The following is a 72,089-nucleotide window of genomic DNA, read 5'->3' on the forward strand; positions in this document are numbered from 1 at the left end:
GTGAACCGGAGACTGTCCATTGGATGGAAATACCAAAGCCTAGAACAGGTTGCAGCCTGGGCGAGGCCACGCTGGTGGGATGAGTTTGTACTAGCCCTAAGGCCAACAGATGGATTGCATTTGGGCCACCGTGTATGAAACGTGAGTACAATAATGCACGGCATAAATCAGGTTTATTAGAAGGCGCTAGGAACAATCTACCAAAATTAAGGATGCAATAATAATTTGACTTTTGTGTGGAGCAAGCTGCTATAGTCCAGCTGCTTTGCATCCCAGCATGTAAGACAAGCCTGGTACCCACCCCTGCAGCACAAGTTCTAACAGGACCGGGATGCTGAGTCGAAAAATCCCCGAAGCCCCATGTTCCTCGAAGGCCTTCAAAGCAAAATGCAGCGCGTCTGCTGTCTGCCAAGATGCTGGGTCGTGGGCATTGTATCCAGCGAGCTTTACATTTCAATCCACAGGTCCCGCAATATAATGGAAAGATTCAATAAACGTTGCGCATTTATGAAATATGACTTCAAAGTAACTGACAGCTACATTAATGAACTATGCAGGCATCTGTGTATCTGCACGTACGTAAGTGCATATATGTATATTTAGACACATTACAATTCAATTCCATTCAATTAGACAAATTACAAGTTTAACGTTCGTGGCAAAGAGAGGGATATCGTATCGGGGCCTCTATCAATGTGATGTATTTCTGCATTGAACCAACCACACATCCACACATCACAATTTCAAAAAGAGGAGATAACATGAACACAGGGCCACTTTTACCCACAGACCTTGCAGTCAGACAGAAAATGCATGCCTCTATTACTCACCAGAAAGTTCTGTTGATTTACAAATGTGCCAGTCCCTCACTCAGCTTTTCACCATCGGCAGATGAAACAAAGGACAACTAATTTGGGTTCCAGGCATTTGAAATCAGTGACAAAAGTAAATTTACTGGCATATCAGCAAGCTGGCGATGAAAAATTATCGCCACTTTAGCGTCCGTTTTCGGACGAAAAGCAGCGATAATTTTATCGCTTAATCATCAAGATCACGCTAACGCGTGATTCCTTGCTTTAGCTCCCTTTCCCATAACGCCCATCTTTGCATCTCTAATGAGATGCAAAGTGGGCGTTCCGTCCCAAAATAACTGGAGAAATGTCGCTATGCGACATTTCTCCAATTATCAAGGGAATCACTAAGGGGCATATCAACAAGCAGGCGTTAAAAAATTATCGCCGCTTTTGCAGCCGTTTTCGGCCGAAAAGCGGCGATAATTTTATTGCCTAATCAGCAAGGTCACGCTAACGCGTGAAACCTTGCTTTAGCGTCAGGATTCCTAACGCCCAGCTTTGCATCTCTAATGAGATGCAAAGTGGGCGGTCCTGACCTGGCATGACAGGAGAAATGTCGCTAAGCGACATTTCTCCTATCAGCAAGCCTAACGCTATGAAGCATAGCGTCAGGAAAAGTAGCGATAACCCCTGTTATCGCTACTTTCCTTACGCCTGCTTCAGGACTGACTTAGCCATGATATCCTATGGAAGGTGGATATCATGGCTAAGTTTGTGAGTCCCTATCAACTAGCTAACGTGAGATTATCGCTGGGTTTCCAGCGATAATCTCACGTTAGCCAGTTAGCGCTAGGATTTTTATCGCTGATGAGATAAGCGTTGCTAATAGCACGCTATCTCAGCGATAAAAATCGCCGCTAGCCGGCGATAATTATCCGAGCGCTAAGTGCGCTCAGCGATAATTATCGCCGGTTGTTTTTGATATGCCCCTATCAGGCATAGCGATAAGAAAAGTAGCGTTAACCACAGTTAACACTACTTTCCTTACGACTGCTTTCACCCTGATTTAGCCATTATATCCAATGTAAGGTGGATATAATGGCTTAGTATGCGCTGCCTTATCAGCAAGCTAACGCTAAAATGTGTGAGATTATCGCTGGAAATCTCACTTTTGGCTGTTAGCGCGAGGAATTTGATCACTTTTGAGATAAGTGTTGCTGATAGCACGCTATCTCAGCGATAAAATTCCATGCTAGCCGATGATAATTATCCTAGCGCTAAGTGCGCTTAGCGATAATTATCGCCGGCCCTTGCTGATATGCCCCTTGGTCCCCCAGTATGTGCAATAAAATCTTTCACTTCAATAATGAATACTCCCTATGTAGGGCTTTAAGTGGGATGAAAAAGTGTGTGTTTGGGGGTTGTACTCCTAAAGGGACGTGACCGATGTAATTAAGGGTGTGGCTTAAAAACAGGTACGCTAAAAATCTGTGCTTAGCATAGCATGCCGCCAGAATGGCATTTTGTTCTTTCGGTCACTGCATCCAGATATATGATACAAAAGTAACATTATACCTACACCAAGCCAAGACTATTGGCTTTGTCAATGGCTGTTAGTTGCATAAAGTAATTAGGCAACCATTATGGATTTGTTGTACATAATATTGAAAATGCTTTAGTTCTGAAATGATGTGACAATGTGAGGGCAAAAATGGAGAGCCCGATAGCTTTTAAAAACTGCGCTTTCTTTCCACGAGTCAAAACTTCCCCTAGACAAAACACCATCTCTCTCTACTAAGAACACCGGAGTTGTCATGACATTTTCATTGTTGCCGAAAATGACTGGGGGCCAGGAAGAAGGCAGCAAGTGCTTTTAAAACCATATTATTCGTGCAAACACGCCCCCCACTCAAAGTCAGCGCCTGGTGCGGTCACATTGCCCTACAGCCACCCTGCTCAAGGGTCCTGTGACCTCAGTGACAGAGTCACTGTCGCTCTATGGTGTGCTGCTTCGTAGGCCTGCCTGCAAGACTGAAGTTGAACTTCAGTATGGATTGTGGTGGACAGGCCTTCAAGGTTAACCCACACTTGCCATTGCTTGGGTCTACCTGCTGGTGCTAAGACACAGGGGGGCAGATTTACAAGCCCCTTGCGCCACCTTTGCGTCACTTTTCCCATGTTAAATATGATGCAAAAGTGGCGCAAGGGCCTTGTAAATAGGCCCCAGGGCTTCTAAGGTCTTGAGGGGCCTTCTAAGGTCTAGCATGGGAATACACTCCCTCGGAACGTGGTCTGGGGGACTGGTAAAGAAGGCTGAACCTGGTTCCCCAGTTCCAAATTCGGCAGTTCTTACCATGGTGCCACATCCTCTTCCCCACTGAACACCATACTGCCCCACTGGGAGAAACTTGCACTGCCTTCAACTACAACCCAATTGTGCCCTGATATTAACACCTGGATACAACTAAATTCGAAATGCGCACTATACAAGACCAATATGCTGCTTAAAATAAAACAACATCCTGGAAAATGCAAACACTCATAGGGAGCTAGATAAAGAAAAGTAGGTGAAATGTAAGCAGGAACAACATGGTTACCTTAACGCTTTTACACTCATTATTCAGAAATCTGTGAGTGCTTTTGCCTGAAACATTAAGGTCATGACTGCAGGGCCCAGAACTAAGGGACCCGTTTCAATGGGGAAACAACCTTTACAACGCAGTCATTACATCGCAACATCCTTTACATTGCATGTCATTAAAATGCAGCCATTACATCGCATGTCACTACAATGCATGTCATTACAACGCATATCACTACAACGCGGGTATTACATCGCAAGTCATTACAATGCAATCCATTACAACGCATAGTACCCTTACACTACCCAACACTTACCCTACTGTTGCACTGACAGGAGTTAGAATAGTAATTTTTACCCCTACACTATCCAACACTTACCCTACTGTTGCACTCACTGGAGTTAGAATAGTAATTATTACCCCTATACTATCCAACACTTACCTTAAATGCAATATAATGGTATGCATTGTAATGGTATGCGTTGTAAAGGTATAATGCGATGTAATGGAATGCGTTGTAAAGGTAGTTTCTGAAAATGCGATGTAATAGCATGCATTGTAAAAGAATGCATTGTAAGGGATGTTAAGATGTAAAAACTGCGTTGTAAAGGCATGCATTGTAAATGTATGCGTTGTAACGTCATACATTTGCCCATTGCTTATATCCTTACAATAGTGTAAGCAGTATGGTAAAAAGACCACATTCGTGAACACACAGCCTCCATTTTGTTTTCCAATTCACCCATCAAGCAGGTATTTTCAGTACCTCCAGGAATGGTGCACTTTCCCACCCAGGGAAAACATTGTTGTTCAAAGAGAGATGAGAACATAAAAGTAGCGCTTCACTGGCAAACACTGTAAAGTGGTGCTAATGTGTTTGGGTGTTAATAAAACCAATCTGTCCACTTTGCGACCACTCTGTCTTGCTTTAATTATTTATTTGTTTTTCATATTTTGAATGTTTTATTTCTCTCCATCCCAGGCTGCTCTTTGAAATAGAAAAATATCAGAATAAGATGACGTTTCCAGCAACAACAAAAAAAATTCCGATCCATTTCACAGGGGAACAAATAAATGAAAGGAGGAAAGACAGGGTAATACCAGTTTCTTGAAGTCTCAGTTTTCAGTGAGTGAAAAGGAGCGAGACAGAAAGAGAGGGGAAAAGAGGAAGAAAGGGGGAGCGGTAGAGCAGAAGTGGACACTGACCTAGTCTTCTCTGGGCAAGAAGGAAAAGAAGGAGTCCTTTTCCTTCTCTGCACACCCCGCCCGTCCCCGAACGTCGAGCCTATCTGTAGGCTTTGACAATTTCTGGCATCATGTGACGCATTTTTAAAATAAAAAAGTTGGGGAAATCACTACAGTTTCAAAACATTACTAGACAATGCTGTATTTCCAAAGCAGATGTAACTACAAGGAGCACATTTTTAAAATAATTTTTTCATTATCAGACAATAGCAATCTTTAGTGGGATTGCACGGCAATTTGCAGTAACTGGATATTCAGCACATGCCCTTTGCAGCACAGGCTTCAGAGTCCAACAAATAGGTACGTTTAAGACAAACACTACAAACTTATTTTACATTTCATGTCACCAATTAATTTTCTGTAATCTGGTACCAAGTCTGAAATGGCAAGCCTTAAGAGCTGATACAGATGTATGTCTGTAAGCTTATTTCTGAGTTTGCTTTTCAACAGTCACATTATGGAAAATAAACATTGCAAGCATATTTTGACCCAAACATACAAATTACCTTCTGGGCCACTGTAAAAAGAAGAGGAAACTTGTCAGAAGGCACAATTTTCCAGAATTCTTCTGGTGCTTGCCCCAAAAAAGATGCTTCGAGGGCTGAATTGTGCTGCATGTCAATCAGCTCTATTTCTGCTTGTGCCTTTTCCATGCCAATAAGGGCAACAACGTCAAGATTTCGTGCACTCATCATCCACGGGTTTTCAACCAGCCTGAACAGAGGGGTGAGGGCTCTGAATTGAGAAAATCGGCGATTGATCTCCCCAGAAATGTCTTCAAGACATGCACCAAGGTTTAGCTGTGACAGAATTTCTTGTGCATCTGGAAACCTCTGCATCACAGCCAACAGTTTTGGGAAGTGGGTGAAGTAGTCACTATCATCCAGTTATTCTTTGAATAGCACAAGTTTACTTTCAAAAGAATAAATACCATTCATCAAGGAGCACACAAGCTATTGTTTACCTTGCAGGGTCAAATTGAGAGCATTAAAATACGTGAAAAGATCTGAAAGAAAATGGAGCATAATAAACCATTTCAGATCCGTTAGTTCTGGGAATGATTGACCTCTACTGTTCACAAAGAGTTCAATTTCAGGAAGCAATGCGATGAACCGCTCCAGAACCTTCCCTTTGCTGAGCCAACGCATGTCAGTGTGCATCAAGAGGTCTGTATATTCCACTTTAGATTCCTGCAGTATTGCTTCAAAAAATCTATGGTTCAGAGCTTTGGCACGGATAAAATTAACAATATTCACTGCAATCTTTAGGACATTATTCAGTTCTTCACTATTTAATTTTCCACACAATACTTCTTTGTGAATTATGCAGTGGAAGTCTATCACAGTTTATCCTATGAGCTTCTTTTTAAGCATAGATACGAAGCCTCTGTCATGGCGCCCAATCTGTTGTCATGCTGACAAGAGTGTTCAGTGGTATGTCATTTATTTTAAAGTAGTTGCACATGCTGTCCAGTATATCTTCTCCTCGTGTGTGCCCTTGCAGTGGTAGAAGGCACAGGAGCTCTTCTTTGGGATGAAGCGATTGGTCCAGATACCTCACCCAAACTAATAACTGGGCCACATCGCCTATGTCTGTGGACTCAACCATGGCAATCCTGAAGAACGGTGACTCTCTGACTGCTTTGATCACCTGCTCCTGGACGTTTTGTCCCATTGCCTCTATTCTGCGTGCACACGTGGAATCTGATAGCTGCAGTGCACCGGTTTCCATTAAAATGCTGGCTTTATTAGTGTAGTTGTCAAATCAAATTTTGGCTGCTGAAAGGAAACATTTCATCACCAGCTCTGCATCCATGAATGTATTTGTATGTTTGGTAAGCAAGCAGCATATTTTGAAAGACGCTTATATAACAGCCTGAGAGTCCTTCATTTAACAAAAGAAGAGCTTGCTTTAACGATGCCACTTTTGCAGAACGCAGTTTTGAGATTAGTGGGAAGTTTGCACTGTATCCAGAGTACCACATTTAGTAGTGCCGTTCCAGGTTATACCTCTTAAGAACATTTACTTTCTCTCTGCAAAGCAAACAGGTGGCTTTTTCTTTTGGGCATTCTATAAACAAGTACTCTTCTTCCAATGCTTCCTGAAAGGTCCTGTATTCGCTCTGTATCAATCTTGGTCATTTGCGAAGCCTTGGAAACTGGACTGTAGGCCATTGCGGAGCTCTCCAGCTAGTTTGTTACTATGCAATAAATAACAATCTGATTTTCCACCTGACGACCAATGGACCGACACCGCCCCATGACCGATGGACCGACACGCCCCACAACCGATGGACCGACACTGCGTCACGACCACTGGACCGACACCACGTCACGACCGATGGACCAACACCACTTCTCGCAACAGATCTGTGAGCAACACCAAAGTAATGTTTTGTTTAAACATATAAAATAATGGGTAATCCTGCAAATGAAAAACAGGAGGCTTTCCTAAAGCCAGTGGTTTATGCAGGACATGTGTCACTCAATAGGGATTTTAAATAAATGGAATGCACACACACACACATATATACAAGCGAACATTCACCCATAGGTATCTTGGCGCTGAATAACAGATGTTTATTGCTATCCAACTCATTTTATCAACTTCAGATGGACGAAAGGCAGGACCCGCAGGGATTTGAACCTGTGACCATGAGGTAGAACACAGGCCTCTGCAGAGGACGCATTAGTCCACTGAGCCACCAGACCCGGCGTGCACACAGTACAAGGGTACAGAGTAGAAAAACATATGGAAGGAGCTAATCAGGACGGCGCTATTTGGTGTGGAGCAGCTGTCAAATGAAAGGAATCCTAAAGGCTCAGATACAATGGTCAGGCTTGTAGAGAGGGGATGGGCGAGGAGAGTGGCCAGGTTTCAGGTGGGGGTTATTAGAGCGGGCGGAGAATCAGAGGGCGGCAATAACCTGAAGATTGGGCCAGTGTGCCCAGAAAGAGCAAAACATCCCAATTTTTAGTATTTGTTTGACATTTCATTGCCCAGTTCCAGCCTATTGCGTTATTTAATTCAACCAATGGATACACGTGTTTATTTAAGGTTTTATATGAGTTATTGACATTAAAATACATTCACAAAGTGGAATATGTTGCTAATCGCAGAAATGTTCCAAATACGCTTAAAAGTGAATTCACAAGCCATTTGCCTCCGTAGCATGCAGTTTCTGTCATCAGTACTTCTCATCCCTTTTTTCACAAGAGCAGTTAAAACATGAATGGGAAAATATCCTACTTTGCAAATGTTTTCCACATAATTATGGCCCTGCCATATTTGACACATAATACATTATCTGCTGATTAATCTGACAATTTTAACAAAACATTGTAGCCCAACTTTGCCCTCTATGCCAGCTGATATCTCTGCTAAAAGCAGGTGGAAATAATTTTGCCAAACTACTGCTTGCTCTGCTAAATTCCCTTTTAGAACAACTGGAGGCCAAGAAGCAGCATTGCTTCATATTAGGTCATAAGAACTGGGCACACCAATTTAGCATTGACACTACTTGTTACCGTGTATATAGTGAAGTTGTCACAGTAGGTCTCTCTCTTAGAGGCGGACACAAAAGCAGCCCTGGCAAATTCTTTCAGACCAGCACTCTACGGAAACCAATCAATCATCAACCATCAATCAATGCCCCTACATCGTGCAAATTTGCTGCATTCTTAAATATCTCCAGCTAGCTGAAAGTAAAAACAAGGATGCAAGGCAAAGCTGCCACGACTTTAATCCATAAAACATTCAAGGTCACGCACAAAGCGACTTTAGAACAGGATCAACCAATATACACCCATAAATCAAGGACAATTCACTTCACAAAGAAAAGTCCTATTTGTTAAAACAAGTGCTACTGGGAGAAGAAAAGCAGCAGCAAACAGGAGCAAAAGAATAACCCTGCCACTCTCCAGCTAAGCGGAATTCAATCTGTTTTGAAAAACTATCTGAGCATACACCTTTTCACAAACAACTAAAATGTGGCACAGTCCCTACCGGAAACAGGAGGAAAACAAAAACTTCAGAACTTTTGGTTAGAATCGCTAACCAGCCAGAGCAAGCATTGGCAAAAGCAAAGCACACCTGGCTTATAATATGGCAACACTTGCAGAGTCCCCCAACATAACTAATCAAATCAATTTTTATTACATGGTTAATAAAAGCTATTAGAACATTAGAATGTTGGGAGCTCCATTGAAAACAATGGAGTGCGCCGGGTTTATAAAGGCTGGTATAAGCCCGGAGCACCATCATTCCAATGTGTCTTTGTTCACAGCTCTGGCTGTGAACAAAGACTTCAGGGAGCCGGACGGGATTTCAATCCCCTCGCGCTCCCTAAAGGCTTTGTTTTGTTAGAACATTCTGCCCTCTAGTGGCAGAATGTTCTAATAGCATTATAGCCCTTCGTAGCAGGGCTATACCGGCTTTTAAAGTCCCTCTGCTTTGTTAAAGTCCCTCGCCTTCGGCTCGGGCCTTTAACGCTGCAGCGGGCCTTTAACAGCCGGTATAGCCCGCTACGGCAGGCTATAAGGCTATATTAACAGTTATATATCAAGGAATCTAAAACAATAAAAAATTAACAACCATTTTACAATCTTGTTAATTGGTTAAAAAATTGTGGTGAAATGCAATATCTGAAAGGTCAAATGTAACACTTGTTCGGGTTAAAACATATCTTTAGTGTGAGTGAGCATGACATAATAGTGAGATGCCTGTAGGATAGGAGTAGAAATGTGTATCTTTCTGTTACAAAAGCCATGACAGCAAAAAATAACGTGAGCCAATGATTCTTTCCAGTAGGGGCAAAGGCGGCAGTTGGTGGAGTTGCAGATGTACGTCCATCGTTGCTTGATCTCACCGACAAAAAAGACAGGCCAAATCTCCGGTTTTGTGAGTGCAAGCCTAGCTTATTTCATCGCAGCAATGGCCGAGTTGGATGCAATTAGGAGGGTTTCCTGACTGCAAGCCACAATCAGTGTGTACTGGCTTCCTGACTGGCTTATAAAATGGCAACACTGATAGTGCCTGATGATACATGAAGCATGTGTAACTACAAGACCGGCTTATAACATGGCAGCAAAAGCAGGGATTACTAAAAACCAGGCTGATAGCCAGTGGTCACAAGCCTAAGGGCTACCTGCTGACTGCAGTGTGTGAGAAGTTGGCCTGATATGTAGTGCTCACTATTATAGTGATCACTGTGTATCATTCCAAACAACCCTTATTGATGATTGGTTGTAAGTCAACCTTATAGACCAGCTATCCTAGTAGCGTGGATACGAGCAGTCTTAGGCTAAACTCTAGGGGGCGTGTTAAGCCAGCTGTTTACCATCACATATACCCCTTGAACACCAAGTGAAAGGACACCACACAAGTTGTTATGAAAATAAAGGATATTTATTTATAACAAGACTACCCTGGCTCTTTATGAGTCAGGGAGCTAAGCACAATACAAAACTCTTAGGAAAATACTTCTGGTTGCACAATTTACACAAATGCCCGAGGGCACGAAACCATTACACTGCAAGTGGAAGGGGAGAGGTTAGAAAGTCTAAAGTTACTGATTCCGGAGTGATCCGATCAGTGGGACTAAACGAAAAAGGAACTGGACACTTGTAAAGCGAACCTGCGATGGAGCACCGAAATGCTCGAGTTACCTAGCCCAGAGGCTGCGGCTGTGGAAGGTTCGGCAAGATGTCGGAAGTCCTCGTTGTAGTCTCAGGAGCCTGAAAGAAGAGTTGCTGGCAGGCGACCAGTGTCGATGTTCAGCGAGATCCAAGCCTGGATCGGTGATGAAGGAAACCTGAAAGCAGAGGGGACTCAGTTCTCAACCGCTAGCCAGCGATCGTGTGGGTACCAGGAGGGTACCGGCTGAAGTCACCTCGACCAGGTGAGTGGATGACGTCGGACTCGGCTGTTCCTCGGACCAGGAGGCGCGGCGGCGACCAGGATGGAGGGCGAGCTGTCCCACGAAGGTGTCTGCTGTCGATGATGCTGGGCCCAGGAATGGAGCAGCGGATCTTGGCAGTGGCAAGCCCACGCGGTGGAGTCAAGATGGCGTCTGGAGTGGACCAGGAGGGTCCGTGGTACTCCTCTGTTGAAGGGGAGCAAGAGCCAGTCTGGAGCGACCAGACTAGTGATGAAACAATCGTGGTGCGTCGTGAAGAGGGCCACAAGCCGGTCGGCAAGTGGTCGAACAACGCGGTGAACAGCAAGGAGCGGAAGGGCCCCCACGCAGATCTCGTGGATGCTGGGGAGGCAGACTTCGGTGCTGGAGCTGCTCAAGGTTAGGGCTTCTCAAACCCTAGGTGCACTCACTCGAGGGTCCCTCGGTGGGCGTGCTAGATAAGCGTCGTGCAGGTTCTGAAGATGGCCGGTCCCACAGGTCTCGTCACACCTACGACTCTCAGCTGGGCTGATGAGGTAGGTAAAAGGTCAGAGATGGCAGGGAACTCGGGTCTCGTCGAGCTGGGCAGTCTTGATCCGTAGGAGAGACTTACAGCAAACCGCAAGCGCTTAGGTGGTGCCTGCTGGTGCAGGGTGGCTACTCCTTAGCCACAAGGGAGAGTCTTCAGAAATAGTCAAGAGTTCCTTTTGTGGAAAGTAGTTCAAGATTCAGAATTATCCAATTTGGGAAGGGGACTCGCTCCTACCTTTATTCTAAGAAAAGGGGCTGGCCCGTGACTAGGTTCTACCTATGGGTGGAGCCAGGAGGGGGGTGGTTACACCCCTATCCTTTGTCCGGCTTCGCCCCAGCTCAGGGGCTGGTGTGCCCCCGAAACTGGTTTGAGCCGGGCTATGCACAGTGAGCACCGGGGTGCCACTTGCAATCGCCTTCCTTTCAGCCCTGCCTACCTGGGATACACAAACCCTGTCTGGGATGGTGCTAACACCGCCCTCGACAGGAAACCCTTTGTCCAAGCTCCCCTCGCTGGAAGGTCTCCCAGCAGCAGGAGGTCAGACTTGTGTCTGGTGGCAGCATCCGTTTTGTGATGCTGAGGCTTGAGTCAACTTTAACCGGGGTTCAAGGTTACTTCCACGTCGTGCCCCTCTAAAAGGGGGGAATGCTAGCCCCGTCGCCAGAACTGGCGAGGGGTTCGTATTCCAATTCGTATGACACCTTACTCGACATGTGTAGGTGATGCGATGCCAAAGTTAGCAAATAACCGCGAGGATTATAATGCATTTAAAAGTAGTTGGCCCGTGTCACCATGGAACGGCTATTAGGACTTGGTTCCGCAAGCCGTCGACGGGCTCAGCTCGCGCCAGAGCACCATCCCACATGATTCCCTGCACTCTGCCTTCAGGATTGATAAGGCCTGCCATAGGAGTGACTGATAGGAATCCATGTGTCCATTTTAGGGTTAGGTATAGGAATACTACACCTACAGCAACGGGTGATTACCCCACGTTGCCCCAGCTGTCGTGCAGCCAGTTGTGTCAGATTTGAGCGGCCATTCCAGGGGTGGCATAATACATGCTGCAGCCCCTGGTAGGCCCTGGGTACACCGATGCCCTGGATACCTGGGGTATGCTGAGACAGGGACTGACAAGGCGGCCCAGTTCCAATTGGTGGATGCACCTAATGTACATGTATGTTAATTTCGAGAGAGAACAGCTAGGCTGTGGGTCTGATTGGCAGGCCCACAGCCGGGGAAAGTCGTAAACCAATGAAGCAAAAAGCAAAAAATCTGGGTGATCATAGGATTGCAGACCCTACTCTCCTACACAGTGGCACTCATAGCATCGAGGTTGGTAGCTTTCACCAACATCTGAAACATGGGCTGAATTAAAGCATAGTTCTACTTTGGCCCTCAAAACTTGGCATTGTTAAACGTACCTGCAGGTAAAGTGACGCTGACGAGTCTCCGGATGATTACAGGCTGCAGTGAAGATTCTCTGGGTCTGCGGGCTGCGAGGACGTCGTCACCACGGACACAGGAAGCTTCCCAAAAGGTCCTTTAAAAGTCAGCTGTGGAGAGCACTAGGTGGCACCGGACCAGCATGGCCGCTTTGCGGTGAGACTCCAGGCGCCGGACCCCACGAATTCTTCCTGCTCCGCCCTGGGCTGCCCTGGCCTGCTCCCTCCGAGCGCATCGGAGTGCGGAGCTGTCTCGCTGTTCCGGGCCCAGGTTTGAGGTGCCTCTGTCCCCGCGGGGCTTGTCCCGGCGCTTCGGCAGCGGACCAGTGGGGGAAGGCAGCGGTCCTGGTACTGCAGCGCGGGCAGGCTACCAATCGAGCCCGCGGCGCCCACGAGGTGTGTAGGCCTGATTTTGCCGGCGGATGAGGAGGGGCGGCCCGCGGCCATTGTGGGCCCCACCGAGGGAAAGAGAACTGGGCTCCAGCCCGGTGTCCGCCTGTGGGGGCTCTGGAGGCATGGAGCTGGCCCTTAGGGGCAGAATTATGCAGTGGATCAGGCGGTGAGTGCGGCGGCGGGGGAGACATCGACTGAGCTGTCGGAGCCGCTGTGGGGACCGGGAGCAGTGGAGACAACCCCCCATCGGGCCGGCTGTCGGCGGCCGGGGGCCGGCTCCTCTCCCTTCCTCCTCCCGCCTGCAGCGCCGGCTCCGGCTCCAGTCTACTACGGCCAGCTGGGGTGATCCAGACGGTACGTGGTCACCTTCCGGGTTCAGGCCGCAGACCGGCGGTCAAGAGGTGTGTGGCTTCCCTCCCCCCCTCCCCCTCCCCTGTCGTTGCTCGGAGGTTGGCTATGTTGGGGCGAAGTGATCGGGACCCCCGGGGGGAGAGGTCCGAACTGTACTGGAACCCATTTAGAGCTGGACATAGACCGTGGTGGCGAGGGGCTCGCTGAGAGGGGTCACCAGCGTGAGAGAGCGCATTTGCCTGTGCCTTGGAGGCCTATCGCCTGTAGGAGAGTCGCTGGAGAGTGTTTGGGCCCGGGGCCTTGACTTGAGTTGCGAAGCCTCGCCTTGGCCATGGATAGTGGCGGGCGATAGTTTGGGGAAGGACTCCAGGAGATAACCGGCTGCCATATCGGGCGGCTCGCTGGGGACTGATCTGCGGCTCTTGTGGTGCCTGGCCTTCTAACTAAGCATGATGCCCTGACTGCGCCTCCTTCCTCCTGCCTTTCGCCTCCTCGATCCTCGTGGAAGCACTGGAGGTGCCTACATCGCCTGTCATCTGGCCTCGGCGGCCTCAGTGCCCGGGGTGCCACCACCATGGGTAAAGACAAGGCAGCCAAGCAGACGCCCACAACCACCCAAACCAGGATGGACCAATTTACAACCTCCGAGAAGGGGACGGGCCCCACCGGCGAGCCCGCTTCGGCCCCCGCCACGGACCTTGCTGCCATCCTGCAGGCCATAAATTCGTCCCGCGCCTCCCTGGAAGGTATGGTGGGAGAGGTTAAGGTGGATGTCGGCCTTCTCCGGCAAGATTTGCGTAACGCCACCACCCGCATCTCGGAAGCCGAATCGAAAATATCCACCGCTGAGGATGATATCCGCCAGCTGCAGGACCAAGTACGAGAACTGACCACCCACTCTAAGGAATTGCACTGCCGGGTCGAAGATGCAGAAAACCGCACCCGGCGCAGTAACCTCCGCCTGGTGGGATTCCCGGAGGGGGCCGAATCGGGCCGCGCAGATGACTTTATGGAGCGCTGGTTTAAATCCTGGATGCCGGCGGACAGCCTGTCTGCCTCATTCTTGGTGGAGAGCGCCCATCGCTCCTTGGCCTCTAGGCCTCCGGGAGCGCCCCCCCGGCCCTTCATCCTAAAGATCCTTAATTTCCGGGACAGGGATGCAATTCTATGTGAGGCCCGGCGCGCAGAAACCCTCAAGTATCAAAACCACAACATCATGATTTTTCCGGACTACACCCGAGAGGTCCAAGAACTGCGACGATCCTATACTGAGGTGAAACAGAAGATGCACTCCCTGGGCCTCCAATACCAGCTTCAGTTCCCGGCCCACCTTCGAGCCATCTTCCAACATAAGACAATATTTTTTGATACACCACGAGCGGCCTGGACCTGGTTAACGGAGGAACGTCCCCTGCACCGCTCTGGACAAGGATCACCTGTGGGTGGGCGGGGAGGTTGGGAGTTGCCCCGGCCGTCAAGGACCCGTCGACGGCGCCGCACGCTGCCCCGGGGTGCACAGAAGGAGAGGTAGTCATCACGCGCTCCATGGGGCGGCCACGCCGGGGATCTGGGGCCTCTTCTGCCTCCTCTGCTGCGCCCACCAGTCCCGCGGCTGCCGGGCGGCGGGCCGCATCGCCCCAGTGGGCGTTTTCCGCGGCCCGGCCTGCCCTGCAAATGGACACCTCAGACCTTTCCCGCAGCCCTACCATTTGACTTCCTTCTGCTGTCCGGGTTTTTGTCATGAGGGGGAATTGGGATCTGCTCTCCAAGCTGGAGGCGCTCAGAATTGGGCTGGGATGCTCCGTTGTGCTCATTGCTCTCGGCCAGGGCAGGTGAATCAGAATTGTTCTGCTATATTAAGGGGTCCACTGGTGCTCAAGCCCGAGCGTTTTAACTTGGTTGTTGTTCCATTTTGTTAGGGCGACAGATGCTTCTGTTTTCGAAGTATAGGGTGGGGGGTGGGGGGTTGGGGTTGGTTTGGGGTTGTTTCTTCCTCCTGGGGAGGGTTTTGTTGGTGGAGGGTAAATTCCTCTCTGTTGTTGTTCCACGGCATCATGTAACCTTTGATCTGCTCTCCTGTCCGATTTCCCGTTGTCCCTCCTATCTGGGAGCTCGTGCTGTGGCGCCTCCCTCGACCCCTTCTTATGTCTACAACCATGGCTGACACACCTGTTCCTAAGGCCGCCTTATTGTCCTGGAATGTAAATGGTCTTCTAGATCATTTTAAACGCATGGCAGTCCTTAAATATGCACAGCGTGCGGAGATCGATGTGCTCCTCCTTCAGGAGACCCATCTTCTTGGCAATAAGTGTCCCTTTCTCGCCCGTTACGGCTACGATAGGGTGTGGCACTCAGGCTTTGCGAGGGGATCCCGGGGGGTGGCTATCTTGCTTCGACGGTCCTTTCCCTTCGTATTGGCTCAGGTGCATCTAGATCCACAGGGAATGGCAGTTGCGGTTTGTGGTACTCTTGAGGGGCGACCCGTCACCTTGCTGTCCCTCTATGCGGCACCGTCCCTTCTGTCGGCTGCCCTTTCCTACACCGCAGGGCTCCTCCCGATGCTTTAATGCTGTCTACACGCCCCATCTGGACTCGACAGGTCCGATCGCCCTTGCCAGAGCCGCTCGCGCAAAGCAGCTGTCGAATTGGGCCGAGTCTCAGGGCCTGTGTGATGTCTGGAGGATTTGGCACCCACAGGCTTGCCAATACACCCACACTTCGGCGGCGCACCACTCTCACGCCCGGATCGATCTCATCTTCGTCCCATCTACCGAATGCGCTGGGGTACAGGATGCACGCATTCTTCCGAGGGGACTGTCGGACCACTCGCCAGTACTCCTTGCTCTTGGCCCGCCTCCGTTCTCTGCCCGCCCGATATGGCGTCTCAATGCTTGGTTCCTTCAAGACAAAGCTTTTCGAAACGTGGTGGGAGGTGAGATAGTTAATTATTACTTGCACAATGCGGGCTCCGTTTCCTCCTCAGCCATCCTTTGGGAGGCAGGCAAGGCGACTGTTAGGGGGGCTGCTAAAGGGCATGTGCAACAGCAGCGACGTAGACAAATCCAACAACTCGCGGCTTGCGAAGCACATGCCTTGGAGCTGGAGCGGAACCAGGGGGCGTTGGGAGATGCCGCGCGGGCACGCTGTTAGACCCGGCCCTCGTAACATAGCTAGACCTGACCCCTGCACCTCACACCAGCCCCCAAACCCACGGCCTAGCCGATCCTTCCCACCAGAACTCGCACGCACCCAACCCGGACTTCCCCGTCCGTGGCCTTCTGCCCTTCGGCCACACCGGGCCCGCGTGCCCACTTCATGCAACAAGATGGCCGCCCGGCCCCAGCGCGACCCTGGCCTAGAGGCGCCACTCCGGCTGGAGGACATCACGCTCCCCTTGGGATGAGAGAGGGAGGAGCAGTTTCTATCACACCTCTGCGCTTCCCTGGGACGGTGGGTTTCGATCGACCTGCCGGCCTCCCCGAGGGCTGGCTCCACGCCTGCTGGGTGTCTGGGACTCCTCCCGACCCGGCCATGAAAGGATCAAAAGACAATGGCAGGAAACCCCAACAAGCGACCCCCAGGTGACAAGACCCCTGCCTGCACAGACTCCGGACATCAAAGAGGAGTCGCCCTATAACAAGGGGTGCTCTGGGACTGTCCGGCAGATTCGCCTTGGAACACCTGAGCCCTGCTGAGTGACTCGCGGCTCCCTGAAGATCGTAAGACCTCCGAACTTGTGCTTGAGCCCTGCTGAGCGACTCGCGGCTCCCTGAAGATCGTAAGACCTCCGAACTTATGCTTGAGCCCTGCTGAGTGACTCGCGGCTCCCTGAAGATCGTAAGACCTCTGAACTTGTGCTTGAGCCTTGCTGAGTGACTCGCGGCTCCTCAAAGATCGTAAGACCACCAAACTTGTATCCGAGCCCTGCTGAGTGACTCGCGGCTCCCACAGACTCTCTTGGTCCCGCCGGACCCCACGACGACAAGCGTATCCCCCAGCTCGAGGATTGTGAGCTGTGCGACGGGTACGCTCCTGCATTTGATCCATATCCCCAAAGACTGTCCCGCTACCTCCTACTCCCCTCCAAGACTCTGAGAGCCCACACTCTGCGCGTATATATTTGCCGTGCTGATCATAAAGATCCTACCACTCCAATCTGATAAAGATTTGCTCATAAGAACTCCTCGTGTGGTGTCTCTCTGTCGTGTGGTGCCGAGTGTGCGATCCTAGATACGAGGTTCCTCCCCTGAGGAGTCTCCCGCCAGTGCCCGGCTACGATACCTCGAGGGTGGGTCTCAGGGCAGTCAGGGCCCCCTCCGGGCCCCTCTGAGGTCGCCTTCTAACATTGGTGGCAAGCGACGGGATTCGGGCCCATAATCTAGAGATCGTACCGTGAACGGCTGACGCACTACCGACAAAGATGGCAGAAGGAAACGCCGTGGTTCTCATAGAAGACGACGCCAGTACCGTGTTCCAGGTGGAACAGCTGGAAGAGTACACTCACAAAGAACTAAAACAATTCTGTAAGGAACTCAGAATCGCTACCACGGGTCTCAACACCAAAGAAGATATGCAAAAGGCACTGAAAGCTTGGGTGGATTCTGGAGCCTCCCGGCCAGAAGGAGCGGGGGAGCCCCACGACGAAGCTGGACCCTCCCAAGGAGAACGCAGCAGCAACCAGGTGCGAGGCTTCGTACCAGACGGGGGCCTATCCCCGGAGGAACTCGCAGACAGAGAAAAAAGTCGCCATCACGAGCTCGAATTAGCCAAACTCAAAATTGAGGGCGAGCTGAAATTAGCCGAGAAAAAGCTAGCTATAGAACAGTTGCGAGTACAAGGAGAACTAGAAGAGAAGAAACTCCAACGAGAATACGAGGGAAAGAGACTTCAACTGGAACATGAACGCAGCCTGAAGGAAATAGAACTGAAAGCAAGAAGCGAAGAAACGCGGCCCCCAGGGAACCGGGAGGCGGCCGCCCCGACGGAACAGAAGGTCCACATCCCCAAGGATGTGGTCAAAGAATATTACAAAAATGATGACATTCAGCAGTGGTTCCGGGCCTACGAGGTCGCCATGACCTCCCATCGGGTCCCACAGAAGGATTGGGGGGCTGGGTTATGGGGACGATTCCTGAGCGAAGGGAGAGACACCCTGCTCAACCTACCCACCTCCATGCAAACGTCCTATGAACACATGAAAGCGGCCCTCCTCACAAGGTACGGCCTCCCCCCGGAGATGTACCGCCAGCGGTTCCGGGACTGCAGGAAGATCCCGGGTACCACCTGGGTGGAATATGTGAATTTCTTCAGCCGCGCCTTCGATGGATGGATCAAGGGCAGCAAGGTAACCACCCTGGAAGAACTAACAGACCTTATGCTGTGGGAACACCTGGCGGCCAACTGCTTTGTGGAACTCCGCCAGCATCTGCTCGACAGCAAGCTCACGGACCCAAGAAAGCTGGCTGTCGAGGCGGATCGCTGGACCAACACCCGGGTCTCCCGGGGCCCTGTAGGAGAGTACCCCCGAGCCAGTCAGGGACCACCCCGCCAGAGAGGGGGGGGAAACCAGGGAGGGCAGAGAGAGTCCCAGACTAGTCCCCCAAAGTCCCAACCTCCACCTTTCCCGGCACCCCCACCAGCTGTATCCGGCCCCCCCCTTAGACGGGGGCACCGGGTAACCATCACTTGTTTCCGTTGCCAGATGCCCGGGCATTACGCCAACGACCCTGAATGCCCCATGGCCCCACGCACCACCCAGGCAGCACCCCCTGCTAGACAGATAGCCAATGTAGCCCTGGGGGAGGAGGTTGAGGAGGCCGAGGAGTGGGAACCCACCGCTATGGCCCTAGTATCCTTAGGAGATAGAGAGATGGTCCCTGGGAGCCTCCTAACACAAAGAAATATGGGCAGCTCGTAACGATCAATGGCCACCAAGTAGAAGCCCTCCGTGACACCGGGGCCAGCATCACCAGTGTCCTTAGCCATTTAGTACACGAAGACCAGGTCCTCCCCAACGTCTTTTGCCCTGTCATTTCAGCCGACAACACAGAAAGCCTATGTAAGGTAGCCCTGGTGCCCTTTGAGTGGGGAGGGGTGGTCGGTAAACTGAAGGTTGCAGTGAGAACCTCCCAGCCCGTCGACTGTCTCCTGGGAAACGACCTGGAAAGTTCCCCCTGGGGACAAGTTGAGCGCAAGACCCATCTAGGGATGATGGGCCTCCCTGAGTGGGTGTGCGCCACCACTCGATCCATGGCGGCTCGACTGACCCCCCCTGAGGGAAGTCGACGACGCCCCGACCCCTGAAGATAGGATGGTCCCAGCCGAGGGTCCCCCCATTACCCCACCAGAAGAGTCGATCGCCAGTGACGAACCCCCGCCTTCCGACTCCACCCCAGTCACCGAGTTCGGCGATCTGCCCGAATTAGCTCAGTGGCGCCACGAGGGGGGCCCCTCCCGAGAAGAGTTCTGCCAAGAGCAGGCTACCTGTCCCTCCCTGGACGGGCCCCGGCAACAGGCAGAGGCCCAGGCCGCAGGCGACCAGACGGGGACGCACCGGGTTTATTGGGAGAATGACCTCCTGTACAGCGAACAGAAGTCGGTGGAGCTAGGGTCCGGCCGGGTGCTGGTGGTACCCCTACGCTTCCGAAACCTCCTCCTGGGCTTGGCCCACGATGTCCCCCTCGCAGGCCACTTGGGCCAGGACAAAACGTACAGTTGCCTCGTGACCCACTTCTACTGGCCCAGAATGAAAGCAGATGTAGGAGCCCACGTGCCAGGCCAGTGGGAAGAGCGGAGGGAAGAGCAAGGCTCCCCTCCAACCCTTCCCTGTCGTCAGTACCCCTTTTGAGCGGGTCGGGATCGACATTGTAGGGCCCCTGGACCCCCCAACTTCCCAAGGGCACCGGTTCATCCTCGTCCTGGTGGACCATGCCACCCGTTACCCTGAGGGCATCCCCCTGCGCACCGTCACGGCCCCCGTGGTGGGCCGGGCGTTGATGGGAATCTTCTCCCGCATGGGTTTCCCCCGCGAGGTCGTGAGCGATCGCGGTACCAACTTTATTACCGATACATGAAGTCCTTATGGCAACAATGCGGGGTGTCCTATAAGTTCACCACCCCGTACCACCCCCAAGGAAACGGCCTGGTAGAGCGGTTTAACCGGAATCTGAAGGGGATGATCGCGGGCCTGGGAGAGCCCCTCCGGCGTAAGTGGGACATCCTACTCCCCTGCCTCCTATTCGCATACCGCGAAGTTCCCCAGAAATCCTTGGGGTTCAGCCCCTTTGAGTTACTCTATGGGCACCCCGTCAGGGGGCCCCTCAGCCTGGTCAAAGAAGGCTGGGAGGCGGCGCCTCGAGGCCCCCCCGAGATGTGTTCCGTTACGTCCCGACCCTCCGAAATCAGACTAGAAGGTTCCGAGAGATGGCCGAGGCCAATCTGGAGGCGAGTCAGGAGGAGATGAAGCGCTGGTACGACCAGAACGCCACTCTGGTCGAGTTTAAGCCGGGCCAGCAGGTATGGGTCATGGCCCCCATGAAACCCTGCGCCCTGCAGGATAAATGGACCGGGCCCTTCAAAGTGGTTGAGCGGAAGAGCCAGGTCACATACTTGGTGGACGTCCAGTCCCCCGGGACCCCCTCCGGGTCCTCCACGTGAACCGCCTCAAGCCCCACTTTGTGCGAACGGAGCCGAGCCTCCTACTGGCCACTGATGATGGGTCCGTGGAGGAGTCAGATCCTCTCCCCGATCTCCTGTGCACCAAATAGAAGGACGGCTCCGTAGAGGGAGTGAACCTCTCCCCGTCTCTCACTCCCCAGCAACATGAGGATTGCCGCCAGCTCCTAGGGCAGTTTCCGGACCTTTTCTCCCTGGTACCCAAGGTCACCGACTGGTGTGTCCATGATGTGGATACCGGGGACAGCCCACCAGTGAGACACCGAGCCTACCGAGTCCCTGATCGGGTCCGGTCCTGTATCCAAGCCGAAGTCTCGAAAATGTTGACCCTAGACGTGATCGCACCCTCAGACAGCCCCTGGGCCAGCCCCGTGGTCCGGGTCCCAAAAGCAGCTGCCCCCGGGGTTGCACCAGAACTCCGCTTCTGCGTGGACTACCGGGGACTTAATGAAGTCACCCGAGCCGATGCCCACCCCATTCCCCGAGCCGACGAGCTCATTGACCGGCTCGGGGCTGCTCGGTTCCTCAGCACCTTCGATCTCACCTGCGGCTACTGGTAAATTGCGCTCACAGAAGGAGCCAAGGAGCGGTCCGCCTTCTCCACCCCGGATGGGCACTATCGCTTTCGCGTGATGCCCTTCGGGATGAAAAATGCCCCGGCCACCTTCCAGCGACTGGTAAATAGAGTCCTGGCCGGGCTGGAAAAATTCAGTGCCGCATATCTCGACGATATCGCAGTTTTTAGCTCTGAGTGGAGTGAGCACCTCCAGCACCTTCGGAGGGTGCTGACCGCCCTGCGCCAGGCAGGCCTCACCGTGAAAGCCAGCAAGTGCCAGATTGGGCAAGGTTCGGTAACCTACCTGGGGCACCAGGTCGGAAGCGGGCAGGTCGCCCCTCTACAGCCCAAAATCGATGCCATGCTAGCCTGGGAACCCCCCACTACCCAAACGGAGGTCCGAGCCTTTCTGGGCCTCACGGGCTACTACCGGAGATTCATCCGGAATTACGGCAGCCTGGTCGGTCCCCTCACGGGACTCACGTCAAAAAAGCAGCCCAAGAAGGTGCAATGGTCCCCTGCCTGCCAAGAGGCGTTCGAGGCCCTGAAAGCGGCCATGTGTACTGCCCCCGTCCTCCAGGCCCCCGACTACTCCAAAGAGTTTGTGGTACAAACTGATGCCTCCGAGCATGGCATCGGGGCAGTCCTCTCCCAGGTGAATGACCAAGGCCTAGACCAGCCCGTAGCCTTCCTCAGCCGAAGGCTATTGCCCAGGGAACAGAGATGGAGCACCATCGAGCGAGAGGCATTTGCCGTAGTCTGGGCCCTCAAGAAACTACGCCCTTACCTGTTCGGCACCCATTTCAAGGTCCAAACCGACCATCGCCCCTTGCGATGGCTCATGCAGATGCGAGGAGAAAACCCCAAGCTACTGCGGTGGTCAATCTCCCTCCAGGGGATGGATTTCACCGTGGAACATCGCCCTGGGACTGACCACGCCAACGCCGATGGCCTCTCCCGGTTCTTCCGCCTCAGCGAAGAGAACCCCCAAGAAGATGGGTAGTTCTCTCCGGCTTTCAGCTGGGGGGGACGCATGTTAGACCCGGCCCTCGTAACATAGCTAGACCTGACCCCTGCACCTCACACCAGCCCCCAAACCCACGGCCTAGCCGATCCTTCCCACCAGAACTCGCACGCACCCAACCCGGACGTCCCCGTCCGTGGCCTTCTGCCCTTCGGCCACACCGGGCCCGCGTGCCCACTTCATGCAACAAGATGGCCGCCCGGCCCCAGCGCGACCCTGGCCTAGAGGCGCCACTCCGGCTGGAGGACATCACGCTCCCCTTGGGATGAGAGAGGGAGGAGCAGTTTCTATCACACCTCTGCGCTTCCCTGGGACGGTGGGTTTCGATCGACCTGCCGGCCTCCCCGAGGGCTGGCTCCACGCCTGCTGGGTGTCTGGGACTCCTCCCGACCCGGCCATGAAAGGATCAAAAGACAATGGCAGGAAACCCCAACAAGCGACTCCCAGGTTGTGGTAAATATTTAAATTACCTGTACTATTTTTTATGCGGTAAAGTTCAATAAGAATAACTCAGTAAAATAAGAGGCAGAATCCGTGGTATTTGAGGTTCTAAAAGGCTTTATTCCTTACAAAGGAATTATGGTTCGAACCAGGCAATCGTATTCCATCACCACGAAGGTTCAGGAAGGGATAGGCAATACATTATTGACAAGTTAACATATATATAGTAAATGCATTACAGTAAGACAGATGCAGGAGGCGTAACAGCTGATATGAAAGATAAGAATACACATACGTAATGAAAAAGGCGTTACAATAGGCGTGCATAAAGGCGTATACTAGAAACGTCATTTAAGATGATGTCACAGGTGGGTGGATTCATAGAGAATCCTGCAATGTCAGCAGAAATACTTGGCAGAGATGCGCGCGCAGCCGCATGACGTGTGATTGACGTGTAACTAGAGGGTGAAGGGGACTTGACATTTAGCTCTACATGTGGAGACAGAAGTCTGGGATGTCAGAACGACCTAATCCCAAATCGTATCTAATATCTTATGTTTAAGGAACTGTATTATCCAAAAGGAAAGGTCTCTCAGGCAGGGTCTATTCTATACTGACTGTTAGTGCGTGTACAAGCGTCTAAGTGTCTACATGAGATGCGAGGGGGCATGGGCCTTCCATGGTAACAGGGGCTATGAATTACTTGCATGAAGACAGTGAGGCCGGGCCCTTTGCTCGGTAGCTGGAAGGATGTTTACCTAAACTACTAGACAGGAATGCATTGGATGAGGAGCGGAGCAGATAACTTGAAGGCTGAATACAGTCTTTGGCAGGCAACAGGCCGCGTCGGGCACCGTTAGCCGCGCAGGGAGTAGGACAAAGTTCATGGATACAGATGCAAGCTCAGGTTGGAGCTTTCGGAAGCAGAAGGCAGGAAAAGACTTGATGACAGAATTCAGGGCCTACTCGCCTGAACTGTAAAACGTGAAAAGGTGTACCATATAAAGTCGGTGGCCAATCATATTTGGGAACAGAATATCCGACCCATTCATGGCGGATCTGAAAGAGGACATGTTGACGTTGGACGCACATGTATTTGCGTCTTCATAGCTGGAAGTGGAGGGAACATACACGTACTTGTAGCACGTACATGGAGCCGTTGGGGTCTAAGATAGGGGACATAATTGATCATAAAAATTCATATTTCCTCATTCCCTCCTTGTCCCCTACGGACCCTTCATGAAATATCGATCTTCATCAATCCATCAATCTGTTCGTATAACATCATCTGTTCTTCTTTCTTCTTACGAGGTCTTGAATAAAAACTTGAATGCGGAATACATGACGTGGCACACAGGCCGCAGATCGCTGGCCCACACTGTAGGCACAGGCAGCAACTGAATAGTATGAGAAGGCCAATACCTAGGAAGGATAGGATCCTCCATCCCCAGGCTGACAACACGCTCCAGAACCAACCGGACCAAGTCCAGGTGCCTGGATTCTGGTGTATCTGGCTTACAATCTTATGAAGGCGAGTTATGGCTTTATATACTGAAGGCGCGTTTTCTGGGATGAAAACACAGCAACTTGATCCGATGACCCTACAAGCTCCGCCCCTATCGGCCAGGATGACGTCAAGGACAAGACGATTTTGAAGAACAACAATCCGCATCGCAGACTGCTCCTCTGTTAAGTTGCCTAGGGCGGAAGTAGTTTCATTCACTACTGCTTCAAGTGTTCTAGTTAATCTACGTATCAGCTTACTATTAGTGACAGTACCTATGTAGGGAAAGAAACCTTTATTGAAATCTGTGTATTGCTCCCATGCCGTTTCAGTGTAGTCGACAATCGGGAGATCTCTCTGCTGTCTATTGTGTACTAAATGGGTATTCCTATGGTAATCAGGAGGGGCTAGGAAAACAGGTGGCAGAAGAAATGCAATGTAACAGGTACCATCCCAATCTAGAGGTAAACGTATATATGCGGTCTGACCACATATGAAGTAGGAATGACGAGAAGCTCTAAATGTAGACTTGCCTTGATCACTGAATTCGATTACAGTGGTACATTTACTATGGCCCATGTGTATTGAACCATTCTTTCTTACACATAATTCACCTTTAACTGGAAATACTGACATAGCGGGCAAGACTGGTACAGCTTCGGATTCAACATTCAGAATCATGAGGTTAAGTGTAAAGTTACCTAATCCATATACTTCATTTTCTAGATCAGTTCCTGTTCTTTTGGGAAGTCCCTCCTTGTTAGGGTAGCAGACTTTAAGTAAAACTAGGTTCAGGTTTCCCCATACCCAGTTGTCTTGGTAAACTACTGAATTTGAATCTAAGGAATTAATCAAACTAAACCATGCTCCACAGGAGCCATTGTGTGTGAATGGATACGGAAAGAGAGGCAGAACTCCCTTGTAATTCTGGTAGGGAGGGAGTCGGCCACATATCCAACAATTTGTAGCATTGCTAGTCTGATGGGAATGATGTAACATACTAATGAATGTGTTGTTGCGCAGCGCAAATCTATAGGACAACTCATGCAGAGGTAATTCGCTAAAAGAATGTTCGGCAGTAGCATTGAAAGCACGCTTGGAAATAGGGTAATACATGTGTAACAGTATACTTGCAACAATAATCAGAATGCTTAGAAAAAACATAATTAATAATGTCACTATGCAGTGACTACGAAGTGATTTACAGTACGCATGTTTCTTGAGCTGTTTCTGTCTATTTCTCTCTCTATTTCGGTCTAGAGGATACATGTCAGAGACTAATTCAACCGATTCACCTTGGAGAGGACTTAAACAATCAAATTGTCTGACTTGCTAGACCTTAGTTTCAGTTTATAATTTTCTTGTTCGGTTTTTTCAACCAGGGGGAGTTTTGAGTCAGTCTGTGAGGGAATGCAGGGCTGAGAATTCAATGTAGAAAGTGGTCCATGAAATTTCTTGATATGGCTCGAGTGTAGCCAACCCTTGCGACCCTCAATCTTCACTGCTGTCCTCGTCGTGAGAAGGACAAGTCTTGGTTGTTGCCAACGAGGCTCCAGCGGGCTCCTCCTGTCGAAGTTTCTTACAAACACTAGATCACCTGGAACCACTTCATGGGGCTTCACCTCAGTGTTATCGGGAAAAGCTGCAGCTACCTGTGAACGACAAGATTGTAGTGCAGACATCAAGGAAGCCAGGTAATCTGTCAGCATATTACAATCAACGTCAGTGATTTTACGAGGTATAGGCGTCCCCCACATATTTGGTGGCCTACCGAAGACCACCTCATACGGGGATAGCCCTGTTCGAGAGTGCGCTACCATTCTCATGTAAAAGAGCGCAACTGGTAAAGCTACTATCCAGTCGACACCTTTTTCTCTACATATTTTGGAGAGTCTTATTTTCAGAGTTTGATTATGACGCTCCACGAGACCTGCTGCCTCGGGATGCCGGACACAGTGGAATTTCCATTGATAGCCTAACAGAAGTGAAACGTGTTTCATTAGCTCGGATGAGAACGTTATCTGAGTACACGACACGGGGCAAACCGTACCGTGGGAAGAATTCTCGAACTAACTGTTTGGCAGTAGTCGGGGCAGTGTAATCTGAAACCGGGTAGGCTTCTGTCCAACGGGAAAGAGCACATACAACTACGAGAACATATTTGAATCCTCGACAACGTTCCATCTGGATATAATCCATCTGGAGGACTTCAAAAGGGTGATCGGGAGGTTGAAATCCACCTTGCTCTACAGGAATGCTTTTACCGGGATTGAACTGGCAACATATCATGCAGGTACGTACTTTCTGTTTGGCTGCTGCTCGTAAGTGTTTGTTGAACCAAATGTGTTGAATACTATCTAGCATAGCTTTTTCTCCTAGGTGTGCTGGACTATGTATTGTGTTAATGATGACTTGAACCATGGAGTCGGGGAGAAACCATATAGATTTTCCCTTCGTCATCCATCCTTGATCCGTTTGGATCCCTCCTAGTTCAGTCCATTTCTTTATTTCCTCTGGTGTAGCATGTGTCTGTATGTCAATTACATCGAGGGCGGGATCCTTAACTGTCATGCAGTGTGTCGGTGTCGGAACTATTGTCTTTGTCAAGTCAGTTGTATGAGTCTGATTCTGAGCAGTCTGTTTAGCTGTTCGGTCAGCTAGATCGTTACCTTGGGAAATGATATCGGTAACTTTTGTATGGGCTTTGCATTTCATAATAGATATTGCAGTAGGCAAATGTATTGCATCTAGTAGGGCTTGAATGAGGGGTCCGTGTTGAATGTTGGCACCATGAGAAGTTAAATAACCTCTCTCTCGCCAAAGAACGCCGAAGTCATGGACGACTCCGAATGCATAACGTGAATCTGTGTATATGTTAACTTTCTTATTTTTGGCTTGAATACAGGCTTGTGTCAGAGCGATGAGCTCTGCTGCTTGAGCTGACAGAGTATCAATACAATTTGTTTCAATAACTTCAGTGTCTGTTGTGACTGCATAAGCGGCCACTAACTCTCCTGTACTTGTTCTCATGCATGAACCATCTACATACAATGTCAGGTCTGGATCTGATAATGGGATATCTGTCAAGTCTTGTCTGGGTTTCGTCGTAATAGTAATGACTTCAATACAATCATGTGCTAATGGGTCTGTTCCACTTAATGGCAAAAGTGTGGCAGGATTTAATGCACTACAACGTCTTATTTCTATGTGTGGCTGGAACAATGTTAGCTCGTAACCCGTCAGTCTTGCTATAGTCAAGTGTTGTGTTTGTGTCCGGTTCAGGAGAACCTCTACTGCGTGTGGTACTTGTACTGTCAATTGATGTCCTAATACTATGGCATCGCTTTGTCTGATCGCTAAAGCTGTTGCTGCCACTGATTTCAGGCACGCAGGAAGAGCCTGGGCTACGGGATCTAACGTACTAGAAAAGTAAGCACATGGTTTGTGTGATTCTGCTTGTTCCTGAGTGAGTACTGACAAGGCAGTACCTTCGCGTTCTGTAACAAAAAGTGTAAAAGGCTTACTGTAACATGGTGTTGCTAAAACAGGTGCTTGGCATAAGGCTTTCTTTAAGCTTTCAAAAGCTTGTGTATGTTCTTGAGTCCAAGGGAGGACAGTCGATGTCGCTGCCTCCTGTGTTGTCAACTGAATGAGTGGTTTTGCTAGAAATGCATATTGAGGGATCCACTGCCTACAGTACGAAGTGAGGCCTATAAAGGCCCGCACCTCCTTTTGTGTCTTGGGTGGTGGCATGTTTATAATTAACTGGATGCGGTCAGGTGTAAGCTGTCTTCCCCCCTTGGACAGCAAGTGCCCAAGGTACACAACTTGCTGGACACAGAATTGTAGCTTCGAAGGGGACACCTTGTGTCCCTTGTCGGCTAGAAAATGTAAAACCGTCAGTGATGCTTTTTCACACTCGGGTTCGCTTCGGGCGGTGATCAACAGATCATCGACATATTGAAGCAGGGCAGTGTTAGCTGGCATGTGGATACTGTCAAGTTGTCTTTTCAGTGCTTGGCTATAGATGCTGGGGCTTTCTGTGAATCCTTGAGGTGCGCGTGCGAATTTAAAACTTCGTCCATTTAAACTGAATCCGAACAAATATTGACTTTCCGGATCGATTGGGACGCTAAAGAAGGCATTCTTGAGGTCAATTACAGTAAAGAACGTTGCTTCTGAATCAATAGCGGTTAGTAATGAAGAGATATCTGGGACCACGGGGTATTGTGGGACAATGCATTTATTCAACTCGCGCAGATCAATAACTAATCGATATACTGGCGGTGCTTTTGGATCAGTTCGTTTAAGAATCGGAATGATCGGAGAATTACATACATTGGAGTCGGTCTCCACAACCACTCCTTGTGCAATGAGCTCGTCAATGATTTGCAGCAAAGCCACTACAGCATCTGGAGGTAACTTGTATTGTCGCATTCGTGGTAATACCACTCCTGCTTTGAGTGTGACTCGATATGGTGTAATGTGCATACAACCTACATCAGTGGGGCCTTGTGCGTGCCCATAAATGTGCAGGTAAATTCTGTAACCGGTGATCCATGTCTCTGGACACGTAGTGACCTTTAAAGTCACGCAAAAATAATCGTACTCCTTCCGGAGAACAACATATTATAGCTCCTAGAGCTTTCAATGTTTTTATACCTAACAAGTTTTCTGGACATGATTTAGTAAGTAATAAATCTGTAGTTCGTGTCAATGGACCAACCGTAAGTGGAAGAGGTTGCGATACTTCATTAATAATAGGCTTTCCTGAAAAACCAAGGGAAATATTCTGTGAGCCTGAGAGGGGTGCCCCTGGAACTTCGTTGTGACTTATAGTTGTTCTGCTTGCCCCTGTATCAACTAGAAATTTTCTGTCTTTCCCTAATACTTGACTATGTACATAAGGTCCCTCTTGGTCTACAGGAACCTCAATAAGGGGTAAGCCAACTTCCTTCTCTAGGCTATTTCATGTGTATCGCTGATAATCGGGATAGTCAGCTTGTGCATACTGGTACATCTGTTGTGTCGTGGTTTGTGTTGCAGCAATAGGCTGCGGCTGTGATACTGCTACGATCTGTTGTGGAGCTGGCATAGGTTGCACATGCTGAGGTACTGGTTGTTGGATCTGACCCTGTCTAGGTGGATGTGGTCTCTCCTTAGTTTTACCCGTAGAGATATTATGTTTCAGAACTGCGCAATCGTTTATATAATGACCTGGCTGTTTACAATAGTTGCATGTCCCTTTTACAGGAACCGCTGAATCACTGGACTGTGTCGTACCCTTTTTATGACCGTCAGTTGGAACTGACTGAGCAACAAGCATTTTCATTTTCGTGTCTTTCATACGTCTTTGTTCATGTTCTTGTTCTTCTCTAATTCTATTCTGGTGATACTGTAACATTTGTAACATTTGCGAAGGGGTGTTACCTTGCCAAGTGCTCTCGACTTTCAATACTCTATTCTTAACTTGGGGCAGGGAATTTTCGACTAGTTTTGTCACAAACAGATGTGGATACGACTCACTATTTGCTTTTAGGCCACTATTAATACCAAAACATTTTTCAAATCGGGAATAAAAATCACTAGTGTCTTCGTCTTGTTTTTGTTTACAGGCTGAAATTGCACCCCAGTCTTCGTTTTTCGTAGTTAATAAACGTGGCAGTACTTGCACTAATAATCCTGGTAATGCTGTAGTTTTTCCCCCAAGCCCTGAGCCTGCAGTTCGGGCCTTTTCTTCGTTTTCTAATGCTGTCCAATCAATCTTTTGGTCTCCCACCTCCCATTCCTTTTCTTTGAGTTTCTCGTAAATACCGGCAGGCAATAATACTTTTAATATTTTCATAATGTCAGGATAGGTATAATCACCCATGAGTAACATGTCTTTTATTTCACGGTGGAAACCTGCTGGATCTTTGTCATGGCTGGGTACTAATTTTTTCATTTCCAATAGTTCTATTTTAGTTATGGGCGTGTACACAAACACGCGTTTAAAAGTATTGTCTTCACCTTTGACTGGGTGCACTTCACGTAAGGGATTCTGTCTGTCTATGTAATACGTTTTTCTTTCCATGGTGGGAGCTGAAACATGTTCTGGGCATACGAAGACAATGTACTGGTGCCGATATTCTAGAATTTCTTTAATTAAATCAGTACCCGAACCTCTCCATTTATTCGTTAGTAATTCTATCAGGATATCAGGTAGGGGACCCGGATCGGAGTGTTGGCTTTTATACAATATAAGGAGGTGTTGTATCATGTATATACCAGCTAAACGCTGTTCGTCTGGGGTAAGATTCAGAAACGTGTGTGCTAGCGCATCATCACTGTATTTTTCAGAACTGTCAGCCCATTGTACTGCTGACCTGGCTAATTCTTGCTCATCCATAGAATCGAGCACATGGTACCCCCTTCGGTCTCGTAGTAATTTATCAGCAGCCTGGAATAAATGTTCAGGGGACCTCGTATTTAACATAGGGGCTTGAAAATTTCTGTTACATTCTGGACGTATCGGACGTATTGGATCATTAAAGTATCTGGTATTATTAAAAGATCTTCCCTTACCTACATAAGCTATCGTTTCTCTGTTTTGTAGTTCTAATTGACCTGTGGTCATTTCTGATTCTTCCTCCTCCTCTCCCTCTGATTCATTTTTGTCTGCCTCTAATCTGGTTTCATGTATTCGTTCTACTTCTTGTCGGATCTTTCGGCACATAACTGCTATACTCTTCTGTTTATCATGTTTATTGTCTGCTATATTCTGACCCCATTTGGTAAGTACTTGCATTTCATCCTGATCTACCTCAGGCCTATCTCTGTTTCTGATCAAGCAGTTTATGAAGAAGCGTAACAAGAATCTCTGTATATCCACTTTCTGGTATTCCATGGCCTCGTCAATACTTTCAGGGCCTTGCCCTGTTTGGACAAAGCGATATATATTGTCTAGATGAGCAACCATTCCTGGTAGCATCGTTAAATAGTTCGAAGCTCGTCGTATACGTAGTGATGATAGCAACATTCTGTCCTTTTTACCGGGCACTGGATCATATCTACAATCTGCAAGAGGTTCCTTAAATATATCGGAATTTGCTGTTTGGGGTGTACGTTGGTATGCTAAATCTCTAAAAGTCAATTTATTTCCTGGCGGTGGCGTGGAAAAAATTGCTGTCGCACCTCCTGTCGCACCTTCTGAGGTGCCAGGCGCGAAAGGATTTGTTGAATGTAAGGTAGAGACGGTAGATGCCGGAAGGACTGTAGAAACCGGCGGAACTATTGGAATGTGAGGAGGAGTTTGTTGTTGCGGAGGTGGGGGCGGATGATCTTGGGGTTGAGCACCATCGACAGGTGGTGTGTGTGGCGGAACATTAACATATTCGGGAGCTACATCGTCTAAATAGGAAGAAAGGAAAATGTCCTTCGCGGTCTTGGGGTGTACTTTAATCGGGAGTAAGGGAGGTGGGAGATCCTTTGGTATTTCCGGGGTGGCCTTAGGTAAACCCTCGGCCAGAAGAGGATACATACCATTCATAAGAGTGTTTTGTTGCCTGTCTACTTGTTCTGTTTTTACTCGGATACCTTCCTTAATTAATATGTTTTCTCGGGTTTTGTCTGAATTCTCCCTACTTTTCTCTTCCTTTCTGAACGCTTTCTCTGCGCGTCTATGCGATTCTTTACGCCATAATTCAATGGCATCTTTCTGTGACTGTCTGGCTTTCTTTTTCCATAATTCTTCTTCTACTCTCATGATGCAATCTGCATCCCATGTCCCAGCTGCGGGCCATCTCTGACTTTCTGCTAAATCCTTGGTGTAGTCCACCCATAAATCAAGATATAATACGGCATCTAGGCCATGTTTATGGTACATAAAGTACCCTGGAGTGTCCCTAGGTGGAATGGGAACAGCTTCTTCGAGTACCCCTTTTCTAGTTTTGATCTGTCTTAATTTTGAAAAGAACGGCATCTTTAAACCTTGCTACTTGATTCTTACTCAAACTCTTAATACTTGGACTTGAACACAATTAATACAATAAACACAATAATGAACAATCATGCATACTACAATTTTTAAAACATATTAAAACATTTAACATTTAAAACGAACAATGATAATTAGAAGAAAACTAGTTACTGACATAATACTAATACTAGATAATACTAGATTATACACTAGATATACTGGATGTACTGCTAAACAGTACAGATACACTGCTAAAACAGTGCAGACCGGATCTGTGTACCCAAACCCGTCTTGACCGGCACAAACTAATGTGCACGTCTAAATGCGTCCCCAGCAACGGTACTCACCGGGAAGCACGGAACGGAAGGCCTCGGAACTGAACTGGACTGGATCGGACTGGACTCGACTCGTGAACGGAACTTCGGAACCTGGTGGGCCTCTGTATACCTCGGATCTTGCTCTCTCAGCTAGGCTCTGGTCGGGATCCTTCGCACTTCTCACCGCCTCGTCTGGGTGTTGATCGCAGCCTCAGTCACCCCCGCTTGGCCGGAGGGAGATACAGGAAATCCTGCGGGTACGCGTAGTTGTCCGTCCAGCTGTGGCAGGAGACCGGGCCTGCAACGCACCTCCGGCGCGTGAGATGGGGAAAGTGTCCCTATTCGGGCGCCAATTTATGTGGTAAATATTTAAATTACCTGTACTATTTTTTATGCGGTAAAGTTCAATAAGAATAACTCAGTAAAATAAGAGGCAGAATCCGTGGTATTTGAGGTTCTAAAAGGCTTTATTCCTTACAAAGGAATTATGGTTCGAACCAGGCAATCGTATTCCATCACCACGAAGGTTCAGGAAGGGATAGGCAATACATTATTGACAAGTTAACATATATATAGTAAATGCATTACAGTAAGACAGATGCAGGAGGCGTAACAGCTGATATGAAAGATAAGAATACACATACGTAATGAAAAAGGCGTTACAATAGGCGTGCATAAAGGCGTATACTAGAAACGTCATTTAAGATGATGTCACAGGTGGGTGGATTCATAGAGAATCCTGCAATGTCAGCAGAAATACTTGGCAGAGATGCGCGCGCAGCCGCATGACGTGTGATTGACGTGTAACTAGAGGGTGAAGGGGACTTGACATTTAGCTCTACATGTGGAGACAGAAGTCTGGGATGTCAGAACGACCTAATCCCAAATCGTATCTAATATCTTATGTTTAAGGAACTGTATTATCCAAAAGGAAAGGTCTCTCAGGCAGGGTCTATTCTATACTGACTGTTAGTGCGTGTACAAGCGTCTAAGTGTCTACATGAGATGCGAGGGGGCATGGGCCTTCCATGGTAACAGGGGCTATGAATTACTTGCATGAAGACAGTGAGGCCGGGCCCTTTGCTCGGTAGCTGGAAGGATGTTTACCTAAACTACTAGACAGGAATGCATTGGATGAGGAGCGGAGCAGATAACTTGAAGGCTGAATACAGTCTTTGGCAGGCAACAGGCCGCGTCGGGCACCGTTAGCCGCGCAGGGAGTAGGACAAAGTTCATGGATACAGATGCAAGCTCAGGTTGGAGCTTTCGGAAGCAGAAGGCAGGAAAAGACTTGATGACAGAATTCAGGGCCTACTCGCCTGAACTGTAAAACGTGAAAAGGTGTACCATATAAAGTCGGTGGCCAATCATATTTGGGAACGGAATATCCGACCCATTTATGGCGGATCTGAAAGAGGACATGTTGACGTTGGACGCACATGTATTTGCGTCTTCATAGCTGGAAGTGGAGGGAACATACACGTACTTGTAGCACGTACATGGAGCCGTTGGGGTCTAAGATAGGGGACATAATTGATCATAAAAATTCATATTTCCTCAAGGTGACAAGACCCCTGCCTGCACAGACTCCGGACATCAAAGAGGAGTCGCCCTATAACAAGGGGTGCTCTGGGACTGTCCGGCAGATTCGCCTTGGAACACCTGAGCCCTGCTGAGTGACTCGCGGCTCCCTGAAGATCGTAAGACCTCCGAACTTGTGCTTGAGCCCTGCTGAGCGACTCGCGGCTCCCTGAAGATCGTAAGACCTCCGAACTTATGCTTGAGCCCTGCTGAGTGACTCTCGGCTCCCTGACGATCGTAAGACCTCCGAACTTGTGCTTGAGCCTTGCTGAGTGACTCGCGGCTTCTCGAAGATCGTAAGACCACCGAACTTGTATCCGAGCCCTGCTGAGTGACTCGCGGCTCCCACAGACTCTCTTGGTCCCGCCGGACCCCACGACGACAAGCGTATCCCCCAGCTCTAGGATTGTGAGCTGTGCGACGGGTACGCTCCTGCATTTGATCCATATCCCCAAAGACTGTCCCGCTACCTCCTACTCCCCTCCAAGACTCTGAGAGCCCACGCTCTGCTTGTATATATTTGCCGTGCTGATCATAAAGATCCTACCACTCCAATCTGATAAAGATTTGCTCATAAGAACTCCTCGTGTGGTGTCTCTCTGTTGTGTGGTGCCGAGTGTGCGATCCTAGATACGAGGTTCCTCCCCTGAGGAGTCTCCCGCCAGTGCCCGGCTACGATACCTCGAGGGTGGGTCTCAGGGCAGTCAGGGCCCCCTCCGGGCCCCTCTGAGGTCGCCTTCTAACACACGCCGACTGGCCTTTCTGCGGGAGGAGATACGCCTCCACTCTCTGGAGGCGGCGAAGACTCTTTGGTGCTCCTCGGTGGCCCGGGTTTACGGATGGGGGGACAAAAATGGTACACTCCTCCACCGGCTGGCTACTTACCCCCGGGTAGGCAGGATCATTCCTGCCATCAAAGACGAGACCCACACGGTCTTGGTGGCAATGGCCCAGACCTTTGCAGACTACTACTCCCAACTATACCGGGCTCGGGCGTCGGGGATCTCCCTTGCGGACCTGCTGGGGACGAGCGGGGCGGTTCTCGGGCGGTTGGGACAGGAGGCGTGTAAGGCCCTCGACTTGCCCATTACTCTGCAAGAAATTGAGGAGGCGATTAGCCGCCTGGCGTCCGGGAAGACCCCGGGACCAGATGGTTTCCCACAGGAATACTATGCTCATTACCACGAGACCCTGGCCCGAGGCTTCGGGACCTATTTGCAGAAGTAGTGGAGAGGGGCTCGTTCCCGCAGGAAACAGACACAGCCATTTAAGTTGTCATTCCCAAGACACAACCCCCATCACAGTCCTGCTTGGCTTACCGGCCAATATCTCTCATTAATACCGAGCTTAAGATATATGACACTGTCCTTGCGCAGCGGTTGCGCCCGCTCCTTGCCTCTTTGGTCCACCCGGACCAATGTGGATTTATGCCAAACCGGGGGACCAGACACTGCCTGCGGCGCTTGCATCTCGCCCTGGCACACCGGGAGTGCCTTTCTCCTTATCTGGCCCTTCTGCTGGTTGACTTCGAGAAGGCCTTTGACTCGGTGGGGTGGGACTACCTGGGTGATAACTTGGAACGAATGGGCTTTGGCCCCCGGTTTCGCGTCTGTGTCCTGTACTCGAGCCCGCGAGCCCGTGTGTTGGTCAATGGGGCTCTATCCCGCCCGTTTCCCATAGGACGGGGGACACGACAGGGCTGCCCGCTCTCGCCCGTCCTTTTCACCCTGGCAATGGAGCCCCTGGCCGTACTGATCCGGTCGGACCCCATTCTCCGTGGGTGGGACTGGCCGGGTATGGCCCCTGACAAAATTGCTTTATACGTGGACGACGTCCTTCTCTACCTCTCTGATCAGGCGGTCTCGGGGCCCCGGGTCCGCCGGATTCTTTGCCGGTTTGGTCAAGTGTCGGGTCTTCATCTGAACCCTAAGAAATCCGTACTGGTCCCGCTGCACCCGTCGAGGGAGTGCTTCGACTGGCAGTCTGATATTCCCCTCCGGAGGCTCTCCTTTAAATATCTGGGGATCTGGGTCACCCTTCTCCCGGAGCTCTGCTGGGCCCTCAATGTGGCCCCTGTGGTCAATAAGACCAGATCAGATATGGTTAGGTGGCAGTCGCTCCCGTTGAACCCATTGGGGAGGATCGCTCTTTATAAGATGATGATCCTTCCCAAGTTCCTATACATACTACAAAACACCCCGTGCTCCTCCCCCGCCCGTGGTTCCGGGACCTGGATAAGATGGCGACTAAATTTCTTTGGGGTGGCAGCAGACCCCGTCTGGCCTTGGACCGCTGCCGGGTCCCTTCATATGACGGAGGCCTGAGTATGACTAATCTTTACTTGTACTATTTGGCTACTCAGCTGCTGGTGGTTCATGACTGGTTCTCGGGTGGGTGGGATGACCCGGCCTATAGACTCGATGTGCAACTCACCGGGTTCTCATCTATTCAGAATATGCTCCATGGGGCGACGGTCTCCCGGTCGCTTCCGGATGTTGTGCGGGCCCCTTTTCTGGCGTGGAGCACCGCCTTGCGGCATACCCGTTGGTCGGGAACAGTGACCTTAGTCACACCACTGTGGCACGGGACTTGGCTGCGGGAGGTGGCGGGGCTTGACGGATTTCGAGCGTGGGATCTTCTGGGCCATGCGGTCCAGTCCCATGTCCCTCTAGATTCCAGACCACCCGACCATAGTCCGCCCGAGGCTCAGGTGATGCTGGGATGTCTTGGAAGGGGAGGAATATCCCGTATTTACAAGTCCCTGATCAACAATACCCCAGTGGATAGGAGCGGATTGAGGCAGCGGCGGGAGACCTGGGTGGGTCCTCTGGATGAAGCTGACTAGAGGGACGCCCTTATGGCACCCATAAGGTTTACCACATCGGCTAGACTGCGGCTCATCCAGCTTTACTACCTCCACGCTGCATATCTGACCCCGGACCGCCTATATCGTGCGGGCCTCCGTCATGATGCTTCATGCGCTCGATGTGGGGTAGGTCCGGCGGACTTCTTCCACATGGTATGGTCTTGTTCACGCCTGGGGAGCTATTGGGCCGAGATTGAAACTGAATTAACTGAGGTCCTGGGATGGGAGGTTCCCCATGACCCTAGAATGGCTCTGCTGGGGATAACGGATGGACTAGACGGGTCCCGTAACGAAAAGTATTGTTTGACTACTGCTCTGGTGGTGGCTAAAAGAGATATCGCGGCCACATGGAAACAAATCGACCCACCCAGAGGTGGTACTTGGAGAAGAGGGGTGGACTGGTGTGCCGCTCAGGAGCGGACATTGTACGCTGCCCGGGGCTGCCCCAAAAAATTCCGCTGAGTCTGGGGGAAATGGCTTGGGGGCTTGTTTTAGGAGGGGGGGAGTACGGGGGACCGGGGCGGGGGGTCGGGGAGGAGGGGAGGGTCTTGCAATTGATTGTCAATGCTTCCATGATAGGTTTTATTGATGCCAAGTTAATCACACTGTTGTATGTCATCCTTAATTTTGCTTTCTATAAAGGAATAAAAATTTGCTTATCAAAAAAAAAAGTTAGCTGTAAAAGCGCTTGTTACAGCTGACTTTTAAAGGGCCTGTGCTTTCCGCCGGGTGCCGTGTGTGAAGTCACACCAGAACATGGGATTCTATAGGAATTCTCAAGGGCATATTATCAAGCCCATTATCGCCGCTTTAGCTGCAGTTTTTTGCCGCTAAAGCGGCGATAATTTTAACGCCGTTTCTTGATAATATGCCCCAGAGTGCTTTGCGCCTTCCTTGATACACATGAGCCATCTCCAATTTTAATCTTGACCCAGGTGTCTGAATATACCAGCCTAATTGCTTGTAGGATGTTCGATGGATACCCCATGGCTGTAGCTTGGTCCATAATTTGTCCCGGGGGACACCGTCAAAAGCTGCTTTGAAGTCTACAAAGCACAGAAAAAGGGGTGTCCTAGTTGCTTTTGTCTGTTCCTGATTAGGCTCATGGCTATATGATTGGTTAAAGTACATCGGCCCCTTTGGAAGCCAGTTTGATTTAGAGAGATTCTTCCACTTTCGTGCGACCAGGATTCCAGATCATGGAGTAGCAACGTTATAAAATATTTTAACTCAACATCCATCAATGCTTTTAACCTATAATTGATAGGTGAACATGCCAACCCTTTTTAGGTCTCGCCTAGGCAGAGTGCATGCGCTGTCTCTCCGAGACATTAAGTAAGCTGTATAAGGGGTGAAACTCCATCTTGTCCCGGTAATTTCTCCTGAAGCTTGCCATTAGTAAACTCTGGCATTGCTTTTGTTAGCGGGATTATTATTGGCTGTGGATCCGGTGCAACACTTCCGTTTATTCTGGAAGCAGCACTGCCTAACTACAGTTTCCCTACACTGCAGGTCTATATGTTTTTCTTTGGGCGGACTTATGTTTTTTTTATTTACTGTGGGTCCGCTTCACTTGAAGGCACGCACACATGTTTTATGTACAGGGGCGCCAAGCTTTCTTTCAGCATGGTGCCCGCTTCCATTTACACATGTAATGCTTGGCAGCAGGGGCTCTCCGAGGCGCAGGAGAGAGAGGGAGAATCCTTCAGCTGCATTTGCTTTGATTTTACATTGCAGGGCACGGCTTGCCCACCTCCATATTTTTTCAAATCATTTTAAAGTATCCAGCGTGGTGTTCATTTCACAAACGCAGTGCTTCCTTTAAAGCTCCATCTCCCCGGGTGCTCTCCCTCCCACCACCACAAACAGGCTGCCTGTTTAATTCTCCTCCCACCCCAGCTGCCGGTTAAGGAGTTCATCATTGGCGTCTGACGTCAAGTCTCCGTCTCCCCCCCCCCGCATGTCTCCCTATTTTGTTTTGCAGGGCGCGGCTCGCCCACCTCCATTTTAAAAAATAACTTTAAACTATTCAGTGTGGCGGCCGGGTCTGTCGTCATGTCTCGGTAAGTGTTGAATCTGTGAGTGTTATGATCGTGTAAGAATGTGTCAAATATCCCAAGTGATTCCGAATCTGGTTAAAAAATGCTAAAACAATGATAGACCGCGCCCTGTTAAAAGAATATGTTTGCGCATCCATGTAACTCCCGAACTGTGAAGTGCAACCAAGACAAATAACACCAGCGCGTGTAGCATGTTAAATCTAAACATATAATAAAGTAGACATGCTGATTTCAGTTAAAACGGCAGCCCAACTACCAATTACATATCCAAATACTTTCAAAACACTATATACAGTATGATATCATTAGTGAAGAGTGCATGCTTGCGGTTTCTGACATTCATGTGTGCCGTGTGGATCTAAACAAATATTATATCGTACTTGTTCCGCAGCGTGCTGGTTAGTCAAATTGCCATGCGGTTAAAAAATGGCCATGTTGCTTAAACGTGAGAAATGCATAGACATATCGTCATATTCGATTGCAAACAACTGTGGGGCATATTTACAAGGCCTTTATCTCCACTTAAAAGCCAAAAAAGCGGAGATAAAGATATCACCCTATTAACAAGAGGGTGCTAACATGCATTAGCGCATGTTAGCACCCTTTTATCCAACGCCTCCCTTTGCATCTCTAATGAGATGCAAAGTGGGCTTCACTGGGCAGGAAAACCTTGTAAACATCGCTGATGTTCACATCGCGATATTTACAAGGCTGCCAACGCATTTTAGCAGACGTAAATTTTGGGCGAAAACCGCTGTTTTCCCCAGAAACTAACATCTGCTAAAATGCAGACTTAGGCATACCTATTATGGGGGTAGATTGTGCTGATACAACCCACAGGGTCATATCAGCAAGGTTATCGCTGTTTTGCAGGGAACATCGCTGAAAAACCAGCGATGTTCCCTGCAAAACGGCGATCTACCCGCTATCGCTGGTAATTATATCGCCCTGGGAAAACACGTTGTAAATAGCGCGCTAACAGGGTGATATAATCAAGCGATAGATGACGATAAATAGAAAAGCGCTAAGCGCGTTTTGCGTCTATTTATCGCCATCCTTCTAGATATGCCCCCATGTGTACCCGGTGGCTTTATCGTCAGTTTCCTGCTGCTAAAGTGGCGATAATGTTATCGCTGTTCCTTGATAATATGTCCCCTGGTCTCTTGTCGGGTATAGCGCATGCTTTTCATCATGGTACGGTGGAAAACATCAAACTAGCTATGTGGAAATGAAGAAGTGCCTTACGGTGGTTGAAGGGTCCCCAGTGAATCTAAGTTGTCAAAAAGCGTACCTGGTGTGCAATGTGGGTGGCATGCTTTACTGTGCCATATTGGGTTCTGAACCATCTCAAGACTTTTGACAATGCTATAAGTCTCACAACTATTGACATTTTTCTCCTACAATTTTACCGTCAGAGATCCATAACAAGAGGAGCTCCCGAGGGAAAAGCAACAATGCCTTGCTGCAATTGATTTCCTGTGTTTTTTTCTCCCTAACTCATTCTTTCTATGGTGTTGTTTAGAGGTGCCGACTGCTTCCATTGCACACCGGGGCCATTACACAAATTAAAGCCCTACACCCAAGCGCCCACTACGAGGATCTGACCCCGCCCCTGATATGCACACAAAAGTCTGCTTGCACAATCGCGGTTAGCCTTGAACATTGGAGAACAATGAACTATTCTTATACGGCAACCATGTTTCTGCATTGCTAATACTGCTGATGGTGCGGGCGGACTTACATTACTGCCCCTTCTGGAAAATTCTGTGGCACCTACGGTTGAGCTCTGGGTTGACAGGTAAGCCCAATCTTTCAAAATCAGCTGCAGGCATGTGTAGCAGTCTGGTAGCCTGAACACTGATGAGTGATTTGCCCAGAATCACATGATAGTGAGCGCCTGTGCCGAAACTTGAACCTGGTTCCCCAGATTTGAAGTCGACCGCCCGAGCCGCTTTGCCACATCCTCTTCCCAACTTTTAATGTAAGCAATCTGTGTACTGCAATTGTCCTGTGTTCACAAACATGCTGGGTCATATTTGACTCCTGTGTTCTTTTTTGGGTTCATTGTGACTTAGAGTGATGCCTTCCTGCACCCATCTGGGTGTCTTTGTGTCCAGGTGGCTCCCTTTCCTGGTAAAAACAATGGTACCTCTTGGTTTCCTCCAGGACTCTTCTGTCAGTTCTCCTAGTTGCACGAGTTTGTGCGGCAGAAGTTATATACCTGCGTGTCATCCGCTGCCAGTTTACAGGCATGTACTTAACACTGCTCCAATGTTTCAGCAGTATGTGAGTGCTGCAGCTGTGTCTCCGTTCCCAGTGGTAATTCCCCATTCTTAGACCTCTAGGCAGTGCTGCACCTGCATCTATTTCCAGTGGTAATTCCTCATTCCTAGTCTTCTAGGCAGTGCTGCAGCTGTATCTCTAGTTCCAGTGGTAATTCCTCATTCTTAGGCCTCTAGGCAGTGCTGCACCTGCATCTCTGTTTCCAGGGGTAATTCCTCATTCTTAGTCTTCTAGGCAGTGCTGCACCTGCATCTCTAGTTTCAGTGGTAATTCCTCATTCTTAGTCTTCTAGGCAGTGCTGCACCTGCATCTCTAGTTTCAGTGGTAATTCCTCATTCTTAGGCCTCACACCAGAACATGGGCTTCTATTGGAATTCTCAAGGGCATATAATCAAGCTCATTATCGCCGCTTTAGCAGCAGTTTCCTGCCACTAAAGCGGCAATAATTTTAACGCCGTTCTTGATAATATGCCCCATTATCATTTACAACGCCAATAGCTCTAACTCTGAAAATGTGAGACCTATTGCATTGCAAATGCTTGTTTAAAAATAGGATGAAGTATAGAGCATCTCCAGCTGTCAAGAATAATGTTGTTTTCCAAAATGAAATTAAATAGTTATCCTAGAAAGACTGCCCATTATGAAGAAAGATGTTTAAATAATGCCTGTGGTAACCCATTTGGGCCGGGGGCAAAGTCGGTCCGGGACTTTTTAATGACCTGCTCTACTTTGGTTGCAGTAATTTTCCGCTGTGCCACAGAGATTTTATTAGGACAATACGTACAAACTGAGGGAGTCAAACCGCTTTTGAAGTGTGACTTTAGGCAATCTACGCATTCTGTCTCACTGATATTAGCATTGTTTGCTGCTGCAGGGCCTTTCTCGTTCCTATTAATTATCTGCCAGAATCTTTTCGAATCATGCGTTTTAGAGGCATATCGTAACTGAGCCCATAATTTTTCTTGTTTTGCAAGTTTATGCCTCCAGATCTCCTTTTTTAGCCGCCGTCTTTCATTACGGAGTTGTTGTAGAAGATCCAGGTCTACCTGTCACTGTGGATTTTGGTCATATTAGCAAGAGTCTCCCATAACAATATTGGGTTGAGATCTGATAGAGCTAAGTCCTGTAAACTAAATCCTCTGCTAATGAGTTTATGGAACCGGAGCTCCACTCCAGGCGTTTCTGAATGTGTTTCTCCCGACAGCGTACGAAATATCTCAAGTTGCCCATGGATGCATTTACCCTGATGACCTGAGGGTTGTGATCACTTTCCACACGATGGCATATACTATAGTCGTGAACCTGATGGTAAAGTGGGATTGAAACGAGGCTATAATCTATAATTGAAACCGTGTTACCACAGACCCTTGACCAGACGGGTGGAATGTCAGATGGTTTTCGGCCATTTAGAGCCAGCAGGCCCGGTTGAAAATTGTAAATAATAGCCACTGCAAAAATATAAAAAACCCAGGCATAGGGAAATTCACATTGAGCATACAGACTCACACATGAAACACTAAAAAAGTACTATATTACATAGTTCACAGGCTTTTATGAATTCTGCTCCTGAGTTGTCCTTCCGTAAGATTGATGATATTACTTGCTCTGGTAGGAGGCCCAATGCTTCCATATGTTCCTCTGTAGGGCGGCGAAAGAGGTTAAGATTAAAGTCACCGGAAACTAGCCAATGTGCCATGATATGGTCGTCTTTTAACTGGGATAAGTAAGCTGCTATTCTCCTGGAAGATGTCGCTTTTTGCTTCGGATTGATGTAGGGATGGGATCGTTACATGGGCAGAAAAGGTAGTTACCTGATGCCGCATTTACAAACTTTTAGTGTAGGGCAGCACCACAGGCCTTCCTACTGCGCTGCCCTACGTCAAAAGAAAAAGGCAGGAATGCGCCGTCACAATAAGATACGGCACATTCCTGTGCTCTGTTACTGCACTGGCGCTCCAATGGCTGCCATGCGCCAACGCAGACACCATTGCATTTTAGGGATGATTGTTTTTGTGCGAGAAGAGAAACCTTCCTGTACAAAAACAATCTATGGAGGTGATATCCTCTTTCTATGCGTGCTGCTGAATTCAGCTCACATAGAAAGAGGAAAACATTAATAGAAATAATGTTTTTTCACCTCACTGTGGCTCCCCTACGCCTTCCCTGGGGATGCGTAGGCTTTTGATTCATTCACAGATTTACAGCTTGTTGTAAATCAGGGAATGTGGTTCATGGGCACACCCACTGTAACGCCCATGGCACATCTCCCCATTATAGTGTGAGGCTCATTCTGCCAAAACTTATGCACCGGCCACCAAATCGGGCTCTCTCCTGGCATGGCTGATCTGATAGGAGCAGCCAAACCTCCCAATTGTCACCCAATTAGCTATTGCATTCTCTACACACAACGGAAGATCCATGATGAGCTCACTGAGCACTACAGCAAGCTATGCCAATCAGCACTTACTGCTGACGGTGCCGAAGTAGACGCATTCTGTTCCACTTTCCCCTTCTTAAGTACAGGCCCTGACCAGTGCTTGGAGCTCGATGCCCCATCACTCCATTTGAAGTAAAGGAAGCCATCCGCGCACTGGCCACAGGCAAGTCACCGGGTCCTGATGGACTGCTGGCTGAAATACAAAGCATGTGCCGACCAGTTGGCTCCCCACTTGCTGACCATGTTCAAAGAGGCCCTTTTGCCTTCTCGCCTTCCGATGTAGTTTTTTGAGGCCCTGCTGGTGTCCCGTCCCAAACTAGACAGGGACCCTGCTCTACTTGGCACCTACAGGCCGCTAGAGTTGCTCAACACAGAGTATAAAATATTGGCCAAACTTTTGGAAGATCATCTGGTGCCCCTGGTCCCTGTGCTAATACACCCGGATCAAAACTAGTTTGAGCTAGCCTGCAAAATATCATTAAATCGGAGGCGTCTTTTCCAGGTCCTTGCTTACGCTCCGGGTGCCTACCCTTGATCTGGGTGCTTGGTTCTAGACCTTCAGAAGGCCTTTAATTCTCTGGAGTGGCCCTTTCTCTTTGCAATACTGCCACAATATGGCATAGGGACCCACTTCCTTGGTACGGTGCACCTGCTTCACACATCGCTACTGATGAGGGTTGGCACAGGAACCCTGATCTCCCCACCAGGTACATATACGCAGATGCACTAGGCAGGGTTGTCCACTTTCCCCTCTCTTCTTTTCCTTGGCTATTGAGCTGTTGGCACCGGCCATACAGGTCAAGCCTGAGACTGGGGTACACCACTAGGTGAAGGTCTTCATGCAATCTCTTATATGCAGATGATTTGCTTCTCTATATCAGAGATGTTCACTCTGTCCCACAATCAATAGCGCTCACGCTTAACAACTTTGCTCACTTATCTGGCCTCCTGGTTAATTGGCCAAAATCCTACGTGTTTCCTTTTGTGCCCACAATCTTAGACCCTACATTAACTATCAATGAGTTGTGATTTCCTGGTAACCAGTGGTATTCAGATACCTAAGTATTAGGATCTACCATTCTGAATCGAACCTGCTTAACGGGAGCCTCAGCTAGGTGTCCACTTCCCTGAGGTCACAGATGGCCTCCTGGGCCAAGCCGCCACTGTTGGTAGCTGGCCGCATAGCGCTCTTGAAGATGGTGGCGCTTCCTCGTCTCCTTTATTACTTTTGGAATCTGACATTATATATTGCCCCCCCTTGTTCAGGGCTCTGGAGAGGGTGCTCCAAGAATTCATCTTGAGAAAATCGTGCTGCAGAGTGGCATTGACAAAATTACATTTACCTGTAGACCAAGGTGGGCTAGCAACACCGAATTATGAACATTGGGGCATATTATCAAGTCAGGCGATAAAATTATCGCTGCTCTAGCGGCAGAAAACTGCCGCTAAAACGGCGATAATGGGCTTGATAATATGCTCTAAGGAATTCCAATTGAAGCCCATGTTAGACGTCCTTCACATCTACCATGGGCTTCAATTGGAATTCCATAGAGCATAAGCCCATAAGCCCATTATCGCCGTTTTAGCGGCAGTTTTCTGCCGCTAAAACGGCGATAATTTTATCGCCTGGCTTGATAATATGCCCCAAAGCTACCGACCTTTTTCTGGCTCTGGGGTTATTGATGGCTAAGCGCCTCATTACCCATCGGTGGAAATCACCTGAGCCTCCGACGTGGCAGGCCTGGTCACATTCTATTATCAGTTGCGCCAAATCGGAGAGCGTTGCGCTTCATAGAGAAGACAATCTGGGCCTCCGGAAATACCCACTCTCAGCTAACTGGGATACTATTTAGCTTGGCCTTCAGACCTCCTTGCTTGATGGTTTTCCGCTTACGAGCGATGCCAATGATTGAGCTGCGGAGGGGAGGGGGGCCCCCTGCACCACCTCTGAGTCTATAGGCTTTTCTATGTGCACTGTTGTGCTTTGAGATGTAAAACTGTACCGTGCTGGAGCCAGAGGGTTAGCCTATAGAGAATTTGGATTACTTTGCTATTCATGGCTGTTACAGTTGTTCTTTTTCTATAATATGGCTGTTTGATGGATATTGAATATACTTCTTTACTTCGTGATTTGATATCCCAATTATGTTGGCTGATTTTGGTGGTGTGTATAGGCACCATGTGTACTATGCATGATTACACAACTTTACATATGTTGACTCATATCATTTCACATGTCACTATCTCTATATTGCAAAAAGACAATGTATAAAGTAGAATCTGCTTTCATGGTCACCCCCACTTTGTGCCTGGTATCAGTGTGTTTTTTTACTTAGCCTGCTGGGTCCCTGCTAATCAGGACCCCAGCATGTGTGTTCTCCACTTCTCTCCCCTAAATTGGCTCTGGCAAGTACTTTGGTACCTCCACTATTGGCTACTGGTGTACCCTTATAAGTTCCTAGTATAAGACTGCTTTGAAGGACACATTAGGTGCCATCTTTGCATACCCCGGTTTGAGCCAGTTCAGGAACCCTAAGTTGCAGTTCTGGTGTGAAACTGGACAAAGGATAGGGGAGTATCCTCCTCTCTGTCCAGCCCTTCCTCTAAGAGGCACCCACAAGTCATCCAACCCTTTCCCTAGGGTACTTAAGGGCACCCCTCTGAGTGGGTCATTAGATGTGCCGCGGAACAAGACTCACATCTGAAGCCAAGACAATCTTTGACCGTCTGGGCACTGGGACTTGGTTGGACTTTGCCTGGTACCGAGACTGAATCAAGTAAGACTCCTGCTGCTTCTTGTCTCGCTGTCCCTCAAGTTGTCTTTTTCTGTGCTTCATCCAGGGTCTCCAGAAGGACTTTGGGCATTAAGGACATCCAAAGTAATCTCCCTTGGAGTGAAGGAGTCACTCGCCTGCATCTGCAGTCACCACAACAATGCTGACCGGTCTGCGGCTCCTTATGTCCCATTGACTTCCAGAAGCCCAGGTGTGCTGGTTCTGTAGCTCCTTAGATCCTGACCTGTTTTATCAACCATTTTGAGGACAGTATCCCTTGTCGGAGCCACTGAGACTTAACCCCTGTGCACTGCGTTGGCTTGCTGTTGCCAAGGCCTGTTGGCTCTGCACTCCAAAGATCTTCAGGCTAAAAGAAGCTCCATTCTCCAGCACCTAATCTTCAGAACATCAGCATCCTCGCTGCATCCTCTGCACAGTGGGCCTCCATCTTTGGTAAGCTGCCTGAGGTCCTCTTGCGACTCCTGTGCCTTTAGCCTGTGGGTCCTCCTGAGGGCCTTCTTGTGCTTCAGTGGGCTCCCCTGACTCGGGGCCCGCTCTGACTCTCCTGCACTTGGTGACTACCTTGAACCTTGCTGGTCCCAACGTCAACATCTTTTCGCTCTCCATGCCAGTTACGGATAAGAAAGGTTTTTTTGTGCTCCCCCCGGACACCAACCACCTGGACACCGACCACCTAGACACTGCCACCTGACATGGGACAGCTCGTGCATGGCATCTGGTCTTCCTAAGCATCATCTGGTCCTCACATGCAGCAACAAGGTCACCGTGATCTCTTCTGAACCTCCCGACATCAGTGGGTATTGCGGTACCGTGTCTCCTGATCATCTGCAGGTGGCATACAGGGCCAGACTGGCCATAGCCACCAGAGTGGGGGCCGGTTTTTGGCCCCTGTGGGCTGTTTTAGTTACTGGGGGCCTGCAATATCGGCCCTTACAAACAGCTCGGCAGCACCCCCTCAGCCCTCCAGGGGGGGTCGGCCGAGCAGTTTGCCAGGGCTGGTTTTAGTTCCCAGTCCGGCCCTGGGGGCATAGACTCAGTGCCCTCTGCTTGTATGTTCTTCACTTCACGAATCACCCATATGCACCTGGCTTCCTTGGTGCAGGTAACCTGGTTCCTGTGGCATCCACGGTTGGGGTGGCTCTCCAACCTTCTGTCTTCCAAGGGTTTTTTCGGGGTCCTCTGGGAAGGGTCCTTATTCTTTAAAACTGCAACCGCAACTTGTCTTTGACTTCCATTTGGCAAGCTGCTGTGTTTCCATCCTGCACACAGCCTCCGTGGAGTTCCTGGGTACTTACCGTGGGTGGTTCCATGTTTCCCCAGCTCCTCCTATCCTGGTCCAAATCCCATTCTCCTTTACGGTTCGCATTCCACTTTCTTAGTATATGGTTTGGGCTTTCCATGGAGAACAGTAAATATTTGTGCTACTTACCTGAATATTTTGAAGTATTCTTGTGTTTTGGGTTGGTATCTCCGAGTAGGAGATATACCAATGTGTTAGTGATTTTTCATCTAATCTACCCTGTTGATTAAATGTAGTAAAACAAGCTGTTTTACATTCCTTCAAGATAAGACTGAAGGTTATCAAAGACCACTAAAATTACCATAAGTGTTGCCTGGATTAGTTCCGGGTGCATCACTTGACTTAGTGTGCACCATCTACTTAACCAGCCTCCTACAGACAACTATTCTGTTTTTGCATCACGTGCCCTGTGCGGATATTGTGTGTATAGGACAGTCTAACATGCATAATGTATTAAATACAAAACTAATAAACAAATCAAATATGAGGCCACACAACGCCACTTTGCGTGGATTTGAATAACCTCAAAGATATGGAGTAAGGCAAGGCAGCACAAAACACTGCGTTGCCTGACTCTGCGCTAAGGAGTTATTCCATGGGCATTGCAGTGGGTGTTCCCACACAACACCCATTGATTTTGACGCATCCCCAGATTTGCAAGACTATTTATAACTGGGGATGTGCCAAATCATTACTCCTCCCCAGGCGAGGCGTAACAAGCAGAAATATCTTTATTTCTCCTAGTTTTTTATCTTTCTAACACTCTGCAGCATACATAGAAAGAGGAAAACACCTCTATGGATTGGTTTTATGCAGGAAGGTTCCCCTACCTGCACATACACAATCCTGCCTACAACACTGACACCCTTGCACCGTGGTGCAAGGGTGCCTGGGTTGGAGCCAGACTGAAGAAACTGTGCCAGAGCAGGGGGAAAGGACAGGAATGCACCGTATTGTATAAGTACGGTACATTCCTGCTCTTTCCCTGTGGTGCAGGGCAGCGCCCCTTGGTAACTTGTTGCCCTGCGCCTCCATTTCCGTAAATATGCCATACATTTCTTGTGAAGATACTTGCAAAGAGGCTGGTCACGGTCATCACATTGTATGTGCATCAAGACCAGAATCCTTTCATGCCCAGACGCAGCACATAACATTGTCCCTGGAGACTGCATCTAATCTTGGTGAGAAAAAACAAAGTGTGGGGCCACCACTCTTCTCTTACTCCTCTTTGAGAAGGCCTTTAATTCCACAGACTGTAGGTTCCTACTGCAAGTCCTTCCTAAGTTGAACTTTGGCCCTTGTTTCATGATTCGTATTAAAATCCCACACTTGTCACTCTGGGCACAACTCAGGGTCAATAGAGCTCCTTCGGACTACTTCCTGATGAAGCTGGTCACCAGACCGTGTTGCTCCCTGTCCCTCCTTTTGTTTGCACTAACGATCGAACCCTTGGCCGATTGGATCAAGATAGATGCTTTGATGGAGGGCTTCAGATGGGCGGACCAGCTGGAGGATGGCATCTTCCTGCATGCAGAAGACACTGTGCTTCTCTTCTTGCAATTTCCCAAAAATAACTGGATTCCACATGATGCAAATACTGTGCCTCTCCTGTGACGTGGCAGGCCTGACTGTAAACTCAAACAATTTGCTCCTGGCACAACTTGACCAGTTGGAAGATGAAATGTCATAGCCTCCCCAACTCCAGGTACAAACTGGCAGCTTTAAGTACTTAGGAATTCACATAGCATTGCACCATCAACAAGTATGGAACCTCAACATTATACCCTTAATGACTCAACTCGACCAATACCACTCTTCCCCTATCTATAATCAGGGCCGGATTGGGATCACAATTAGGCCTGGGCACCCCTAAAAAAAAGTAGCTCACATTTTCAAAACATTACTTTTTGAAGTTTTTTTATATCTTATAAACTTGGCACAAAGGCAGTGTAGAATTTACCATGAGCACCAGCTGCATTGCACAAAATTAAATTCATTGTTAGGTCTCGCCTGACCCAGCGCATGCTCTGGTCTAGGAAGACTTTTAGTGAGGGCTTCAAAAAACGCTACCATGGCCGGCATACAGCTTGCGTGCATGTGCGCGGAAGCGCGCTTATGAGCAGAGGCTCATTAAGTGCATCACTCACCGCGCTTGATCGCGATCACTTTCTCTTTCGCGCCTGCTTCTCACACCAGTATCTCTGCCACTGCTCACCTCCACCTGCTGCCGACTGTTCCCGCTGTGTGTGTACCCCTTGAAAAAGAGACTGCTCTGGAAATCCACTTTCACGTTCATGTTTAATATGGAGCTTTCTGACTGTATTCTCCCCATCACACACCTTCGCTCATTTTAGCCCATGCATTGAATGAAAGCTACGGTATTTTTAATTGAATGTTCATTTTTGTTATTTAAGTTAAACAAAGATGTGCCTAAAAGTCTGTTCAGCCCATTGCAATACTATTTACAGTTCCGTTTTTCATGGATTCATCCTGGTTAAGATGGCTTCCAAGCATGGTATTGCTTGGTGTTTTGTGGCTAACAGTTGTTATAATGAGCTAAATACCGCCATTCAGCGCACGAATGTCAACGTGTAACTTTTTAAGGGCCGGAATATTTAAATAGCTGTGCGGCGCAGGGGGAGGCAGAGGGGCCCAGATTGTGCTGAACCGGTGATCCAGACATTGTCCTTCAGTGGAGCAGCTGCAGATTAAACCGGGCCTAGGGAAAGTGTGGGAAGCAGTGACCGGTGTGAGTACATGCAGTGAGCTCCCCCTGACACCCTATCTCCCATCACTTTCTCTTCTAAGTCGCTATCACATTGTCACAATCTGTCCTTATTCTCCGTTCAGTTATTCATTCTGTCACTGTATTCTTTTCCGTCTACATTTCCCACTCTCCCGTGACCTCTTTCTCACCCTACTTATCTTACCGCTCTCCCACTATCTCCCCTTCCTTGTCCTCCTCTCTACTTAAATGTGTCACTTTATTTTGTTCAGTCACTCCATTTTCTGTCCCTCTTTCTTACTGTGTATGCATTTATTCCTGTAATTTTTTCTCGTGTCATCGTATACTCTCCCCATCACTGCGTCTTCCTCTCCGCCACTAAATCCAGCTGCCACTACTGTTTATCGCTCTATCTATGGCCACACTTCTCACCATTTTCACTCTTTCCCCGGTACTGTCTCTTCGTCTTCACCAGGATCCCGCTGTCCTTTTAGCGTGACCCCAGATGAATAGCAGTAGTGTAGGTCAGTAGGAGCAGAAATGGTGATCGTGGGGGGTTTGTCCTACTCCCAATGGCAGTGCCTAATTTGAGGCCATTTACGCTATCTGGTAAGGCCCCTGCTGCCCTCCAGTAAACTGGAAATCTTTAACAGTCCAGTTACAAATGATCCCGCTGAGCTGCTGGTGTGGGAGATCAGCGTTCAAGGGCATCTAGTACAGTCTCTGATCAGACAGCATCGCCCCATGTGTTAACAGAGTTATCTCTTAAGAAGTCTGCATTACATATGGAATGTAAGGGAACGGTTTGGCCCTGTCGCAGCACCTTCTAAGAAACAAGCATTGGCATAGCCAATAGGTCTCGCCTTAGGGACCTTATAAGTGTTTAGCCGTGCAACAGTTAGTGTTGTTGCAACAAGTAAATTATGCTGCATAACTAAATACTTATAAGGTCCCAAAAGAGAGACCTTTTGGCTATGCCAATGCTTGTTACTTTAGGTAGGGAGATTAAGTTATTTGCCCAGCATCAATGAATCTTGAGCTGTTGCTAGAACTCAAATATACATACCCGGTTTCATCATCAGCAGCTTTGCGACCATAACGCTACAGTCTATGGGGCAGATTTATGTTCCCTGGCGCATCTCTGCCAATCAGCAGGGATGCGCCAGGGAAGATGCGTCACGCAAGTTTGCCCTTGCGCCACCACAGATGCGCCGCATTTACAATGCGGTGTATCGTGGTGCAAGGACAAGCAGATGCGTGACGCATCTGCCGGCGTATGGTTGGCGCAGTGCTGAAGTTGTGTCGCAAGCGCGACGCAGCTGCAGCACTGTTCCAACCTGCCCTATCCCTAACATGGTGCGTCACGCCTTATGCCTGCTTGAAGCAGGCGTAAAGATTTGACGCACCAACGTCGGAAAAGTGACTGCGTGAAATCTTGTAGATTTCACTGCGTCACTTTTCCGACGCTTTTCCCGAGGGAACACACACCCTGCATACATTAAACCTAACGCGGGTTTAATGTGGCGCAGGGCTTTACAACGTGACTCATCTCCCTAGGCGCTAGCTTCGCGCTGCCACCGCGTCACAAAAGTGACGCTACGGCGGCGCAAAAGTGGCCCACGGGGCTTGTAAATCTGCCCCTATGTTTTTTTCTCTGGGAAAGGTGACCTCACAGAGAGGCCTTTTCTCTTACTCAGGATATGACCTGGTCATGAAAAGAACCCGGCTTCTGCTTCTCCTCCTCCAAGTGTGCTTAGGTAAGAGCCCCCCTTCGAGGACCCAGAATACTCCCACATTCCCGTCACCCACCATGGCCTTAAACTTAAAGTGATGGCCAGGCCGGCGAATGACACTGCTTCCGGGCCGGGCAGGTCACCCGAGGTAAGGCGCCGGAGTAAGAATGCCCTATGGCCCAGAACAACACCTGGCCCTCAGTCACTGTTTGACAGCAAGGCAGGGGAGTGCCCATGAGACTGGCGTCACATTACTGCATTCTGGCATGAATGGGAAAGACAGTAAGTGCCAAATTTAGGGGCATATCTGGGCCACATTTATGAAAGTGGTGCAGCACTTTTCTTAGCGCCATTCTTGCGCCATTCTTGCGACATAATGGCAGCCGATGCCTGGAACCGCGGACAGTGTGCGGGGACCGGAGGTCTCGCTGGGCTTGCATCTGAGACCCGGAGTGGGAGGCGGTGGTGCTGGGAGTCGCTGACGATGGAGACGGGCCGCTTCGGGCCCAAAGCTGTGGGCTGTGGGGCTACGCATTGAGGCGTTGGCGATCGTCCTTACCTGGTGATGAAGTCAGGCAGGTCGCATGGAGACACGTTGCTGACCTGTGTGAGAAGACCACCTGGTGCCCCTTGGAGCTGTGATCAATAAAGGCGCTCCTTCGCACCGAAGTAGGGAGGTCTGCATTGCATAACACGAGCCACCACTACACCGGGGTGCACAGAGGAGATTGCCAATGTTGGGCCAATGGTGGCGCACATCGTGCCCTGAGCAATCCCTGAACTGCGGCTGACCAACATTACCAAGGGCACTTCACAAGACTGGTGGGGAACTCCACTAACTGGCTCTAGTTGCTGATATCGGCCATTTCTTGCAGCAGGTGCCAGCATGGGGGTCGGTTCAGGACCTTGGGTGCGCCTCTTGATTGGCCATCACTCACTTAGGAACACAGAATCTAGTTACCACAGTTAGATCACAGTAGGTGGCCGGGTGGTGCTGCCTTTCGTCGCCCCCTGGTAGTGAGCTCTTGGGTGTACGGGGGATTTCCATCAGTGCCGCCTGAACGAAGATTCCTGGATAGAATACACCTGACTGGAGGAGAGGGCCCGGCTGGCCACACTGCACTGTACCGCATGTCATATATAGTGCCTGTGAGTCTGGCGAACGATGGCCCGTCTGCAGATGGGGGCCTCATTGACATTTTGCCGATCCTTTGTGTCGGTGAACTGAGCCGCTGGGGATCGTTGGCCACCAGGGCAGGTGACAATGGACAGCCTGGGCTGCAAACTAGACTCTGTACTCTAAGCGGGTACCTCCCTCGAACAAACGGGCACTTCCTTTGAGGGCCCCATAGACAAAATCACAGTCGACTTCACTCCTGACTGCACAGATCATCACAAGCTGACTTACAAGGTACATGACATTGAGCAAGAACTGGCCAAAGTCCCTCCAGTTACTCTGAGTGCAGCTTTGGATGTGTAGCAGCTAATGGCACATGTGAAGACACAGGACAGAACAGTGGAGAATGCGGATGGACGCTCCCAGCATAATGAAGTGAGGGTGCTTGGTCTGCCCGAGGGAGCAGAAGGGGCTCATTAAGTGGCATATACTGAGACAAGGTTGCGTGATCTACTGCCAGCAGGTGCACTCTCCCAATTCCTTGTTGTGGAGCAGGCCCATCGAGTGGTGGCGAGCTGCACGCTTTCGGGGACAGGTCCTAGACCCTTTCTCTTCCGCCTCCTACAGTGATCGTGATGCTGGCCTGAGGGAGGTACGCAAGCTGGGGGAGGTGAAAGGGGATAACGCCACAGTTATTTTCTTCTCTGACTATGCCACGGGGGTGCAGAGGCAGTGGGCTTGTCTCTAGTGGTTAAGCGATGCCTCAGAGAGTTGGGCATCAAATACTCCCTCCTCTACCCGTAAAGTCTGCGAGTGATCTCAGTTGTAATCATGCAAATAATTGACGCCGCTGAACAGTTCTGGACCTGGCTGCAATCTACTGGTCGCCAGGTGCTGCGGACTGGGAGTGAAGGGTCTGAGCAAACAAGCTGTCATTCATGGAGCCAGTTGTACTGGGATGCGTAGGAGGAGCAGGCATCCCCACCACAACTACAAGTCACCCCCAATCTGCAGCAGGTTGTACAAGAGAGGCAGAAGGAGCTGCATGGCAGATATCCTAATTAAATGTTTCCTGGTTGTGCGTCTCCCCTTCTTCCACACTTACAGACTGCTCTGGAGAGTCTTTTGCTTTCGGCTGTTCCTGGTTTCCAGCTTCCTGTTGCTGAAGTTCTGGTCTACCTAGGTCAGCACTTAGAGGGGATCAGGTCCAGTCGCCACCCAAAGGGAACGGAGCAGTTGTCCAGGTGAGCGATGCATGTCAGGCGTAGTGGTGGTGGTCACCTAGGTGCTCCGAGCTGCAATGGCATGAAGTCCAAGGCATCGTTGACCTTGCCAAGGATGAATTGTGGGAGTTCCTCGATTATCCTCGAGGCACTCTTGCAATGCTGTGACGTCATGTGTTTTACGTTCTGACTGCGCAATGTGCCACAGCATCTTTACAAGGCCACGCAAAGTCACTTTACATGGCTTTTCATGGACTTAGAAATATGTGCCCTTTCATGCATTAAACAGTGTGAAAGGGGCGTTCTATGCAGTGGCGGCCAGCATGGCTCACGGGTGGCGAGGCGAGGGTGGGTGCATGGGGTTTTCAGGGAGTTGCAGGGGCGACTCGATTGTGGGAGGTTGTGCATTATAAATTAAAAAAAAATAATATATAATTTAGCTTGCCGCCAGGTCCTGCAATGCAGCGTTGTGATTGGATTTGAGCATCCTGGTTTGACGCTCAATCAGGGAATGGGGGCTAGAGCATGTTCTCCATGCAGACTGTAATGCAGCCGACATGGAGAACGGGTAAACATGATTGGTTTTGGCGGCCCAAGAGGGCTGATCAAACAGTCATTGTGTACTTAGGATTGGGCAAACCACTCCTGCCCTGTCCTGCTCTGAGAGCGGAGCAGCCCCGCCCGCCCGCAAAGCAGCACAAACATAAAATGTTATAACTGAAAGATATTATGCTTTTATGTCGCTTCTTCTCGCACTGCTTGAAAGCAGAGGGCGACGCTCCTCCGCTATACTGCCACTGATTCAATGGGTATTGCTGTGGGAGTTCCCATGCCAAATCATTGGAATCTGAAGCATTCGCAGTATTACGAAAAACTGTAAACCCTCAGAATGCCTCAGAATCTACTACCACCCCAAGGGTGACGATTGGGAGGCACTACAAGGATAAATGTTTTCATTTTGCTCTTTTTTAACTTTTTCTATGTGTGCATCATTCTGCAGCACACAGTGAAAGAGGAAATACCCTGGGATATATAAGTTTTGTGCAGGTAGGTGTTCCTTCTTGAACAACATCAACCAACTCCGCAACACAGTCACCCTTACACCATGGCGCAAGGGTGCCTGCGTTGGCGCAAGGGTGCCTGCGTTGGCGCATGGCAGTCACTGCGCGTCAACATAGGGGAAAAATACAGGGGGGCTTATTCATGAACCCCTTTCGATAGGTTAACACCGCCGGGACGTCATTTTCTTGACATACTTGCAGAGTGAATTTTGCACCACGTTGCGCCGTTTTGCGAAAGTGATGCATCTAGGTATATGCGTAACCTTGTAAAGCCTTGTGCAACATTATACGTGCGTCAGGTATGATGTATGCAGGGTGTTCATTCCCACAAAACAAAGCCTCGTAGGAGTGGCGCAGTGAAATCAATCAGATTTCACTGCGATAATTCTTGGATGCCACTGTGTCAAAAACCTACGCCTGGCTCATGGCAGACGAAAGGGTGACGTTGTGCCATAGGGATAGGCTTGCCCCATTTATTGGTGGTGTTGTGTCATGCTTCCGACACAACTGCAGCAATGCGTGACTTTAGCACTGACAGATGCGTCAGGATTCCAGACGTATGTCATTGATTGTGACATGGAGCCCTATACAGAAAATATGGTGCAGCCATGGTGTCGCAAGGAGGGCGCAATGAAAAGTGTCCAATAGCTGTTTATCGCAGTGATGCAACACTTTTCATGAATGGGGCCCAGAAATGAGTCCTATCTTATTGATAGGGCCCATTCCTGACCTTTCGTAGTGGCGCATGGCAGCGTCGCAATATTCCGTACAGCGCTGTCAAGCACCAAGTCATCTTATGTGCGGGCCCATGTGTTTGCACAAATTTTAAGACCAGCTATTTTCAGGTCTTAAAAAACTGCCTCTAATTTGAGTTAGCAGCAGTTTTGGGGGGTTATCGACGTACTGGAATTTCCTTGTAAATGTTGCGAAGTGTGCTTCGCAGCAGTTTTTTCACTGGAACACCTACCTTGCATCTCATTTTCGTAATGCCCCGCTAACAGAAGTGGCGATCTTGAAAATTCACGTTTAGGCTGGAAAAGTGCTGCTAACTGCAATTAGCGACAGCTTGTAAATAAGGCAATAAAAAAAGCTGCCATAATGTCTAAAAATTGACGCTACTGCGGCGTTAAGTTCTTGTAAATATGCCTCGTGGCTTAATGCTGCCTATAAATAATGCCAACTTTCATGGTAAACTTAGCGTGAAAGGGGCGGGCAATGGGTGCTGTGGTGGGCATTGCACCGCAACACCCATTGATTTTGACACTGCCCCCTATTTACAAGAGCAACTTAAATAGGAGGCAGCGGCAAAATTAAAATCAGGGAAAACATGGTCCTAAAAAAAGCGGACTGAGGAGAAATGCTTTAGTTCTCCTCGTTTTTCACATAGAAACAGCAAATTGCCTATGATTCTTTTCTGTGCAGGACCCTCCCCCTTCCTGCACATAAACAATTATTTTAAAAAATGACAACACGCTTCACCACTTTATTTGAATATGGGGTATATTTACAAGAGCTGTCACTAACTAGTGTTAGCGGCAATTTTCTTACTGCCGGGTATCACCGAAAACTATCGCCTTGGTACCAATGTATTTACAATACGTCACTACATGGCGATAGTATCCGCTAGCCGTGGTGAAAACTGCCGCTAACACTAGTGTCAAGGCATTTAAAATGTTGCAGCTAGCGAGAGAAAAGTGACAAAAGGCCAAATAGAGACAAAAAAAACTCACAGTAGTCAGCTCAACATCACTTTTCTGCCTCTAGAGTAAAAAATAGCCTATAAGTCCACCACCATTGACAAAAAAAAAAATATATTGGAATGCAGAATGGAGCAGCCAGGGCCAAGTTCAGTACAGGTAAGCAACCCCCCAAATCCCCCCCCCCAACAGCCAGGATGACCAGCCAGAGTCCCAGGGGAAGAGTAAATGCATAATCATGGACAATGCATCACTTTTCATTGCGCTTGGCTTGCAACTTCATGGCAGCCAAAGCCTTGAAGCGTGGACGGTCCCCAAGGCCTGTAGCCCTCGCTGGGCCTTTGTCTGAGACCCGGAGATAGAGGTGCTGTGAAGTTGCTGCGGCCTGATGGTGGAGGCGGGCTGCGTCGGGACCAAGCCTTTGGGTCGGTGTGGTAGAAATTGAGGCATTGGCGATCGCCCTTACCTAGTTGTGAAATCCTGCAGGTCGCATGGAGACACGTTGCTGACCTGTGTGAGAAGACCGCCTGGCACCCCTTGGAGCTGTGATCGGTAGTGGTGCTCCTGGGCACTGATGTAGGAAGGTCTGCTTTTCATAACACATTCCACCACTACACTGGGGTGCATGCAGGAGATTGCCAATGGTGGGCCGCACCTCTCTGCACCACAGGCAGGAGGATGTGTTGCTGGCCGGACGCTTTGGAGGGTGAGGTCTCTGAGCTGTGCCAGACTTTTGTGGGGGGAGCACTGCAACTTCATGCCCAAGGGTGCCCTGTTACAGCACCTGCATCTGGAGGTTCCCCAGCGGACCGGGCGGCGACTGCTGTACCCAGGCTTGTGAAATTTCACCCGGCTGAGGCTCCTGCTGGCTGAGTTACAGATTCAGAGAGAGCGCGATAGATTGAGCCCCGGTGTCGATGCCCAGGTGAAGAGAAGGTGGGACAGGGAGCAGGGGAAATCTGGGAGTCGTGTCAGGCCCAGGCCTAGCACTTGTGGGTGGTGCACATTGTGCCTTGAGCAATCTCTGCGCTGCGGAGGACGCGCATTGTCGAGGACACCACACAAGATTGGTGGGTGTTGGAAGGGCGTTCTCCGGGGGGCTTCGGAATACGTTCCTGACCACCCTTTGACCCACCTCTCCCAGAGTTAGGCCGAGCAAGGGCGGGGAAGCCCTTCCTGGAAGGGTCTCGTTCCTAGGATCGCACACGCTGAGCTTACACTATCTGACAGAGGGACACCACACAGTAGTTCTTCGTAAGACAGTATACTTTATCGATAGTTTCAGGGGATCTTTATGATCCGAGATGCAGTTGTTAAATCAATGCCACAAGCGGCGGCGGTTTAGTGATGGGGGTATTGGGGTAGCGGGACAGTCTTTGAATTCAGTGTCTCTGCGGAGTATCCTTCACACAGCTCCCAATCCTCGAGCTGGGGGATGTGGTTTCTCTCGGCAATCTCCGCCGATTCTCCTGGAGGGGAGCGCCGCGCAGCAGACACAGGTGGTTTCAGAGTCGGGGAGCCGCGACAGCGTCAGCAGGGCTCAGATGGTTCAGAGTTCGGGGAGCCGCGACAGCGTCAGCACGGCTCAGATGGTTCAGAGTTCGGGGAGCCGCGACAGCGTCAACAGGGCTCAGATGGTTCAGAGTTCGGGGAGCCGCGACGGCGTCAGCAGGGCTCAGATGGTTCCGTGGGTCAGGTAGCGTTCTTGGGTTCAGAGATCGATCGAGCCGCGACCAGGTCTGCAGGGCTCTCGTAGGTCCAGGTCTTCTCTGCCTCCTGTCCCCTCAGCACCCCTTTTTATACTCCCCCTCCTCTTTGAAGTCTGGAGTCCTCGCAGAGAGGAGTCTGGTGCCTGGGGGCAGTGTGTCGGGATTTCCTGTTGCTCGGCCCTTTGATCTGTTCAGGTGGGTCAAGGAGGGACTCCAGACGCCCAGCATGCAAAGCGCCCGCTCACCGGGGGCCTGGTGGCTGATCGAAACCCGTGTGACAGAGACGGCGTCCCCCGGTCTGGCTTGGGGGTTTCTCTGTCCTTCGGACGGGCATGCGTGGTAGTGTCTTGGGTTTGGCTGGGGCCCCGGCCGTCCATCGGGTTTGTTGGGCCATGGTAGCCGGAAGTCTGTGATACCGGGGATCAGGTGTGGTTGCAGGGTTGCTTACTGGTCGGGAGGGTCCACGCCACGTCACAGTGATTGTATGACATAATTTCGAAAGACAAAAATTCGACCTACAAAAATATCGCAACAAAAATATCGTGGTCAAGAATATCGACATCCTATCTACAACATGGTAAGTACAAAAATATCGATAATTTAATATCGATGTCAAAAATATCGTAATTCAAAAATATCGTTTTTTTTTTAGTTTAAAAATATATGTAAAATAAACCAAATAATACTTATAAATCAAAGAAACATAATTAAATATATTGTATAATATGTAAAATTTATAATAAATATATATAATTAAATGAAACTTTAATTAAACATATATATCATATATAATATATACACTTACTTAATAATTACTTTTAATAATAATTTCTGTAACATATAAATTATTAAATATTTATTTAAATTACCAATACATCTATACACATAAAACAATAACATTAATAAATATTAAATAATTACATATAGCAAATAATAATCAATAATTTTAATTTGAATAATTTTTATTATTAATTATATATTACAATAGCTAAAATATTACAAAACATATTTAATATCAGACACAATAAAACTACTAGTCCAACTTCAACAAAAACAACAGTAAGGAAAATGTTGGATAGCGTAGGGGTAAAAATATCTATTCCAACTCCCGAGAGTGCAACAGTAGGGAAAACATTGGATAGCGTAGGAGTAAAAATTACTATTCCAACTCCAAAGAGTGCAACAGTAGGGAAAGCGTTGGATAGCGTAGGGGTAAAAATTACTATTCCAACTCCAGAGAGTGCAATAGTAGGGAAAGTGTTGGATAGCGTAATGGTAAAAATTACTATTCCCACTCCAGAGAGTGCAATAGTAGGGAAAGTGTTGGATAGCGTAAGGGTAAAAATTACTATTCCCACTCCAGACAGTGCAACAGTAGGGAAAACGTTGGATAGCGTAGGGGTACAAATAACTATTCCAACTCCAAAGAGTGCAACAGTAGGGAAAACGTTGGATAGCGTAGGGGTAAAAATTACTATTCCAACTCCAGAGAGTGCAATAGTAGGGAAAGTGTTGGATAGCGTAAGGGTAAAATTTACTATTCCCACTCCAGAGAGTGCAATAGTAGGGAAAGTGTTGGATAGCGTAAGGGTAAAATTTACTATTCCCACTCCAGAGAGTGCAACAGTATAGAAAACGTTGGATAGCGTAGGGGTAAAAATAACTATTCCAACTCCAAAGAGTGCAACATTAGGGAAAACATTGGATAGCGTAGGGGTAAAAATTACTATTCCAACTCCAGAGAGTGCAATAGTAGGGAAAGTGTTGGATAGCGTAAGGGTAAAATTTACTATTCCCACTCCAGAGAATGCAATAGTAGGGAAAGTGTTGGATAGCGTAAGGGTAAAAATTACTATTCCAACTCCAGAGAGTGCAATAGTAGGGAAAGTGTTGGATAGCGTAAGGGTAAAATTCACTATTCCCACTCCAGACAGTGCAACAGTAGAGAAAAGGTTGGATAGCGTAGGGGTAAAAATTACTATTCCAACTCCAAAGAGTGCAACAGTAGGGAAAGCACTGGATAGCGTAGGGGTAAAAATTACTTTTCCAACTCCAGAGAGTGCAACAGTAGGGAAAGCGCTGGATAGCGTAGGGGTAAAAATTACTATTCCCACTCCAGATAGTAAAACAGTTGGGAAAGCACTAGATAGCATAGTGATTCTATTAACATTATAACCAATTCAATAATTTCTTATAAAAAAAATGCATGTTAACAATGTTTAAAAAAAAAAAATTATTATTAAATACCAATTATGTAAAATAAATATTTAAATAAATAAATTTAAATTACATCCCACACTATTCCCCCTTTAACACACAACACACTACACATACAAAATACACAATAGATTTAAATATCAATTTATCTCTTATTTACAATTAATAATACATTCTTTATAATTAATATAGTTATTAATTCACTAATTAATACATATTAACTACGAAATTACAAATATTCACCTATTAATTATTAATTTACAATACATTAATTAGCAATAACAACAAATAAAATACAATAATCAATTATTTATATTTACTATATTTAACTAACTAATAACAATTAATTAATAATAATTACAAATAAATAAAATATATCATTATTTATTTTATTTTAATTACATCCAACCCTATTCCCCTATAAACCCACAACCCACTACACATAAAAATTCACATAATTAATTTAATTATGAATTAATCACTTAATAAAATTAAATCACCAATTAATTACTAATTAACAATTAATTAATTAACTATAACAATAAAGAAATATTAATAAACTAATTATAATTTATATAATTAACCAAATAATAAATTAATTTTACAATTAATAATTAATTAAAAATTAATTAATCTATTAATCAAATTAATTCCCAATTATTAATTGATTACCAATTAATTAATCATAAATACCGATGAAACAATACATATTAATTCATTAATTATAATTACATTACTTCCCACCCTATTCCCCTATAAACCCACAACCCACTACACATAAAAATTCACATAATTAATTTAATTATCAATTAATCACTTAATAAAATTAAATCACCAATTAATTACTAATTAACAATTAATTAATTAACAATAACAATAAATAAATATTAATAATAAACTAATTATAATGTATATAATTAACCAATTAATAAAATAATTGTACAATTAATAATTAATTAACAATTAATTAATCAATTAATTACCAATTATTAATTAATTACCAATTAATTAATCATAAATACCAATTAAACAATACATATTAATTCATTAATTATAATTAAATTACTTCCCACCCTATTCCCCTATAAACCCACAACCCGCTCTGATACTAAAACGCTAAATTAAATGTAAAATAATTATAAATCTCCAAACATTTATTTTTAAATGTATTAAAATACATTACAATAATCTTTAACATACAAATAGAATACATATTAAATGACATTACACTAAATAAATATCGATATTATTGAAATCGAAATTTTTACTTACGATATTACTTACATCGATATTAATTACTTCGATATTATTAACTTCGATATTACTTACCTTGGGATCGATATTCTGTCCATCGATATTCTTGACTTCGATATTCTGTACCTACGATATTAAAAACACGATATTATTGTAGGTCGAAATTTAAAACTCGATATTTTGGCTAAATACCGTCACAGTGGGGGACTCTACTAACTGGCTCAAGTTGCTGAGATGGCCATTGTTGGCAGCGGGTGCCAGTGTCAAGGGGGCTAGTTTCGTGCCCAGGCCCTTGGGCATGCAGCTTGATCCGCCGTTACACGCTAGAGAACTGGGGAACATGGAATCAGTTCACCACTGTTAGACCTGAAGAGGTAACCAAATGGTGCTGCCTTTCCTTGCCCCCTGGTAGTGAGCTTTTGGGTGTACAGGGGATTATCCCTTAGTGGACTTGCTCTTCCCACAGTACAGTGCCGTCTGGTAGCTGCTGCTGCTGTCTCCATCTGTTATCTGCTGCTGCTGGATCCTCTGACCCTGAGGTCAGGTGTTCGAGGCCCTCCTTCCCCCACATGGTCTTGCCTGCGCCTCATCGTTGCTAGTCCAGTGGAAGAGAGTCACTGCTTTGCTGCTTGACTTCCCTCCTGTCTCTCTTTTCTGCTTTTTCTGTCCCTCTTTCTGCTCTTCCCCGTTGCTTTCTACCTTTGGCTTTGTTCTTCTTTTTTCTTTGAATTTGTTGGACCTACGTCCTAGGGGTAGCTTGGCTCAGGTCAACAGGCTTATACCTCCCTCTGGCTTCTCATGCTTGCATCTTACCCAGCTTGCAATCTGGCGTAGCCTCACCCAAAAAGGACGCTACACTGATTAAATGAGAAGCTTTATTAAAAGAACAAAACTATCACTTCTCTTCCTTGTTATGCTCCGATTTCAATTTCCCATTACTCTGGTAACATTTCAGTACATTTTCAAATTAACATTCCCCAATATCTTGAGGCATAACTGGTCAGTACAGTTCAGGTTAAACTTTTCATCAAAACAGCTTACATTTAGCACACTGTTACATTTCAAGATAGCATTTCCGGGAACTACCGGGACAACCTTGGGCCAGGGGTCCTACTTCTACTCTGGCACCTCTCCCCCCTTCTACGTGTGTTCCCCAGGACTCCTGGTTAATAGAAGGATAACTAATCCCTGGTAGGCTGGGCCCTTAGTTGATCATTTTTCCCCGCTTAGATCCTGTCTGCACTCAGTCACGGTGCCTTGGAAAAGCTGTTGGCGATCAAAGGGGCTTCTTCCACCTAGGAACTAGACAGTATGGTTGTCCCCTGAATTCCCTCCACCCCCTTTTTACTGTTCTCTCGAGCGCCTCCTTAGGCCGGTTCTCCAAGGACCCTCTCCTATTTCCAGCGATCACAAACCTTTCCACCCCTTCCCCTCCGTAGCGACACCCCGCTTACTGTTCCCTTGTGGTTTTCCTCGCCCACAACGTTGCGTGTCAAACTTCGGCTCTTTAGACACGGAGCCAGGAAGAGGGGGGAGTGTCACGGGAAAGGTCCTCACATGGGGCAGATGAAAAAGGTGGGGGGGGGGAAGTTCCCACTCGGAACTTCTCTCACCAGTCACGGACCCGATAATTCGTTCCTTCGAGGTCACCTCCCACTGCCTCTCGCTGACGAGGGGGCGCTTACTCCGCCTCCGGAGGCCGGGCCTCTTGCTCACCGGTCCTCCGACAGGAAGTCTACCTCCTCAGCCGTCCCTCTGCTCCCGCTGCACCAACCTGAGGCAGCGCGTCCCGCCTGTGCGCAGCCTCCGTTCTCACACCACAGCCTGGGGGGCGGCGCTCGGGTCCCCGATCAGGTGACTCGGCTGGCACTTCCTGACAGGGGGTTTCTTTGCTGTCAGTCGCGTCGCTCCTCCTGCCCTAATCGACCCCGGCGCCGTCGCTCCTCCTCAGGCCATTCCTCACTCTGAATTACCGCCGAGGTTCACCAGGCCGACTCTCAATCTGGTAAGAGGGCAGCACCCCGATTTCGTAGGCAGAGCTCTCGGATGGAGGGGAGGTTGACGATACAGGGGGGGAGGGGGTTCGGTCTCCACTTTACACTGCGGCTGAAGTTGACGTTACTCTCATGGCCTGGGCACCCGCAGCTTTCCCCTTTTCCAGGGAGATGGTAATTCTGGCAACCACAGTATTAGAAGTGGGTGGCCCTCGGCCAGAGCGAAGGGTTCAGGGATTCACTCCTCCTTAAGTCCTCCACAGATGTTGGGGTAACTGGAATCACTGGCAGCGCCCAGGGACCGGTCAACAGGTTGGGGGTATTATCACTGGCCAGGGAACGCTGCAGGCCCGGAGACCTGTCCCTCCTCGACTAGTGCAACCACCTCCCCACTCAGGTGCCTTACTCCTGGCAACTGGCTGCTCTGCTCTAACCTAAAATGGCCGCCCTCCTCTCACCTCTATTTATCACCTTGGACCTGACTTGCCAGAGAGGTCCAGAAGGTTCTGGAATCTCCCATAGCAGTCATGGTCCAGGCGCTGAGGTGACAGTTGGAGCCACCATTTTGTGAATATCACCTTCCTCATCTATTCTCCTCAGAGGAGCACCTTGCGCCTTTCCCTCATGTGGTGAAGATAAGGCGCCCAGAACCTCTACATCAGCACCAAAAAGTTAGGTAGACAGAAAAAATGAGAAGGTTGAAAGGGACTAAAATAATAAAATGAGGAGGGAACTGCCAAAGGGCTGACAGGTCTAACACGCGTCCCCCCCAGCTGAAAGTGGGGAGAGCTACCCAACCCCTTGGGAGTCCTCTTCACTAAGGCGGAAATACCTGGAGAGACCGTCAGCATTGGCGTGGTCCACTCCTGGGCGATGTTCCACCCTAAAGTCCATCCCCTGTAGGGAAATGGACCACCTCAACAGCTTGGGATTTTCGCCCCTCATTTGCATCAGCCACCTGAGGGGCCGGTGGTCGGTCTGAACCAGGAAGTGCGAGCCAAACAAGTATGGCCGCAGCTTCTTCAGAGCCCACACCACCGCAAAAGCTTCCCTCTCAATTGCACTCCACCTCTGTTCCCGGGGGAGTAGTCTCCTAGATAGGAAAACCACCGGTTGGTCTAGACCCTCATCATTGAGTTGCGACAGCACTGCCCCAATACCGTGCTCCGACGCATCTGTCTGGACGATGAACTCCTTAGCGAAGTCAGGGGCCCTGAGAACAGGTGCCGCACACATGGCCTTTTTCAAGGTGTCAAAAGCTTGTTGACATCCCTCGGTCCAGATCACCCGTCGAGGGTGCTTTTTGGAAGTGAGCTCAGTCAAGGGGGCCACGATGGTACCGTATCCCTTGACAAAGCGTCGGTAGTAACCAGTGAGGCCCAAGAAGGCCCGGACCTCCGTCTGTGTCTTGGGGGGCTCCCAGGCCATGATAGTTTCGATCTTGGCCTGGAGGGGTTGCACCTTACCCCGACCCACCAAGTGACCGAGGTACACTACCGACCCCTGCCCGATCTGGCATTTACTGGCCTTGATCGTCAGACCTGCCTGCTGCAAAGCCTGAAGAACGGCCTGAAGGTGACTCAGATGGTCGTCCCAGCTGCGGCTGAAGACAGCAATGTCATCCAGGTACGCAACTGAAAGGCTTCCATTCCAGAGAGGACCTGGTTCACCAATCGCTGGAACGTAGCAGGGGCGTTCTTGATCCCAAAGGGCATCACACAGAACTGGTAGTGACCCTCGGGTGTGGAGAAGGCTGACCTTTCCTTCGCTCCATCCGTCAAGGAGATCTGCCAGTACCCGGATGTAAGGTCAAAGGTACTGAGATATTGGGCAGCTCCCAACCGGTCAATGAGCTCATCCGCTCTCGGGATAGGATGAGCATCTGTCTTTGTCACTGAATTCAGTCCCCTGTAATCCACACAGAACCGGAGTTCTGGGGTAGTGGCCGGTGGGGCAGCTTTGGGTACCAGTACCACCGGACTGGACCAGGGACTTCCTGAAGGCTCAATTACTCCTAGCTCTAGCATCATGGTAACTTCCTCATGGATGCTAGCCTTCACCTTATCCGACAGTCGGTAGGACTTGGACTTCACAGGTGGGCTGTCCCCTGTGTCCACATCATGGGTACACAGATGAGTCCTTCCCGGAATAAGGGAGAACAAGGAAGCAAACTGCTCCAGTACCTGGCGACAGTCCTTCCGTTGTTCAGGAGTTAGTGACGGTGAAAGGATCACTCCCTCCACCGATCCATCCTTCTCTTGGGACGCAAACAGATCGGGAAGAGGTTCACTTTCCTCTTCCTCTGACCCATCAATCACCATCATTAATGTGACCTCGGGTCTCTCTTGGTGAGGCTCGAGGCGGTTGACATGGAGCACCCGATGGGGCTGCCTGGGGGTCTTAAGATCTACCACGTAGGTAACCTTGCCCTTTTTCTCAACCACCTCAAAGGGACCTGACCAGCGATCCTGGAGGGCGCTAAGCTCTCCAGGTTCCATCACCCACACCTTCTGGCCAGGCTCCAGCTCCACCGGGTGAGCGTTTCGGTCATACCATTCCTTCATGACCGTTTGGCTGGCTTCTAGGTTTTCAGAAGCTTGCTTCCACAACCTAGCCATTTGGCTACGAAAGGCCAGCATGTAGCTCACCACATCCGGGGGAAGTTTTCTGGGAGTCTTTTCCCATCCATCCTTCACCAGGCTGAGGGGTCCACGCACAGGGTGCCCGTACAACAACTCGAAGGGGCTGAAGCCCACTCCCTTCTGTGGTACCTCCCTGTACGAAAACAGCAAACAAGGTAGGAGGACGTCCCATTTCCTCCGCAGGCTTTCAGGCAGACTCCGGATCATGCCCTTTAAGGTTTTGTTAAACCTTTCCACCAGACCATTAGTCTGGGGGTGATAAGGAGTGGAGAACTGGTAGGTAACTCCACACTCTTTCCACATGGCCCGCATGTATGCCGACATGAAGTTGGTACCTCTGTCCGACACCACTTCCTTGGGGAATCCCATCCGGGTGAAAATTCCCATAAGGGCCCGTGCCACTGCAGGTGCAGTAATGGTCCTCAGAGGGATAGCCTCTGGCTACCGTGTGGCATGATCCACCAGAACCAGGATAAACCTGTGACCGGCAGACGTTGGTGGATCCAATGGCCCGACAATGTCGATGCCCACCCTTTCAAAGGGGGTACCAACGACAGGCAGTGGTTCCAGGGGAGCCTTCAGCTTCACCCCTGTTTTCCCACTAGCTTGGCAGGTTACACACGTCCTACAAAAAGTATCGGACGTAATCCTCATCTGAGGCCAGTAAAAATGAGGAACAAGTCGAGCGAAGGTCTTGTCTTGTCCCAAGTGTCCTGCCAAGGGTATTTCGTGAGCCAGTCCTAACAGGAAGGCTCGGTAACGCTGGGGAACTACCAAGGCCCGAGATGAACCATGCACCGGAGCCTTGGGTTCGCTATACAGGAGTCCATCTTCCCAATATATGTGGAAGTTCCCCGAATCGTTACCCGCTGCCTGGGCCTCGGCCTGCCGCCGTAAACCCTCAAGGGTAGAGCACTCCTTCTGGGCCCGACAAAACTCTTCCCTAGTAGGTCCTCCCTCCACCTGCCAGTCTGCAGGGGTAGGCAAGCCCTCCGGGGACGTTACATCCCCCTCCGTAGACTCCGGGACCACCTCAGTTGCCCCATCCACCTTTGGAGGGTCAGATGCCGGGGCAGGCTTTCCCCGTCCCCGTCTACCCTTTCCGGCAGCTGGTTGGGCCTTTGTCCCAGGCTCCAACCTCTGTGAATCCCCTCTTCGGGTGGTCACGGACCGAGTGTGGGCACACGTCCACTCAGGGGTCCCCAACATTTCCATGTGGGCCCTGAACTCAACCTCCTTCCATGCCGAGTGTTCAAGGTCGTTTCCCAACAGGCAGTCGACCGGCATGGCAGGGCTGAACGCAACTCGTAGAGGACCCGCCACCCCTCCCCACTCAAAGGGAACCTGGGCCACCGGATAGTGACCCTCTCGGTTGTCAGCCATCACAACCGGGTGGACTACATTGGGGACCACCTGCTTCGGGGACACCAGCTGACTCCTTACCATAGTCATGCTGGCTCCTGTGTCCCTCAGAGCCTCCAACCTCTGGGCATTGATGGTGACCCATTGCCTGTACTTAGTAGTATTCGAGGGCATCTGGGTCTTAGGAACCATCTCACAATCCCCTAAGGACACTAGGGTTAGCCCTGCCCACTCACCTCCCTTATCTAGGGGCAACTCCTCCCCGAGCACTACACTCGCCACCCCAGGGGTCTTTCCTCCAATGGGAGGGTGTGGTCTCTTGGGACACTTGGCATCCCCCTTATAGTGCCCAACCTCACCACACTCATAACATCGGACAACCTTAGGCTGCTGACCACGGTCAGGATAAGGGGGTTTGTGGGGACCAACCTTAGGAGGGAATCCTACTCCCTTCCCTGGTGAACTCTTTTGGGGGCCTTTAGAGAACTCTCTCTTTTTGTCTCCCCCCTCTTTCTTCTGGGGGGTGCCCTGTCCAGCCCCTTGGAAATTCCCTCCAGTATCTTTTGAGGATACCCGGGTACTTGCCCAGATATCCGCCTCCTCTGCAAGCTTCCTGGGATTAGTTAGCTTGCTGTCTACCAGGTGCTGACGCAGCTCTGGAAAACTTTTCTCTAGGAGGTGCTCCTTTAAAATTAAATTGTACAGTCCCTCATAGTCCTTGACATCACTGCCCTGCACCCAGCCCTCTAAGGCCTTCCTGGCATAGTCCAAGAAGTCCACCCAATTCTGAGTGGACAACTTCTGACTGCCCCGAAACCTCTGCCTGAATTTTTCAGGGGTCAGTCCAAATTTCCTTACTAGGGCTACTTTCATGACGGGGTACCTGGTCTGGTCTGGCTGTTCTAGCGCTAACAAGGTATCCCTCCCCACCGGAGGCATATACCTATACAGGCCACCCCCCCACTGGGCTTCGGGGACCCCATGGGCTCTTAGAGAGACCTCATCGGCAGCCAGCCATTTTACAATATCATCCCCTATACCATAGCTAGCAACCACATCTTTGGGCAGGTAGGGCCTGGACTCTCTCGGGACTTCTCTCGGTATGCTGCCACCATTAGGACTGCTGGGGGTTCCAAGTTGAAACGTTTTGAGCTCTAACTCTTTTAAGTGAAGCTCATGGAGGAACCTCCTCTCCTCCCTCTCCTTTTCCAACCGGGCCAGATCCATTCTAAGCTGTCTCTCTTCCCTCCGATCAACTAGGTCAGCAGAGGACAGGCTCCCCCCTGAGGCGCTACTTCCCACTCTTGATGGGGCCCTGGACCCAACGTCCATATTACCGCTCCCAGGGGGAAGAAGGACTTCCGGTTCTTCTAGGAGATCTAGTCCTGGTTCTTCCTCCTGTTTCCCGCTAAGGTGGGCCATAACCCAGGCTCTTAAGCTTGCCTGGAGCTCTGTCTTCTTCGCCCCCTGCTTAAAGAATACCCCCCGTTCCTGGCAGAACTCCTTCAATTGGGCCACTGTATACTCCTCCAGCCTACCCAATTCGAATTCCATCCTGCCAGATGGGACCCCAACACAGTTAACAAGAACTTTACTCAAGAAAGGGAATATACCCAGGACAATTTAAAAAAAATCCTCCAATTAGAAAACAATCTGGAGAAAACTCCAGTCAAAACAATCCAGTGTAGGTGGTGATGCGCGCAAAACTGCTACCAAGCGGATGCAAGCACTGAATAACGATCCCACCGCTGAGCACCAATTTGTTGGACCTACGTCCTAGGGGTAGCTTGGCTCAGGTCAACAGGCTTATACCTCCCTCTGGCTTCTCATGCTTGCATCTTACCCAGCTTGCAATCTGGCGCAGCCTCACCCAAAAAGGACGCTACACTGATTAAATGAGAAGCTTTATTAAAAGAACAAAACACTTCTCTTCCTTGTTATGCTCCGATTTCAATTTCCCATTACTCTGGCGCAGCCTCACCCAAAAAGGACGCTACACTGATTAAATGAGAAGCTTTATTAAAAGAACAAAACACTTCTCTTCCTTGTTATGCTCCGATTTCAATTTCCCATTACTCTGGTAACATTTCAGTACATTTTCAAATTAACATTCCCCAATATCTTGAGGCATAACTGGTCAGTACAGTTCAGGTTAAACTTTTCATCAAAACAGCTTACATTTAGCACACTGTTACATTTCAAGATAGCATTTCCCGGAACTACCGGGACAACCTTGGGCCAGGGGTCCTACTTCTAGTCTGGCACCTCTCCCCCCTTCTACTTGGGTTCCCCAGGACTCCTGGTTAATAGAAGGATAACTAATCCCTGGTAGGCTGGGCCCTTAGTTGATCATTTTTCCCCGCTTAGATCATGTCTGCACTCAGTCACGGTGCCTTGGAAAAGCTGTTGGCGATCAAAGGGGCTTCTTCCACCTAGGAACTAGACAGTATGGTTGTCCCCTGAATTCCCTCCACCCCCTTTTTACTGTTCTCTCGAGCGCCTCCTTAGGCCGGTTCTCCAAGGACCCTCTCCTATTTCCAGCGATCACAAACCTTTCCACCCCTTCCCCTCCGTAGCGACACCCCGCTTACTGTTCCCTTGTGGTTTTCCTCGCCCACAACGTTGCGTGTCAAACTTCGGCTCTTTAGACACGGAGCCAGGAAGAGGGGGGAGTGTCACGGGAAAGGTCCTCACATGGGGCAGATGAAAAAGGTGGGGGGGGAAGGTCCCACTCGGAACTTCTCTCACCAGTCACGGACCCGATAATTCGTTCCTTCGAGGTCACCTCCCACTGCCTCTCGCTGACGAGGGGGCGCTTACTCCGCCTCCGGAGGCCGGGCCTCTTGCTCACCGGTCCTCCGACAGGAAGTCTACCTCCTCAGCCGTCCCTCTGCTCCCGCTGCACCAACCTGAGGCAGCGCGTCCCGCCTGTGCGCAGCCTCCGTTCTCACACCACAGCCTGGGGGGCGGCGCTCGGGTCGCCGATCAGGTGACTCGGCTGGCACTTCCTGACAGGGGGTTTCTTTGCTGTCAGTCGCGTCGCTCCTCCTGCCCTAATCGACCCCGGCGCCGTCGCTCCTCCTCAGGCCATTCCTCACTCTGAATTACCGCCGAGGTTCACCAGGCCGACTCTCAATCTGGTAAGAGGGCAGCACCCCGATTTCGTAGGCAGAGCTCTCGGATGGAGGGGAGGTTGACGATACGGGGGGGGGGAGGGGGTTCTGTCTCCACTTTACACCGCGGCTGAAGTTGACGTTACTCTCATGGCCTGGGCACCCGCAGCTTTCCCCTTTTCCAGGGAGATGGTAATTCTGGCAACCACAGT

The sequence above is a fragment of the Triturus cristatus genome, chromosome 4_2, assembly GCF_964204655.1.
Source record: "Triturus cristatus chromosome 4_2, aTriCri1.1, whole genome shotgun sequence".
NCBI lineage: Eukaryota > Metazoa > Chordata > Amphibia > Caudata > Salamandridae > Triturus > Triturus cristatus.